This window comes from Molothrus ater, chromosome 22 (genome assembly GCF_012460135.2).
Source record: "Molothrus ater isolate BHLD 08-10-18 breed brown headed cowbird chromosome 22, BPBGC_Mater_1.1, whole genome shotgun sequence".
Lineage (NCBI taxonomy): Eukaryota > Metazoa > Chordata > Aves > Passeriformes > Icteridae > Molothrus > Molothrus ater.
This window is the reverse complement of record NC_050499.2, coordinates 5,121,205-5,192,547: the sequence shown is the minus strand read 5'-3', so window position 1 is coordinate 5,192,547 and position 71,343 is coordinate 5,121,205. Positions and strand designations below refer to the sequence as shown.

General features: G+C 45.4%; 4 long non-coding RNA genes across 4 annotated transcripts; 1 reads left to right on the top strand and 3 right to left on the bottom strand.

Moving 5' to 3' along the window:
- Positions 1–17,952: 17,952 nt before the first annotated feature.
- On the bottom strand, positions 17,953–23,058 carry LOC118695816 (uncharacterized). The gene is made up of 3 exons (XR_004981592.2): positions 22,576–23,058; positions 19,220–22,253; positions 17,953–18,066 (listed from the first exon to the last, which is right to left on the bottom strand). It is a non-coding gene; the product is annotated as an uncharacterized LOC118695816 (long non-coding RNA).
- Positions 23,059–24,392: 1,334 nt separating this feature from the next.
- LOC118695814 (uncharacterized) lies at positions 24,393–30,770 on the bottom strand. Its single transcript, XR_004981590.2, has 3 exons — positions 30,498–30,770; positions 27,326–27,525; positions 24,393–24,824 (listed from the first exon to the last, which is right to left on the bottom strand). It is a non-coding gene; the product is annotated as an uncharacterized LOC118695814 (long non-coding RNA).
- A 67-nt stretch (positions 30,771–30,837) lies between these two features.
- LOC129046596 (uncharacterized) lies at positions 30,838–35,842 on the bottom strand. Its single transcript, XR_004981589.2, has 3 exons — positions 35,077–35,842; positions 33,704–34,436; positions 30,838–31,471 (listed from the first exon to the last, which is right to left on the bottom strand). It is a non-coding gene; the product is annotated as an uncharacterized LOC129046596 (long non-coding RNA).
- LOC118695815 (uncharacterized) lies at positions 35,405–69,815 on the top strand. The gene is made up of 4 exons (XR_004981591.2): positions 35,405–35,772; positions 50,355–50,452; positions 52,985–53,104; positions 69,660–69,815. It is a non-coding gene; the product is annotated as an uncharacterized LOC118695815 (long non-coding RNA).
- The last annotated feature ends 1,528 nt before the right edge of the window (positions 69,816–71,343 follow it).

The following is a 71,343-nucleotide window of genomic DNA, read 5'->3' as shown; positions in this document are numbered from 1 at the left end:
TGTGGTGCTCTTAACCCAGGGGGCGAATGGTGGTAGAAAAAGCAGGGGGAACACTTTTAACTGAGTTTTTGGCCAAGAAAAAAGTCCTGTTCCGTTTCCTAAAAGGGGTTTTCATGGGGAACGCCCTCATTTCAAGCCCTGCTCTCAAAGGCCTCGTTGGTAAATCGGAGCTGACACAAAACTGCTTCTCTCTGAATCTCCCTGGCTGGGGTGCCACGCTGTGCTGGGTGATAGATGGGACAGACAGTGACAATTCCTGGCTGATTCCAAAGGCTTTCCTGCCTCTCCTTGGGAAGGCAGGCGGGAACAGCCCAGCCAAGGCAGAGCTGGGAACAGCAGCCCCCACACCAGGTCCTGGATCGTCGCACGAATCCAGGATCAAATCACCCACCTCTCATGGGATGCTGCAGAGAGGGACCAGAGTGGGAGCTGAAGAGGTCCAGCAACACCATGGGCCACTGAAAATCTGTTTTGCACCAGTTTGGGAGGCATATTTGAGGATATTTTAAGAATAAGAAGCAATGCTGTGTGGAAAACCACCTGCTCTGGGTGGGGCTTCCACCTCACCTGAGCCAAAAATGGGGAGCCCTCCCCCAGAAACACTCTTCTCTCTGCACTGAAACCCTAAAAAAAAAAAAAAAACCCAAAAAAACCCTCTGAAATTCTCTTTCCATCCTTCCCTCTCTGTTTCACCTTTGCTAGATGCATTCTAGCAATGTTTTATTGGGTTTGGGGTGTAGAGTTTGGAGATCTCCGTGGATCTCCTCCTCCTCCAGCAATTTTACACACAAAATGCTGGAAAAATTCACCTTTATGTTCTTGAGGGGGAGGTTTCTATAGGGCAGGAATAAATCCACAGCAGCCGGCATCCTTCCCTCGTGTTGGACCTGGAGAGAGGCTCCCCAAAATCCCCATGGAGGGTTTTAAACTGGTTCCACTGGGCACCCCAAACACTCTTCTCTCTGCACTGAAACACTCAAAAAAAAACCCCAAAACCCCTCACTGAAACCCTCAAAAAAAAAAAAAAAAACAAAACTTTACTGAAACTCTTTTTCCACCCTTCCCTCTCTGTTTCACCTTTGCTAAATGCATTCTAGCAATGTTTTATTGGGTTTGGGGTCTAGACTTTAGAGATCTCCATAGATCTCCTCCTCCTCCAGCAGTTTTACACACAAAATGCTGGAAAAATTCACCTTTATGTTCTTGAGGGGGAGGTTTCTATAGGGCAGGAATAAATCCACAGCAGCCAGCATCCTTCCCTCGTGTTGGACCTGGAGAGAGGCTCCCCAAAATCCCCATGGAGGGTTTTAAACTGGTTCCACTGGGCACGCTGGACCCGCAGGTGCAGCAGCCTGGCATCAATGCCACCTCCTGCTTCATTTTTAGGGACCTCCTCACTTCTGCCCTAACAGCCCTCTGCAGAGGATCTGCTGCCTACAGTCCTCCAGGCTTAGGAACCATGCTGCAAATTCAAAAAAAAAGAAAAAAAATAAAAGGGATTGAATGGTTTTCTTTCCTTCTCTGGGCTCAGCCATTCCCCACCCCCTCCAAGGCTGGCCCTGGAAGGGGTTTTTGCCTTTTCTCAGGTGATGGGGGAGGGATCCAGGGCCGGACCCAGAGGCCCCAAACCCTGCTCTGACTTTGCTGCCTGGAGCACAGAGCTCTCAGAAAACACAGATGAAAGGGAAGCTGGGGGAGGGCTCCAGACTAGGAGAAACAGCCCTGGTGGCAGGTCCTCTGGCAGGGGTCAGGCTGCAGGACACAGAGGAGATATATTAAAAGGGGAAGCTGAAGGAATCTAAATAATCAGGCTCCCCACTGGATAATGCCTTGACAAGAGGAGATGCTGCGGGAGCCAAGGAAAACTGACTCGCACAGAGGGGCAGAAAAGTAAAAACTCCCTGCACAGAGGGGCTGGGAGACCATGGAGACCTGGGAGGCACAGGGGGAAGGGCTGAGAGCTGGAAGGAAATTAAATAATAGCCTGAAATTCCCAGGTGAAGAACAATGGAATTGAAAACAGAAAGGCCCCGGGAGATAAACAAACCAGGACGGAGAGGCCGAGAGCGGAGAGGCAGAGCTGGGGGCTGAAATCTGCACCCTGTCCTGCCACCCCACCTGGGCTGGAATGGGCTGCAGCCCTGCCAGGCACCCCACAAGATTAGGGCAGGTCCCAAATGCCTGCCCTGAAAGTTCTTAGAACCTAAACCAGCAAAGCCACGCGAAGAATATCAGTTATCCCTATTTTTGTGAGGCACGGAGAGATTACACCCAATTCCCATGCCTTGAAAGGATCTTTTGCTCTCTGTTTTTTTTCCTAAAAAGACTTTTCAGAGGGTAAAAAATGTCCCTACTTTCTCTGGCACAGCCCCACGGAGAGTTTGCTGCGAGAGGAGGAATTAAATCCACGCTTGAGAATCCCAGGGAGGATCCCTGGACGTGCAGGGCAAATTTCATGGAATATCCAGCAGGAAACAGCCTGGGAGACAGAAATCCGTGGAACAGCTCTGAACAACTTCTGACACAGGTGTTACAAACTGCTGGAGCCTCTCTGGCTGTGACAGATGTGTTTTGATTGAGGACATGGTCCTTGGAGGGTGGGAAATTATTGACTTGGAACACAACAGCAGATTTTTTTGTTTTGTTTTGTTTTGTTTTTCTTTTTTGGCAATTCTGTTGTGTTTTAAAAATTCATGGGCAAGCCCTGAAAGCACTCTACCAATAAGCATTAATATTCCCAGAGGAGAAACTGAGGCCTGGGGAGTGGGAGCTGCTGCGCCACGATGCAAGAACGAGGCAAAGAAGGCAGAGAGCTTCCACAGGGCTTCCTTGTGGAATTCCACACTGTGTCCTGCTGGAATTTACCCACTGCACTCTTACTGAACCTGCCCACTCTGGTAAACTCCCTACAAGTGGAAAAACACAGGAAGTAAAGAGGAAAATCTGAGTTTTTCAGCTCCAACTGAAAGCTGCTCCCTAGTATCAAATCCCTTTTCCCACCCTGCATTCTTCCAGCACCGGCCCAGTTTGTGTTCAAAAGCTTTTTCTATTTCCTTTTCCAGTGCCACATGCTGCTGTGTCAACATCATCCAGGGTCTTCCCAAACAAAGGAATGTGTGTCTAGAAACCATCCACAGGGCCTGACAGCCAGAACCCCACCAGCAGGGCCAAAAACGGGTCCCACACTCCTCTTTATGGCACAGCTTAAAAAACTGGGGGTAGGCAGCACCTAACACCAGGTGTGACGCAGGATGGGGCAGGTCTGACACCCTGGAGGCTCCTCCACCAGCCCAAGGATTCTCCCTGCACAGGAAAGTTCATTTTTGTCCTTCTCTCTGCTCCTCAGGCAGCTAAAGGTGTGCAGGGATAGGTTTGAATGCTCCTGTGACCATAACCACAGCCACAAAGAGCCAGGAACATTCATTTTTCTCCTTCTCTCTGCCCCTCATGTAGGTTGGAGCAGCTAAAAGTGTTCAAAGATGGGCTTGAATTCCCCTGTGCCATCAACCACGGCCAAAAAGAGCCAGGGGAGTTCATTTTTGTCCTTCTCTCTGCCCCTCATTCAGGTTTAAGCAGCTAAAGGTGTGCAAGGATGGGTTTGGATTTGCCCTAAGCCCATCAACCACAGCCAAAAAGAGCCAGGAGAGTTCATTTTTGTCTTTTTCTCTGCTCCTCAAGCAGGAATGAGCAGCAAAAGGTGTGCAAGGATGGGTTTGGATTCCTCCTGTGACCACCAACCACAGCCACAAAGAACCAGGGGAGTCAGGAGACCCCGCTCTGCTCCCAGCCCTGCTCCCAAATTGTCATTTCATCCTGGCCAAGGCCCTTCCTCTGCCTTCTTCACTGAGCTCAAGCTGGTTCTGAGGCTGCAGCCAAGAAGGTTTTCATCAGAAAATATGGTTCAGAGGGGAACATATGACCTGCAGCTGAGCTCTGTCGGGGTGTGAGACCATTGGATTGCACAGTGGCATGCCAGACCTCCTCATTTCCATGCAGGATTGATTCAGAGCACTGCCAAGGATCTGCAGGAAGCATATGCATTTGTTTAACATGGTGGGAGCACCAGGAGGAAGCTCAGGAAACATCCAGCCTTGTTGTAAGAAATCCTGCCCCTGGAAGCTCAGGAGAACAGCCCAGGCTGAGCCAGGATGGATTTTTCCCCCCCCCCCAAGTACGTTGCAGGACATTGTAAAGGAGAAGTGGAGCCCAAATCAGCATCTCTGACTGCAAGGTGACCCCACCTTTCCTGCCTTGGCTGCCACTGGAGATCCCAGCCAAGCAGAAGGGTGAGGATATGTTGGGAAGGATGAGAGTTTGACAGGAAAGTCTCACAGATTTGTGAGCTTGGCAGAAAGGTTTTTGAATGTAGAATCTGAAGAAGGAATAGAGATGGAAGCAAGTTTTGATAGAGAAGAAAAGAATTGCTGAGCCAGTCTCACTGGATAACCAAGGAGGCAAAGGGTGTGTGAGTTAGAAGGGGTTTTTATGGCTTAGAGCAAAGGATAAACCCACCCCAAACAAGAAGATGTTTTCACCAAGCAGAAAGAGAGCACAGGCAAACAAAGCAGCAAATGTGGCAAGAAGAAAAAAGGTCTCAGAATTTTCCACTGCAAGAAAACTGAAAACCAACTTCTAGCTTCAACTGTAATGTACTGACTTTGAGTGATTGGAGAACAGTAACATGAATATGGAAATTACAGTAGTTATGATAGGCTAGAGGTAAAAGTTAAGGTAAAGATTGGTTCTACTGTATTGAGATGCTCAGCAAAGAAAAGGATATAATGCATTGTAACCAAAAGAAAAGTATATAATGCAATGTAACAAAAAAAAAACAAGTATATAATGCATTGTGACCAAAAGAAAAGGATAGAATGCAATGTAACCAAAAGAAAAGGATATAATGCATTTGTAATCAAAAGGAAAGTTTATAATGCACTGTAACCAAAACCAAAGGTTGTCCAGGCCTGCCTGCAGCTGGAGCTGACAGCTGTGGGCACAGCTCTGTCACCCACAACCCTGGACTGCTGTGACACCTTGGATACAATAAACTGCATTTTGGATACAATAAACTGCATTTTGGAGAACCCCTGGAGTCCTGCAGCTCTCATTTAGGCTCTTACAAGGATGTGCCTCCCACCCAGGCAGTGCCCTCTCCATCTGCACTTTTATTTTCTATAGTTCTCTGTCTTTAAGTCCAGCATGGCTCTTAAATGACTCAAACGACCTCTGGACCGGAATCTTGGTGCAATTTGCCTCTGTCAGGAGAGCAGGGGGAGCCTCTCCACCCTGCTCAGACACGCCAGACTTCCCTCACAAGGACTTGGCCCCTTCATTTAGAAGAAATCCTAAATATTTGTTTTAATTGCAAAATGGATCCTCATAAACCAGCAGGCCTGTGTGCTATCAGGCTTTGGATTGCAGCAAGCCTGGCATGTGGGCTCATGAGGCAGATGGTCAGGGAAAAGTACCTTGGCACAGCCTTGCCTGGCATCTCTCAGACAAAGGGCTGCACCAGGACCAGGATTTGATCTGATTTTATCTTTCATCGCCCTTTTCCAAAGGCTGCATCCAGCAGGGTGCTAAGCTCCTGTCAGTCCCTGTCAGCCCTTCTCTCCCAATGTCTTTCTCCCCACAGTCTGGCTGCGGGGGGAGTGAGCTCTCCTGGCAGAGGCCAGGGCCGCGTTTGTTCCCCAGCCGCCCGCAGGGCCCTGCCTGCAGCTCTGCCTGCACCCCCAGCCCCTTCCCAGCTCCTTTTCCTGCCCCCATCCCAAGAGCACGCCCCTCAAAACTCAGATTGGCACGAGTGTTCAACCCTGGCTGACTCCGATCCCCGATTCAGGATTTTAGGGTTCCCCAAAGGAGAATTTCTCAGTTGTTGTTGGGGTCCAGCAGTGGGGCAGCTCTGCAGGGAAGGGGAATGCCCTGCCCAGGAATTCCAGATGTTTTCCTCTCCCTCAAACTCCCAGAAACGAGCTGCTGCTGTTCCACACCTCCCATGGAGACAGAGGAACCAGAGTGTGACCCCTGTGTCACAGGGTCCGAGGATGAGGGAAGAGACGAGGATCTGACTCCATGTTTCAGAAGGCTTGATTTATTATTTTATGGTATATATTATATTAAAACTATACTAAAGGAATAGAAGAAAGGATTTCCTCAGAAGGCTGGCTAAGAATAGAATAGCAAAGAATGATAACAAAGGCTTGTGGCTCAGACTCTGTCCAAGTCAGTTGGACTGTGATTGGCCATTAATGAGAAACAACCACATGAGCCCAATCCCAGCTGCACCTGTTGCATTCCACAGCAGCAGATAACCATTGTTTGCATTTTGTTCCTGAGGCCTCTCAGCTTCTCAGGAGGAAAAAAATCCTAAGGAAAGGAATTTCATAAAAGATGTCTGCGACACCAGAGGAGGGTTTGTCTGGAGCAGGAGCACTGCTGAGGATTTGAGAATTGGCTTCCTCTGGGCAACCTGGCCATCCATGGCTCAGCACATGAACATTTTGCCTCTAAACTCTGTCAGGGATGAGTTGAGAAAAAAACCAGATTCCTATGGGTGCAAGTGATATTCCTCCCTGTCCTCCCTCATAGCTGCTCACATAAACTCCAATCTAAATCGACACCAGCAACCTTTTTATGCCTCCTTATGGCCAACATGGCCAATTTAGGCCATTTTAGGAGCTCCAGCATGGATGGCACAAACACAGGCTGGTAAAATTCTAGCATTTAAAAGTATTAATTTAGCCCGGCACATTAAGTCCACAAATCTTTCTGCCAATTATTTTGGATAATTGTAACTATCACCACAAACAGTTTGAGATGTACAGGATCTGCAATTATCTGTGTTTCCCCCCACTGTAAATGAAAGGGATAAGGAGTAGAACCATCAGGGAACAACTTAAAGCTTCTATTTGCTGCTGGGAACATCTGAACCGTTTCTGTGACACCTCCAAAAATTGATTAAAAGGGGAAAGGGGATGGATGAAGGGAGATTTATTTACAAACAGACTGAAAAGGGAGCCTGGAAAGTCGGAAAATAAAAGGATGAAGAATGAAAAAAAAAGGGAAAGAAAGGAAAAACGAAGTGAGGAACATGAATGTTCACAGCCCAGTTTGGGCTTTGGCTCTGGAAGGTGCTGGGGAGGGCGCAGACAGCCATGGGCGCCCTGGTGCCAGGTCCCGCTGTCCCCAGAGCGGGGACATTGCCCGCCCAGGAGGAGCCGGGCTGAGCAGATCCAGCCGGGAGTGCCACTAGAGGGCCCCTGGGCCGGCGGAATGAGGCTCTCCCCGGGCTGGGGACCTGGCCACCATCCCTGGGGACACACAGGTGACCTTGCACGGGGCCCCCTTCCAGCAGCACCGTCACCGTGGGCTGGCGGAGACTGAGAGGGGAAAACGCTCCAGCGCTGCTCCATCCATCCCCACATCCATCCCCACATCCATCCCCACATCCAGCCCCACATCCAGCCCCAGCCTGGTTAACATCTAATAAGTCAAGCACAGCCTGCAGAAGTCTGATTTCCCAGCCAGAGCAGCATCTTGCACCCATTGGAAATGTCCATTTGGAAATTCAGTGTGAATAACACAAACACAAGACAGATGCTGCCACTTACCCAAATGTCTTGGAGGAACAAATGGGGAGGCGAATTTGAAAGCAAATGAAGCAACCAGATTGTAGCTCTTAAGTGGACTCTGTGCTCCAGCAAGGGGAAAACTTGGCAGGGAGGGACTCAGTGCTCACCACTTTGCTTGATCTACATAAACCATAAGTGCACGTGGAGCTGTTCGCTCTGAGGCTGAAGATTTAATCAAAAACAGGTGAAAAATCCATTTTTTTTTTTTGGACTGTGGGGGATAGCTCAGCTCAAAAAGCCGTGCCAGGGGCTGTGCTGGGTCAGCACAGGTCCAGTGGCAGCTGCTGCAGGATGTGCAGCAGGTGCATGGGGAGATTTTGGCCTCAGAACTCTCATTTCACCCAAGGCTGCTGCTCGGGGTGCTCCCTGCGGTGCTGCAGGAGGTTTGGGAAGAAAACAGGGTGGAAACGGGGTGGAAATGGGCTAAAAAGGTGGGGAATGGTGGGTCTGTGTGCTATCCCCGAGCCACCCAGACACTGAGCATTCAGTGGGAGAGCACATTTCGTGCAGCTGGCGTCGTGTCAGACTAGACTGGCTCCGTGCAGGAAATACTGAGCACTCGGAGCGAGCCTGGGAAGGCGTCCAAGATTGTGCCTCACATCTGCTCCTGCCAAGGCACTGCGAGCCCTGTTTGAGCGTGTGGGGTAAACAACAGCAGCCCCAGCAGAACACAAGCACAAGCAAATGTGGGGGTGCTGGGGGGAGCGCCCTGGTCACAGCCAGGACCTTTGGGAAAAGGCTGAGGAGCTTTGTCCTGGCACAGCCAAGCTCAGTGGCCATAAAATATTGCCCCAGAACAGGCAAAGGTAAAGTTCAAATATCAGAAATTTAAGTCCTGACATCAGTGAAATGCTGGAGTTTAATACATGTCCAGTACCTTGCACCCATCTTCCTAAAAACCATCATTTCCTTCAGCAATCTGAATTTATTCCTAAGAAACCAGAAGAAAAGCCATGGATGCACAATCCCATCCACCTCCTGACTTTCTGTTGCTTTTCCTCGCCACCTCCACAGAGCACAAGCCCATTAAATCCTTCCTTTGCTGGTGTTGGCACCAATAAATCTAAATTTTCAAGCTTGGCAAAGCCAGCTAAACAACTGGCACGGAGATAAATGATTCCTCTAAGGTAATGTACAACTCTCATTACCCCAGGACTTCTTTTCTTTTTTAATCAATCCCCCCCAGTACTGGTTTGAAAATCCTGGAAAAAACACAGTTTTCTCTCCCAGCAATAAAGGTAGCAGTTTTCCCTGTGGATTCTCAGGGGTTTTTTTTTTTTCCCATTAGGAAATTCCCTGTGATATGGCAGCTTTCCCTCAAACTGGGAGCAAACTGGGAGATGGGAAAATGCGGAGCTGCAAAGAGGCTGGAGAAGAAACTCCTCAGCACAGCCAGCATCCCCTTAAACCATCCAATAAATGGCATTCAGCTCAAACTCTCCAGCACTGCAAGGGAACAGGAGAACAAAGGGATTTGAAGCGTGGATTAGATCATTCCAAATGGTCTCAACATTGCTGGTTTGGGGGTTTTCTTTTTTTTTTTTTTTTCTTTAATTTTTTTTTTTCCTCTCCCTCAAGCCGTGTGGCAAAGGCTGGATTTGAACCTTTGAGGCCAATGTTTTGACACAAATATTTAAGCTTTTTAAAATAAGTAATAACCTTCAGTTACCTTCAAGAGTATTGTATTAAAAACAGAGAATGGGATTAAAACAGATTAGCTCCCAACGTTCCTTAATGTGGCAAACAGCATCAATCAGATCATGTCAACGTGAGCTGACAGCTCAGGGAAATCCAGAGGAGCAGATTCCCTTGGAAAAAATGAGATATTTGATCAATTCTTGTAAATTCCTTTTTTTCTGAGCTGTTAAAAACTGCATTGACTTCATAAAAATGTAATGACAGCTCAGCCTTTGCTTAGCATAACATCCTGAAAGTGCCTGAGAACGCTGAATTAGGGCAGGGCCGCTGCAATCCAGGAGTAAATGCTGCTGTCAGTTTGCTCCAAATGCTGCTGCCCATCGATTGTCAGCGTTCAGGACACCCCTCTGGCTGTCCTGGAGTGCCCAAACCCCTGCCAGGGGGCTCAGAGACCCTGGCACAGAGCCCAAGATGCCCCTGTGCCTTTGATTGTGACCCATGGAAAAAGTTACCAACCTTATATGAGGATCTGCAAGCCACGAAAGTCTAAGTAGAATAATAATTAGTTTGTCACGGGGTGAAAAACAGATTTTTTTGGGTTTTTAGAATGGGGGTTCAGGGGGCAAGATGGAGGGATCTGAGCAGGTCCAGCCTTTCTCCTTCTTCTCCTTGGCCTCCATCTTCTGCTGTGATGGTGGCACTTTGGGATTGGTTTAGAGTAGAAGCTCAGTGTCTAACACAGGTGATGGGCATTGGGAATTAATTGTAAACATTGTACAGGTAGTTTTTAGTATAAAGACATAACCCTGCCCTGGGGGCAGGCAGAGTGCCTGGAACTGTCCTGCTGGATGGACCTCGGCAGGGCAGGAGAAAGAATTTTATAGATAAGAAACAATGAACAACCTTGAGACTGAGAACTGAAGAGCCCTGACTCCCTCTTTGACTGCCAGGCTGGGAAAAGAGACTTTCTAACACATCTGGGGGTCCCTGTGAGCAGCTGAAGTCCTGAGAATCGATTTCCCTCTCGGGGAAATCCGGGAAATGCTGTCTTGCAGTCCCAGCTCTCCATCCTGCATTCGCTGCTGCAGAGCCCTGGGGGGACCCATCAAGCCTCGAGGTTGAGGTGAGGGGTGAGGCAGCACAAGAGGCGAAGTTTGGGGATGCAGAAATTCCCTTTCACCTGCCCTCGCTCTAACCCTGCCCAGGGGAGCTGCTCCACCCCTGGGAGTGTCCAAGGGCAGCTTGGATGGGGTTTGGAGCCTCCTGGAGTGGTGGAAGGTGTCCCTGCCCATGGAAAGGTGATGATCTTTAATGTTCTTGTCCAACCCAAACCATCCTGGGTTTCTGGGCAGTGTCCCTGCCCATAGCAGAGGGGTGAATGATTTTTAAGGTCCTTTCCAGCTCAAACTTGCTTTTTTGTTACCTGTCCCCCACTGGATGTGTCTGCTGGTCCTTAATTTCCCATCCCATGAAGAGCTGGGCAACCACCCTGACAAGTTTTCCTTATATTTTGTTGGATTCCTATAAATTATTCCAGGCAGAATTCCAGCCAGCTTTGTTTCTTTTCCTCATCAGAGTCATCTGGAAAAGGACGAGTTACAGACTTGTGAATTATTTGTAAATCAATCACCACAGGGTCAGGTGGGATTTTGGGAAGGAATTCCTGGCTGGGAGGGTGGGCAGGCCCTGGCACAGGTGCCCAGAGAAGCTGTGGCTGCCCCTGGATCCCTGGATGTTGCATTCACATTCTCTGAACAGAGAGACAGAAAATTCTCTCTCCCATTTTTTTTCTTTTTTTTTTTTTTTTCCTAGAGAAGCACACAGAGAAGAAGAGAAAACAATTCTTATCTCTGTTCTCTACCCCTGTTGCTTTTACACATGTGGAATGTGTTAGGAAGATTGTTTACCTGAAGAATATGTATTTATATCACCAAAACAAGGTTCACAATGTAAGAAACCTAAACCACCCTGCAAGGAATGCTCATTGTTTCAAGTCCACACAGCTGAGCTTCGGGAGAAGGTTCATTGGCTGGAGATGTTGATCTTTGACATCCCTGAATGTCCTTCTTGCTCCTGAAACAGAGAGCTGCTGAATCCTGAAACAGAGAGCTTTAGAGAAAGTCCCTAACAGCTATTGGAAACCCATCTTATGTAATGCTGTATAATTATTGAGAAAATTCCTGGAATGCCACGGCCACAGCTTTTGATTCAACCACTTGGGCTGAGGCTGGCTCGTGGCTTTCCAGAGCTTTGAGCTGGCAGTGAAAACTGCAACTCCTGGGAGTGTCCCAGGCAGAGTTGGAGCACCCTGAGGCAGAGGAAGATGTCCCTGCCCATGGAATTGGATGGACTTTGCCATCTCTTCCAACCCAAACCAATCTCTGATCCTTAGCACCAGAAGGAATCAGTGAGAACAGCAGGTTGGAGCACCCTGGGATGGTGGAAGGTGTCCCTGCCCATGGAATTGGATGGACTTTTTCATCTCTTCCAACCCAAACCAGCCTCTGATCCTGAATTTAGCCCCAGAAGGGATCTGGTGAGAGCAGCAGGCTGGAGCACCCTGGGATGGTGGAAGATGTCCCTGCAACTCCTGGGAGTGTCCCAGGCAGAGTTGGAGCACCCTGGGATGGTGGAAGATGCCCCTGCCCATGGAATTAGATGGACTTTGCCATCTCTTCCAACCCAAACCAATCTCTGATCCTTAGCACCAGAAGGAATCAGTGAGAGCAGCAGGTTGGAGCACCCTGGGATGGTGGAAGGTGTCCCTGCCCATGGAATTGGATGGACTTTTTCATCTCTTCCAACCCAAAGCAGCCTCTGATCCTGCATTCAGCACCAGAAGGGATCAGCGAGAGCAACCACAGGAGCAGGGTGGCAGTGCCACTGTCACGCGAGGGACCCGGGCTCCATTTGTGCTGTGGATCCAGCCAAGCTCCTGCTCTCCAGCACAATCAAATCAAGCATGAAGGAAGCAGAGCCTGGTGCTTAAAATGGCATTATCCGAGCGCTCCGTGGGAACCGCCGCCCAAATCCCCGCGCATTAACTTGGCCTAATCTTGGAGAAATCTCTTCCCGACTGTTTTGAAATAAATCCTGTTAAATTCTGCAGGGAATTGGCCTTATCTCTCCACACCTGTGTGGGTTTTTCTCCCTACCTTTTCCCTGGACAAAAGGGAGTGGGTCTGTGTGTGGCAGAGTGTGTGTGTGTGCGTGTGTGTGTGTGTGTGTGTGTGTGTGTGTGTCTGAGAGGAGCTAAAGAGACAATTATCTTCCGCTGAAAATAAACATCATGAAACTATAGATGCCTAATTTTTGCACCTGGAAGATCCTCTTACAGCTATTCACTGCTAATCACTCTTAGCTAATAAATGAATAGAATAACTAATGTGATTAGAGTAATTTGCCTATTCATCAGGAATATTAAATGAATTGAATATTTTGTATTTGAATCGTCTCTCTCAGTGTTTCCCTGATCCTGTAATTAGCCCCTTGTCTGTTCCTGTGGCAAAAACACCACGTGGCCTTTGGAATGGGACACTTGGGCTCGTTCTGCATCCCTGGACAGATGGACACCTGCTTTTATAGCCATACCTTCATGCTAGAATTGAATAATCCCACTGGAAAAGGCTCTGGACAGCTGGGGAAAGGAAATCAGGGCAGAAAATAGGGATAGAACTCTGGATTTGGAGCAAAAAAGAGATTTTACAGAGCAGCCACTCCTGGTCACCTCAGAGGTCACCCTAAGGGGTGGCATCAGAGAGGTGAAGGTGGCAGAGGAGCTGCTCCTTGGCTCTCAGCATTGCTTAGGAAGTTGTCCAGAAAATTCTTGGCCACGGTGGCTCTTTTCCTTATTTTGCAGTTGGGAACGTGACAGCTCTCTGAAGACATCCAGGTGAACTCCCAGACCTGTTAATACACGCTGGGATGGTGGCTGTTATATTTAAATCTTGCTGAGGAGCCAGGAGGAAGCTGAACTATGCAAATGATGGTATAAAATAACCAGTGGGCAGATATTCAAATAAGGATTTCACATATATACATAAAGGGAAAAAAAAAAAATGCAGATCTGGGATGGAGTTTTCCATATCTATACAAGGCTTTTGAGAGAGAAGACAGCAAAGATTTAGAAAATTAATGCTGGTCCTTGTCTGCTTCTAGAAACTAATGGGGATATGCAGAACAACACAGAAAAGATGCATTAATAAAATTGCCAAAGATCATCTGTCACTTCCTCTTGGTAAGAAGCCAAAGCATTTTTTAAAATGCATTTGCACTTAGCCAGAATGATATCATAATCTTCCTTAGTCATATCTTTCCCTGCCTTCCTGCTACTCCACAAAGCAGACAGCGAGGTTTGCAGGAGACAAACTCAAAACGCTGCATTAAAATTAAAAAGGGAAGAGGCTGCACGGGAAAGCTGCGCAAACAGAATCACCTTGAGCTAAACCTTGAGCGAGAAACACGCGGGGCACGTTTGGAGCAGGGAAGGAAATTAGGAGGAGAAAACAATGAATTATTGAAGGCTTCAGGGTTCTCCAGTCTGGCTGGCTCTAAAATCAAGATGTCACGCAGCCTCTGCAGGGTTTTGTGCTGTGTTTTGTTGGGGTGAGGCAGATGTGAGGTGGTTTTAATTTTTGGAAGGGCAGAATTAGGGGTTCATTTGGGTTTCACCTCCCCTCTTTCACAGTTAACCCCACAAGTCCCTCCTTTACATTTATTTGGGGCTGTGGGTTGGATTTTTTGGGGTTATTTTTGGTTTTGGTTTTGGTTTTTGGGTTTTTTTCTGGTTTTGGTTGGGTTTTTGTTTTTTGTTTGTTTGTTTTTTGTTTGGTTTTTTTTTAATATAACTGCAAATAAAGCCCAGACCTGCAGAACCTAAAATGTGAGCATCACTGGAATTCTGCATCAGCCTCCATCCTTATTAATTATGCCATAAATCTCCACCTGAACTCCCAGATGTCCCCGTGCTGAAGCAAGCTCTGGATTCCTGCTTCAGAGCTGATCTATTGTGCATCACACTCAGCTACCTGGAGAACATCCTTCAAGGCAGAGACGAGGCAAAGCCTCTTCTAAATTCTCTTTCATATCTTGTTACACAACAAAATTTCTTTCCCAGCTACCCACAGCTCCTCACCATTATTTTTCTGCCTCCTTGCTTTGACCTGGAGTTTTCACTATGAACCTGAAACCAGTTTCACAGATTTATTTAGGTATTTTTAACACTCCCCCCGCCCTTAATTTCTCCTTTCAGATTGCTTTCAGACAGCAAGAGTGTAAACCACTTTGATTCCTGGGTTGTTGGGAGAAAAATGCTATATGAATGAATAAGTAATAATAATAATAATACATTACAGTGATAATGATGGATGTGTTTTAAACAAAGCCTCTGGCTGCCAGTGTGGAGGAGCTATGGAAAAAAAAAAAAAAAAGAAAATCAAAGATAATCTTGCATGAGGAGAATTGTAATGAGAAAGACCTGGAATATTTTATCTCTGAGCTGCTCCTATCAGGGTTGTCCCAGTTTGGCTTGAAGAGTGTGGCAGGTCTGGAGCTAAATTTAGGCCCAGGTGCTGCTCTGCTGGCAGGAAGGGAGGGCTTGGATCCATCCTTGGATCCATCCTTGGATCCATCCTTGGATCCATCCTGGGTTCAGTGCCAGCCCCAGAGTGGGGCAGGAGCCCGTGGTGCTCAGCGCTTCACACACACAGAGCCCATCTCATCCTCAAAGCCTCTGCCAGGCAGCCAGATGAAGGCAGAAAAAGGGATTAAAAGACCCAACAGGTCCCTGGCAGGGCTGGGCAGGGCTCTCCCACTGGCACGCCAGGAGAAACCTGCCCTGGCAGCCTGCTGGAAGGCTCAATTCAGCTCATTTCTATGGAAAAATGGGGATTTTGGGTCAAACTGCCCTGGCAGCCCTGTGCCACTGCTGGAAGGCTCAATTCAGCTCATTTCTAGGGGAAAATGGGGATTTTGGGTCAAACTGCCCTGGCAGCCCTGTGCCACTGATGGAAGGCTCAATTCAGCTCATTTCTAGGGGAAAAATGGGGATTTTGGGTCAAACTGCCCTGGCAGCCCTGTGCCACTGCTGGAGGGGCAGGTTCAGCTCAATTCAGCTCATTTCTAGGGAAAAATGGGGATTTTGGGTGAAACTGCCTTGGCAGCCCTGTCCCACTGCTGGAAAGCTCAATTCAGCTCATTTCTGAGCTCAATTCAGCTCATTTGTAGGGAAAAAATGGGGATTTTGGGTCAAACTGCCCTGGCAGCCCTGTGCCACTGATGGAGGGGCAGCTTCAGCTCAATGCAGCTCATTTCTAGGGAAAAAAGGGGATTTTGGGTCAAACTCAGTGCCTGCAGAATGCAACAGATTAAACCAACAGGAATGCTCTGAAGAAAAACTCCTGATTTTCAAAAATAATGAGATTTTTAGAGGAAGGGCTTCACCATTTATCCTAGTGGGGATAAATCCTTTTCAGTTTTCCCGAAATCAATCCATTTTGATTATTTATCAAAATATCACCTTTGACACGAGCAGAAGTTGGGCTGGAATGACAACCCATCGCTTCTTTCAGCACGTGCACCTGTACAGCTGTTAAGGAGAGCTCCTCAATCACTGGGATTTTGGAAGCACAACACAGGCACCGAGTCCAAGACAGGAATCTCTTCTACTCCAATTTCAATCCCAAGAGCTGCCGGACCTCAGGATGCTAAAGAGCTGAGGAACAGAAAATATTCTACTCCTTTAGGAAATACAAAGCGGAATAATGTGAATGTGTCCAAATTTCAGCAGCATCCCCGGATCTGGGTGACTGCAGAGCCCCTTCAGCCACACTAAATGTGAGACACAAAAGCAGCAGAGCCCTGCAAGTGCTCCCTAAAATGCTCTGGAGGCTCCACAATCCTCCCCTGGTGTGCAAGGCTGGGCCTTGGGGGTCCCTGGGGCTGGGGGGGATTCACTCCCGGCCACTGATTTGAGCCAACATCCCCATTTATCCCCATTTCCTGCGCTGCCTAAATCTCCCCACCCTCAGGACAGATCCTAGGACAGGCCCTGAGAAAGTAATCTCATGATTTATGAGGTTTTCCAACAATGGCAATAAGCAAGGCAGCGTTTTAAGCAGCTAACTGAATTGGGATGTGGGCTGGGTTTTTGGTTGTTTTTTTTTTCTTTTTCCACAGCACAATGTGGATCTATTTAGCCCTTCCAGCTTGAATTTCAGCCTTTCTTTGCCCATGAGAGAGCCTGGCAAATGGGATTTGGGCTAGGAGCTATAGGGGAGAATATCTTTTAATTAACCAGGAGGGTGGCTCAGGGAGGATCCAGCACTGCCTCTGAGCTGAGTTTCCAGCTCCACTGCGAGGCAGACAGGTACAAATTAGGGCAGAGCACATCCAATTCCCAATGGCTCTGATTTTCCTGGCCTTGTAGAGGGCAGGGATGACTCCAGTGCTGCTCTCACCTGGCCATTTCCACCTGAGCAGCTCAGGTGATGTCAGTCCACATGGATTTTCCCCCTGTTTCCCACATGGATTTTTCCCCCTGTTTCCCACACGGATTTTCCCCCCTGTTTCTCTTTTCAAGGCGAGGCAATCAAACCTCTCATTACACTGCTGGTGTAGGGAAATATTTTTCCTTGAGAACACAGCGAGTTCCTTCTGTCCAGAAAGCACAAACTGGGCACAGATCCTGCCCTTTCTGCCCCAGCAGCGTGGCCGGGGGCTCCCGCAGGGCAGGGGGGTCACCCTCAATCCTGGGTCACCTGCAAGACACGAGAGGCCACAGCCTGACCAAAGGCAGAGCAGGATTTAAAATATTCAGTAATGAAAAACCCACAGAATATTCAAACTCTGGGGAGGCTGGAACAGAAGCAGAGCTTTGAGGAGCGGCTGAAATGGCTGTGCCATCCTTCCCAGGATGGAGCCAGGGATGGAGCCCAGCCCAAAGCACAAATCCTGGTACCCCCACCAAAGGCAGAGCAGGATTTACAGCCACAAAATATCCAAACTCTGGGGAGGCTGGAATAGAAGCAAACCTTTGAGGAACAGCTGAAATGACCCAGTCTCAGGGAAGGCCAGAGATGGGACAGCACAGAGCACCCTGGTGGGAACTCCCACCTTGTTAAAGGCTGAGTGAAGCAAAAACCAGGCACAGCTCCAAGAGAACCCAAATTTCCCCAGCACCAGCACCCAGGGAATGGCTGTGCCTGCTCTCAGGATGGATCCAGGGATGGAGCTGAGCCCAAATCCTGCATCCTGGTACCCCCACCTTGTTAAAGGCTGAGTGAAGCAAAAACCAGGCACAGATCCAAGAGAACCCAAATTTCCCCAGCTCCAGCACCCAGGGAATGGCTGTGCCTGCTCCCAGGATGGATCCAGGGATGGAGCTGAGCCCAAATCCTGCATCCTGGTACCCCCACCTTGTTAAAGGCTGAGTCAAGCAAAAACCAGGCACAGATCTAAGAAAAACCAAATTTCCCCAGCTCCAGCACCCAGGGAATGGCTGTGCCTGCTCCCAGGGATGGAGCCCAGCACAAATCCTGGATCCTGGTACCCCCACCAAAGGCAGAGCAGGATTTGCACCCACCAAATATTCCAACTCTTCGTGCAGTGCTGGCCCACACCCAGAGCATCCCTCCCCTGGCCCCTCTCCCTCTCCAGGTCCCGCCGTGTTTTACTGGACAAGGCATGCGAGTTAAATTCACATTTTATTTGAACAATGTTTCATCTTGTTCCTCTGTGTCTCTGCTGGCGATGAGGCAGCGAGAAGCTGATGAAATTTATTCCTGCTCTTGCTGCCACGCTGTATAAATAAAGGGGAAGGAATAAAATACTTCTCCAACAGGAAGTGTGAAGGCTTTAATGCTTTGTTTAAATATGCAGTTGAGAGACTTTATTTATCACGCAGCATCTGTATGTGCCTACAGCTGAAATTTGCTCCCTAAAATTAAAATATCTCATTTTGCATGCATTTTTTAACCTGCATCGCACACCACCAAACCTGGTGGATTTACCCTTAAATCTATGCTGGGCAGGAATCCCCCCCCACTAAAAAGATGCCCAGAAATATCATGGCCACTGAATTCGTGTATCTCAGGTACTGTGAACTCTGGCTGGCTGCATTTCCCAAGAATAATTGGTGTATACACACACCCTGGGAGATTTATATTCCCCTGCATCTTGGGCTATATACAATATGATTTAAATGGCACAGGCACTGCAGAAAGTGGACAGTAAAGCGTACGGTATTTGAAAATAAACATAAAGCAAAATGGTTTGACATCCTATTTCACTTAAAATGTAAATGGTGAACATTCGGGGCGTGATTTACAACCTTTTTAAAAGCACAAATGTTTTTTCTTTTTGGCCCCCTCACTCAGATGCCACAAATCAGGAGAATTCTTTGCAGCATCAAGAAATCCCCCGTGGTGGGTTGGCTCCTTTTTGTTGCTATCCTAAGGAATAGACATGGATCCCCCAGATCAGCTTTCCTGCCTCTCCTTTTGTTTTTTCCCTCTGGTGTCCTGACTTGAAATGTGGCTTTATTGTGAATTTTAGGCTGCAGGCTCTCAGAGGGAGAGGAAGGGGGTGCAATGTGTGAGGAGCCTGTTGCTCATTTTTGCAGCCTTTTGCCCAAAGTTAACACCTAAAGGTGAAGTGAAGGTTTCCATGCCTTCAGTCCTGGCTGTGTCACTGCTCCCATCACAAGGGCAGTGTGGGAATCCCTAAATTCCCTCATTCCTGCTGCTCCTGGAGTCACTGGCCCAGGACAGCATCCAGCTATGCTCACTTTCCTTTTAGGTGTCCCTCCTAAGCTGTTTTTTACTGTATTCCAAAACATCATCACCCTGTGCTGGCACCATCCCCGCACCACCTTCCACCCCTGCCTCCTCCTCACCCAGCACAGAAAAGGTGCAGAGAGAAAAGCACAAACCAGAAAAGCACAGGGGAGGTACCTGAGATGTTTCCTTCAGGACTGAGCCACTTTTATGCCCAGATCACAGAATCCTGAGCTGGAGGTGATGTCTTGAGAGTCTGCCTGGAACGGAGGCGGGGCAGAGTTAAAGAATAAAGTGGGGGTTTATTAAAAGAGTTTTAAATGACACACCTTGGGCTGAATGAGAGCACAGCCAAGGCTACACCCAAGATGGACTCAGAGTCACGAGTTTTCACATTTTTATAAGTTTTGGTCCATTTCCACATTGGATTCATTGTCCAATTCCAGCTCCAGGTGATGAAGTCCCATCCTCCCAGTTTGCTCTCTGTTGTTCAATTTTCTGTTGTTTTTTGCTCAGTTCTCTGTTGTTTGCACTTTTTGGGCTGGAGCTGCAGCGGTGTCCTTGGTTCTGGGGCTGGACAAGGATTGTTCTGTGGGGCTGAGCTGTGGGGAGAACTTGGTGACACTTTGTATGGAGTTCAGAGTCACACACCAATGCAGTGCAGAGGCTGGGAAATACGAAAGCTCAACCTTAAGGCATCAGAAGGGTCCAGCTCTTAAGGGAATGATCCACATCAGTTGGGTGAGAACTGATTGGAACTCAAGCTCCAAAGCATCAACAGGGTCTTGTGCCCCAGAGGCATCACCTACTGAGCCCCACAAGGCACAAATCTGTGAAACCAGATCTCCAGGAGATCCCCCTGAACAGAGAAGGATGGAAAGGGAGGAAAGGGAGGAAAGGGTGGAAAGAGAGGAAAGGAAAGAAAGGAAGGAAATGAAGGAAATGAAGGAAATTAAGGAAAGAAAGGAAAGAAAGGAAGGAAAGGAAAGGGAAGAAAGGAAAGGGAAGCAAAGGAAGGAAAGGAAGGAAAGGAATGAAAGGGAAGAAAGGAAAGGGAAGCAAAGGAAAGAAAGGAAGGAAAGGGAGGAAAAGAATGAAAGGGAAGAAAGGAAAAGGAAGCAAAGGAAGGAAAGGGAGGAAAGTGTCCCACAGGAAAGGAAGGAAGGGAAGGAAGGAAATCTCTTCTTCTGCATGGAGATGAGGAGGAGACGGCTCCACCAACGTGGTCCTTGTTCAGCCCCATGGCACCAGCACAGTCCAGCCTCAAACCAGAGCTACGCCTCAGGGGTGGCCCAAAACCACTTCCCAGCACCTCCTGTCCCTTTGCCAAGGCTCTGGGATGCAGGATGTGCTCTGAGCATCTGTCCTGGCTCTGCAGCACCTGAGCACACCCTGGAGCCTCCGCCCTCCTCCCCGCGCTCCCTCCGCACCATCCAGCCCTTCAATCTTTAATAACCTTCCTCTCCCTCACTGGGAGCACACGAGGGTGAGCACATCTCCCCAGATCAAACCGAATCCTTAATTGGAGCAGCTGTTAATAAGGGTTAAATCTGCAGGCTGCGGTGGCCGCGCCGCCATCGCTGCTCTCGCCGTCAGCGGAGCGGGGAGCCTGAAGGGTGTCTGTCCATTTTGAAAAGCCATAATGAATCATTTTTCCCTTAGCAAATCTGGCAAACTTCAATCCTGGTTCCTGCAGCCTCCTTTTCACATGTCCAAGCCCTCTGTGACACATCAAATTTAATGAGACTGCACAGACCTCAAATAAGGCACTGTAGCACTGCTGGGATACTTTATTAAGGAGGATCAGACAGAATGTGTTTGCTGTTTAAGAGCCTTTAAAGGCAAATTACACTTCTTTTTTGGGGGGATGAGAGGCTCCCATTTTTGTTCAGTCCCTGGTCCTCCTCAAACACATCCTGCAGGCCAATTCAAACACAGAGTTAAGGTTTCTGCAAACAGGGGAAAGCAGCAAAATTGGCAGCGAGGGCTGAGAGACCAAGCAAGGCTGGATTGAAGGTTGTGGGGTAGGACACAGACAAAGGAACGTGTGATTTCACATAATAATAATAATAATAATAATAATAATAATAATAATAATAATAATAATAATAATAATCTGCCTCTGACAAGCTGTGTAAGGGAACGCCCCACCCTGCTAGCAGGTGCTGCCCTGCTAGGTCCAGGGAAAGGCCAAATTAACCCTCTCTGGCTGGTGGAGAGGTGGGAAAAACTTTCTAGAAAGATCATGAAATGCTAGAATGGTTTGGGTTGGAAGGGACCTTAAAGCCCACCCAGTCTCAGCCCTCGAAATGATGATGTGAGATATGCACTGAGCCATCCTCGGGGAAAAACTGGGGCAGCCCATGAAGAATGGGGGAAATAAAACATGATTTTTATTTTAATGTCTATATAAATAAAAATAAGCAGGGAGCCGGGCAGAGTTCAGTCTCAGGCTCCAGATTTTGGGGCAAGGGATGCTCTTTGGTTTTGCTGGTGGATGCTGTACGAGGTGCGAGATGAAACCCTGGGTGACTTCAGGAGTTTTTTCCAGCCATAACCAGCCCAGGTTGTGTCCTTGCAGACGTTTTTTGCTTGGAAAAGCCCATTTTGTGCAAGGACTCAGCGCTGTAACTTTGGTTGGAGACTGCAGCAGTCTCGTGGCTTAGCAACCTCCTGCTTAATTCAGAGCATCTCTTCTGAGATCATCGTGTTCAGCTCCTCTGTGTCCACCTCTGGCCACGTCCAGCTCAAAAGAGAGCTGTAATTTATTTCAGCAAGTGCCAGGCTGCTGGACAAGGCAGCAGAAAGCCAAAATGTCTCTCTCAGCATATGGAGCCCAACCTAATTGGGGTTTATAGGGAAATATAAAAGCTGGACCGGCTTCCAGAGAGCTCTCAAGGATGCCTAAAGAAGAAAGTCTGTGTCTCAGAAGATTTTTTTATGTGACTAGAGGAAAAATGATAACAGTTTTACCTTGTTGGAGTAAAGGCCCAGCCTTCCAAAAAGCACAGTGAGAAATGAAATAATTTACACCCCACAAATGCTCTGGTTGCAGGATAAACCTAGAAATGTTTCCTGTGTCAGGACAACTGAGGCACGACCTGTGGAAGGTTAAATTTGACTTTTCTTCTCCATTTTTTGCTGTCTGAGGAGGTTTGGGGCTCAGCACTCAGTGGCCATTTGGATCCAGGTCACATTTTCTGTGAGCCACCTGCATTTGGAGTGAAAGGAAGAGTGTGGTTAATGGATCACTTTAATGACATCAGTTCTGATCCATCTCTAATTAAGGGCTCTGCCAGGAATACAGTCAAGCAATTCTAATGGCCCAGAGGAAAAATTGTGAAGTCAGGTAATGAAATTTGCTTATTAGACAAAATGGGAAGAAGGAGTGCAGGGGCACAGAAATCAATAGGGAGAGCAGGGCAGCAGCATTTCCACAGCCCTGCTCATGGAGAGAGCCCAGCTAATGAAGCTCAGAGCTCACAAGTGGGACAACAAAACCCTGCCCTGCTCCCAGCCCTGAGGATGCTCACCTGGAAAAGATCCAGCTCGTGTGAGCTCCCAAAGAGTTGGTTCCGCACCGCGGCTTCCTCAGCTGGAGGATTTCACCACCGCTGGGTTTTTGTGTCCCCCAGGGCTTTCAGAGGCAGCTCCAGGCCTCCTCCCAGAGGTGCCGGTGGTGGGACATGCCCAGGATGGTCACACAACCCTCCAGGATGGAGAAAAGCAGGGTCACACCTGCAGCCTGGAAACTGCTTGGATAAATGCCGTAATGGCCCCCATTAGATCCCAATAAACGTTATGACATAAATACCCCTGGAAAATGATTCACCGATGGCCCTTTCATCCCAGGACCTTTTCAGTCTGTTCCCAGCTCCAGTGGAAGGTGTTCCTGGGACGCCTTTCAATCCCAGGAACTTTTCAATCAATCTGTTCCCAGCTCCAGTGGAAGGTGTCCCTGCCCATGGCAGGGGTTGGAATGAGAGGATCTTTGGGGTCCTTCCCAACACAAACCATTCTGGGATTCTGGGATTAGCACAGAGAAGATTGCAGGTAAAAAAACAAAAAAAAAAAAAAAAAACAAACAAAAAACCAAACAAACAAAAAAAAAAACAGAGAGAAGAGTGGATGCTGCCAAAAAATCAAAACCTATTTATTCTACAGAGTGCTGGGGAGGGAAATATTTATAGGTAGGATGGTTCCAGCTCCAAACCCTTCACTTGCAGGCTGGTAGGAGAGGAACAGAGCCTTGTGGGTTTTTGGTTTTTTTTTTTTGGGTTTTTTTTTTTGGTTGGTTTTTTGAGGGGTTTTAAATATTTTTTTTTTTAAGGGGAAAAAGTGAACTGAAGTTTATGAGCTTGAGCTGTGGAGCAGAGCCTTTTGTGTCTCGCTTGCCCACATAATTGCACTCCCCCCTCCTCTCAGCCGGTGGCAAAGGAATGTAGGTGGAATGTCTTTGCACGGAGAGCAGCTCACACAGGGACTGCACAATGAGGGGAAGAAACAGGAGCCAATCTAAGTAAAGGATCAGGCAAGGAAAATAATATTGGGCTGTCTGCTACCACGTCTAACCCCGTGAAATGCCTCCATGAATCCCCTGCTTCCTTCTGCCTTAAAATGTCCTCCTCCTTTCTCAGAGGTTCAGGGCACATATCTTGTTTCAGTCTCCTTTTTAACACTTTGCTTTTCCCCCCCTCTCCTTTCATCCTGCTGCCGCAGATATATTTACTGGCAACGGAAAAAATCAATAAAGGAGAAGGAAATGACTTGGCAGCGTTCCCAAGTGTTAAAATAATTCTCATCTCATCGAGGCCCTTTGTTTTTAAACAACATTGCCAGCTCGGGAGCTTGGCCTCGATTTCCAGAAGCAACTGGTGATTTTTGGGGAGGTTCTGGGTGGTTTTTTGGGGGGTGTCCTTAAAGGGACAAGTTTGGCACAGCCACGTGGGAAACACAGAGGCTTTTCCACCTCGCTCCTGAATTGATCTGTCCCTCGGGGGATCCCACCCCACGAGTTTAAATTTGGGGGCATATTTAAAGTGAAACAGCCCTAAGAAAAGCTGGACATCCCATAAACTATCCCAGCTGCCTTTCAGCGGGGAAAACTGGGAATGATATTAGCAACCAGCGGCCCGAACCAGGTGCATTCCAGCCTGTCAGTCCCTCCCGTGAGTTATTGCCGCTTAAATACAGACTTTCTGTCCCAGCAGTGAAATATTCTGGCACGTGCTGCGCAAGAACACGGAGAGCTGACCTTCACACTGAGCTGCTCCTTGTAAGCTGGAATCTCTCCTGCATTTCTGGGGTTTTTTTCCCCTCCCCCCCGCCCCCCCACATTTTTGAGGTGGATTTTGGAAAATCAGAAGGAGGAGGGCTCAAAAGGTTGAGAAGGCTCAAAGATCCTCTCAGTTCCCACACAAAATATTTCTTGCCCAGCTCCAACTAAGATCCAAAGAAACTCCATTTCTATTTTGACTTTTTTTTTTTTAAAAAAAAAAAGTATTCGTGCTATACAGAAATGGAAAAGTTATTTCCAAATGGGTAATTGGAGCATTTAATTTGGAAGAGGATGGAAAGCACACCTCCACCTCAGGAATGCTCCATCTTGAGTTGAAAGAGTCAATAAATTGGTGGGCTTTTCCAAAACAATGGTTTTTCACAGGGAGGCAACAGCTTCAATGAAAAGTGTTCCTTTATCAATATTTTGGTGGCTTCATATTTAGAAATTAGGTGTTCTCTGCTTCCACTTCATTGCAGGAGAACGTGATCCCATTTTGCACACCTGGAAAACATCAGAATTTCCCTTTTTTGCCCCTTTTAGACCCAGACATTCCCTTTCAGACCTAGAAATCCCCTTTTAGGCCTAGAAATCCCCTTCTGGTCTTAGAGATCCCTTTTCAGACCCAATTGAACCCCTTTTAAAACTAGAATTCCCTTTTAGACCCGGAGATCCCCTTTCAGACCTAGCTGAACCCCTTTTAAGCCTTGAATTCCCTTTTAGACCCAGAGATCCCCTTTTAGACCCAGAGATCCCCTTTCAGACCTAGCTGAACCCCTTTTAAACCCAGAATGCCCTTTTTAGACCCAGAGATCTCCTTTTAGACCTAGCTGAACCCTTTTTAAACCTCGAATTCCCTTTTAGACCCAAAGTTCCCCTTTCAGACCTATCTGAACCCCTTTTACACCCAGAATTCCCTTTTTACACCCAGAGATCCCCCTTTAACCACTTGCACACCAATCCCATCCCCTCCAAGAGCGTTTTTTTTACCAACACCAACAATCAGGAGATTATTTTAATGGAAAAAAGCCTCTCCCAAAGCCCAGGTGTGCCCATGCCCAGAGCCCTGAGCAGGCTCCAGCTGAGAGCAGCCGCTCCCCTCCACCATCCCAGCTTTTACTCCTGATGGGAACGTGAGCAAACCGTGCAATGAGGGAATTCTCTGCTCCCCAAATGTCCATAAACCCCAGAAACGTGCACCTTGGAGGTCCTCTCTGTGTCAGCCCGAGAGAAATGAATTTTTTGGGGTGGGAAACATCTGCCCTTCTCTGGGGTGGATAATGGGGCCCATTGTGCGTGCACGGGCACGGAGAGGGGGAATCAATAAACCAGGAAAGCCTCAGTTGTTGGATCAAATGCCAGCCATATCTAATGGCTCCAGGACGCCTCTGGAGCCCACCAGGTCCTGCTTGTTTGATGTCTTCACTTCCTGGCAATCCCAAAAGGGACAAAAGCCAAGATATTGACTTTCCTGACCAGAAATGGGGTGTGGGAACATGGGGAAAAGCTCAGCTTGGCCAAGCTCAGCGTGTCCGTGGGGTAAAGGAGAGTCCAGGACGTCCCTGTGGGAGCTCCAGAGGGGTGGGATCCCAAATTCCCACCCCAAAAGCACCACCAGCACCCCATGAGGGGATGGTGTTTCTGTGCTGCATCACAGCAACCCTCAGACGGAAGCGAAACCCAAATTCTCCACTGTGGAAAGCACATCCATCATCCTACAGCAAAGGCAAAGCAGGGATATTCCCAACTCCTTGAAAAGCAGCCTCAGAGCAGGGATTGGACTGGAAGGACTTTGGGAATCCTGGCATTGTCCCACCCAGTGCCCAGGTCAGCCTTTCTTCCATGCACGCTGGCACCAGGGCAAGGAGCTGCATTTCAAACCAGCAGAGGGGTTCAGAGCACAAAAATGCTTTGGGATTAGGGGGGGAGAAAGGAAAAAAAAAATCATACAAAACGAAATGATTTTTCATTTAGCATTTGGAAATTTTTCATTTGATAATTTTGCATTTTTCATTGGAAATTGGACTTGGCCGCCGTGCAAGGACATCCTACAGCAAGGGCAAAACAGGGATATTCCCAACTCCTTGAAAAGCAGCCTCAGAGCAGGGATTGGACTGGAAGGACTTTGGGAATCCTGGCATTGTCCCACCCAGTGCCCAGGTCAGCCTTTCTTCCATGCACGGTGGCACCAGGGCAAGGAGCTGCATTTCAAACCAGCAGAGGGGTTCAGAAAATGATGATGGGATTAGGAGGAAAAAAAAAGGAAAAAAATCATACAAAATGAAATGGTTTTTCATTTAATATTTGGAAATTTTTCATTTAATGATTTTTCATCTAGTCATTTTTAATTTTTCATTGGAAATTGGACTTGGCCGCCGCGCCGCATTTGGAGAAAACCTCTTTGAATGCAGCCCATTGTGCAGGGAAATTCTCCCTGCAATCTGAGTTTCCAGGCAGCTCCCCGTGCTCCTCAAATCCCCTGGAAAACCGAGGAAAGAGCAGCGTTCCTGGCAGGTCTGGCTGTGCTATGTGAATTTTTTGGGACAAGTCTCTGCAAGAGCTGCGAGAGCTGCAGAGACAAAACCCCTGGCAGAGGGTGGCACAGGCAGTCCCCGCCCAGCTCCTCTCAAATCGTGTATGGGAAGGCAGAATCAGCTGTCTGGAGGTAGATTTGGGTTTCCATTGGGGTTTTTTTGCTGCTTTTTTTTTTGGTGTTTCCCTCCTTTCTCTTCGTTTCCTCGTCCCAGTAGCAAAAGGGGAAATTGAGGGGACAGACACAGCCCAGGCTGCACTGAAGGGGAAGCAATAAAACTTTCCTATATGCAAGAACAAACTCTGCCACTCCTGAATATCCCCAAACTGCCAGAAATAAAGACATTGGAAAAGACTGGGGGTTTTTTGTTTGTACTTTTTTTTTTTTCCGCACCCATGGTAAAATGGAGTTTTCCTCCTCACAGATTTAGGATCAAGTGAAAATAGGAGTGAAAATAACAAAACTTCTGTACCTTCTGCTCCTGAGTCTGAGATTCTCCTTTAACATTATCCAGCAAACTTCATGGGATCATTCAGCTTGGGAAAAAACCCTTAAAATCATCCAATCCAATCACCAGCCAGCCTCTAAAATAATAAAAACATTTCAAATATTCTTCTTCTTCTTCTCTTCTTTCTCATTTTCCTTGGGTTTATGCCATTTGTTGCGAAGCACCTGCACATCAAGGGTGAAAAGGGAGATTTTATTCCGTGCCTGCAGTTTGTAGGACAGAAAAAGGAGATTTTATTCTGTGCCTGTTGTTTGTAGCACAGATTTAAGGAAAAAGGGAGATTTTATTCTCTGCCTGCAGTTTGTAGCACAGATTTAGGGAAAAGGGAGATTTTATTCTGTGCCTGAATTTTGTAGCACAGATTTGGGAAAAAAATGAGATTTTATTCTGTGCCTGAAGTTTGTAGGAATGATTTAGGGAAAAGGGAGATTTTATTCTCTGCCTGCAGTTTGTAGCACAGATTTGGGGGTTTGGGGACTCTGCCATGCAACGTGGGCACCGTAGGGTGACAAATCCCATGGGAGAGTGTCCCTGCAGGTGTTTAGGAGGACACGGCCCTGGGGCTCTGATTCCATGGAATCACAGAATATCCTGAGTGAGAAGGGACCCACAAGGGTCCTCCAGAACATCTCCTGACCCTTCCCCATCCCCAAAATCCCAGCCTGTGCCCCAGAGCATTGTCCTGGAGCCTTGGTGCCCATTCCCAGGGGAGCTGCTCAGAGCCTGGCACCCTCTGGGGGGAGAATCTTGTCCTAAAATCCAACAAAACCCCTCCTGACACAGCTCCAGCCGTTCCCCCAGGTCCTGTCCCTGGTCACAGAGCAGATTTGTGTCCTTGCCCTTCTGGGGCTTCACATCCCAATCCTCCAGAAGGGAAACGCAGTGAGGTGAAAAGGAAGAGCAAGGATGAGGCATTCCTAAAGGGAAGGGGGCAGGAGGGTGTGGGACTGGGAAAAACCCCAAGTGAATTATTTGGGGGTGTAAAACCTCCCCAAAGCACCCTCCCAACGCCAGGCTGTGCTCTCCACGCTGTCAGGCTGCAGCAATGAGCTGGGAGCCCTTTGGGAAGGGGCAGTTCCTGTGTGAAAATCCAGCGGCGAGGGGCTGGGAGGCACAGCTGGACACAGCTGCACACAGCTGGGGCTGGCACTGGAGCTGCACGGGGCTGCAGGCAGCTCTGGCATGTGCACAGGGGGCCCTGCGAGGGGAAGTGCAGCTCGCTCCTGGCTGAGCTGGGCCGCATCCACCTCTGCCACAGCTCCTCGCTTCAGCCTCCTTCTTCCCCTGCCTTGCTCTACTTTTTTTTTTTTTTTTTTTATGGATTTCATGGAAAAAAATTCCTCCCTTTTGACCCCTCGCTGCTGGCAAGTTTCCAAATGCTTCGAGCATCTGATGGGACTCTCAGTATCACCACAGCCTGGGGGGGATAAATCCTACATCTCCCAGAAATTCAGAGGGGAGAAGCTGCTGCTCCCCAAAACTTTCCATGATCCCAAACCAGTCCCAAAAGGGGGAGAAGCTGCTGCTCCCCAAACCTTTCCATGATCCCAAACCAGTCCCAAAAGGGGGAGAAGCTGCTGCTCCCCAAAACTTTCCATGCTGCCAAACCAGTCCCAAAAGGGGGAGAAGCTGCTGCTCCCCAAACCTTTCCATGATCCCAAACCAGTCCCAAAAGGGGGAGAAGCTGCTGCTCCCCAAAACTTTCCATGATCCCAAACCAGTCCCAAAAGGGGGAGAAGCTGCTGCTCCCCAAACCTTTCCATGATCCCAAACCAGTCCCAAAAGGGGGAGAAGCTGTTGCTCCCCAAACCTTTCCATGATCCCAAACCAGTCCCAAAAGGGGGAGAAGCTGCAGCTCCCCAAACCTTTCCATGATCCCAAACCACTCCCAAAAGGGGGAGAAGCTGCAGCTCCCCAAACCTTTCCATGATCCCAAACCAGTCCCAAAAGGGGGAGAAGCTGCTGCTCCCCAAACCTTTCCATGATCCCAAATGTTTCCCTGCTCTCAAACCAGTCCCAAAGGGGGAAAATGCTGCTGCTCCCCAAACCTTGCTCCCTAAACCTTTCCATGCTCTCAAACCTTTCCATGCTCCCCAACCTTTCCATGCTTCCAAACCAGTTCCAAAAGGGGGAGAAGCTGCTGCTCCCCCACCTTTCCATGATCCCAAACATTTCCCTGCTCTCAAACCAGCTCCAAAAGGGGGAAAATGCTGCTGCTCCCCAAACCTTTCCATGCTCTGAAACTTTTCCATGCTTCCAAACCAGCCCCAGAAAGTGCAGAATGCTGCTGCTGCTTTCCCAACCTTTCCATGATCCCAAACCTTTCCATGATCCCAAAACTTTCCCTGCTCTCAAGCCAGTCCCAAAAGGGGGAAAATCTTCTCCCCAAACCTTGCTCCCCAAACTTGTCCATGCTCCCCAACCTTTCCATGCTTCCAAACCAGTTCCAAAACGAGGAGAAGCTGCTGCTTCCCTGCTCCTAAACCTTTCCCTGCTCCCAAACCTCTCCCTGCTCCCAAACCTTTCCCTGCTCCCAAACCAGTTCCAAAACGAGGAGAAGCTGCTGCTTCCCTGCTCCCAAACCTTTCCATGCTCCCAAACTTTTCCCTTCTCCCAAATATCCAAATCTCAAAGCATCCAAACCTTTCCCTGCTCCCAAACCTTTCCCTGCTCCCAAACTTTTCCCTGCTCCCAAACCAGTTCCAAAAGGGGGAGAAGCTGCTGCTCTCCCAACCTTTCAATGCTCCCCAACCTTTCCTTGCTCCCAAACCAGTCCCAAAATGCTGCATCTGTTCTGTCTCCCTGATCTTTGTGATGCATGTGGACACACAGATATTTGGAACTGAGAGTGCTTGGAAGGGTTTTTGTATTTACACAAGAGGCAAGGCCCCAGCAGAGCAGGGAAATGAGGGCGAAGGCAGATTAGGATCTGGCCCACCACGTGGAGCAGGAATATTTGTGCAAAATATTCATTTGTTGTCCCCAAGAAAGGAGCAAACCCTCAGGAAGTGGCGTCTTGTGGGCATTTATTTATTTAGGAAGCACAGAGAGATGCCCGTTGGTCGTTGGCACAGGTGACAAACCCCAGATAAAACAGCTTTCCTTCACTATGAGCAACTACCCATCACCAGCATACCTGATGCCCAAGAGGTCTTTAACAAGCACCCAACAAATCTTAATTTGCTCCAAAACGGCTCTTCTGGCCAAGAAAGCCTCATTCAGCCACTTGCGAGGGAGTAATGAAGGCTGAGCTAGAACAGAGGCTGGACAGAATTAAAGAATAAAGCAGGGATTTATTAAAAGAATATTCTCAATGGATCCACCTTGGGCAGCACAAGAGCCCAGCCAGGGCTGCACCCAAGGTGAACCAAAATGAACCCAAAATGGTCCCAAAATGAACCCAAGATGAACCAAAATGGTCCCAAAATGAGCCCAAGATGAACCAAAATGGTCCCAAAATGCACAAGCGCTCCCGGGGTCTCTCCCTTGGATCAGTTCTGCTCCATTTGCATCTTGCAGTTCATTGTCCCATTCCAGCTCCAGCCCATGCAGTCCCATCCTTGTTTTTCTCTCTCCAGCCCACGGTGTTTGTGCTCCTGGGCTGAGATTTGGATCATTTGTCCTTGGTGCCCAGCTGGAGCAGGAATTGTTTTGTCTCCCTGCTCTGTGCCCAGAGCTCAGCATCCCCTGATGTGAACCCAGACCCACACACTAAAGCAGCACAGAACCTGAAAAATAGAAAAGCCAAACCTGAGGCATCACAGTGAATGGTAAAAACCAAAATAAATGTATTTGAGTGCTGGCTTCTGGCCAGATCTCAGAGTCAGTGAAAGGGAAGCAGTGAGGGCTGGCTGAAGTGGCTGTTTGAACTCTGCCCACTTACAAGGTGCTGCTTCCGTGGAGATGCTGGTGGGGAAAACGAGGAGGAGGAGGAGGAGGAAGAGCAGCAGATCCAGCCTGGCTCCCTGCTGAAGGCAGCCCCAGAAGCTCAGAGGTAAAGGGAAGGAACTCACCAGGCTGACATTTGAAGGGTTAATGGGATTTAAGCTTTGATCTCCCAAGAAAACACGCTGAAAACATAGCCCAAGGCGTGCTCACCATTTTGTTTGCCTGTAAAACAATGCAATTTGATTTTTGTTGGCTTGTTGTTTTTAAGTGGAACCTCATGGGTGTTCTGTTGAATTCAGCCCACAAAAGCAATTTGTGTCATTTTAATGCAGCTCCTGTGCTAGAAATGTTTGTTTTTAAATGCAAGTTTTATTGTTTTCATTGTTGGCACATTAAAAGCTCGATCAATAAGAAAAGCAATTCGTGATGCTGCCCTTCAAAATTCCAGCCTTATCTACCCCATAAATTGGGGCAAATTTGAAAGTGAGGAATAACACAAGCTCATTCTTTTGGGATATGAAAAGAATAATTCAGATCTCCTCTGCTTTGACCTGTCCCTATCCATCATCTGTCTCAATATTTCCAGGAGAGCCAGGCTGAGGTGCAGCTCTGGGACAGGGGATGGAGCAGAGCATTCTTTGATTTGTCACTGTGGTAGTTACATTTTAGTGCAAGCATCACTTTTAAAATGGAAGAGAAGCCTTATTTCTGCAGGAAACATCCAAATCTTGACCAGATACGAAGAGTTTGGGCACAGATTTTAAAAAAAAATTCTCCCCAAAATGGTGACAAAACCCAAACCCTGGCCTCAGGTCTGTCTCCCGATCTGCTGCTGGGATTCCATTTAGCCTTGTGCAATTCCTTCCACCTCTCAGGGCCTCCTTTTCCCACCTTTACCCAGGGGACAGCACTACAATGGGTTTCTTGCTCTTTGATATTTGAAATACGCTCAGAGATTCCTCAGATGGAGGCGGGAGGAAGAAATCATTATTGTTATATTTTTATAGCCCTGCAGGCTCCTGGAGGTATTTTAAAGTCTCCAAAGTCTTGGGCAAGAAGAAGCAAAGAACAATCAGAGAAAATTTGCAGGAGCAGGACATGGGTGATCCTTGTGGATCGCTCCCAGCTCAGGATATTTTGTGATTTTCTGACTGATCACTGGATCAGTGGAGCTGCCACTTCCATTTCCTCTCAAACATCCCCTTCTGATCTCATTTTTTCCTTAAGGAGGTTGGCATTACAAGCAGGAGCAGGGGTAGTGTCAGGTATGACTCTGCACGCCTTCACACCTCGTGAAACCCCATCCAGAATGGCCAAATTAATGAGGAAAACTGCCTACTGCAGCAATTTCTGAAATAGCTGTAAATGTTTTATTGCCCAAGCATATGCAACAGCAACTTTACAAACATGCTCCAGCGAGTGGGGTGGAGAAAGGACACCACAGGACCTTTTGGGGAGGCAGACAGCCACGGCCAGGCTCGATTCCTAAATAAATTGGCATTAATCAGCTGATGACTGCACGGCTTCCTGCAGCAAACCACGCTCAGCAAAGACATCCCTGCCCTATCTCCTCGGTTTCCTGATAATGCCACCAGACTGGCGTTTTTCAAAACAATAAATGAGCTGAAAATGTGCCACAGGGGCTGCCTGGTGCCTCAAAATCCAGCTGGCTTTGGGTTGGCACCCCAATAAAGTCTTCGGGGAAATGGGCCCTTGCTTGGAGCTCCCACCAGCAGTGGGATTATTTCATTTGGGTCAAAGATGGCTCTGCTTGAGAAATAAAAGAGAAGTGACTGCCTGGTAAATCGGGGGGGTCTGGACCACACTTGCTTGGAGCTCCCACCAGCAGTGGGATGATTTCATTTGGGTCAAAGATTTTTCTTCTTGAGAAGTGACTGCCTCGTAAATTTGGGGGGTCTGGACCAGCCCAGACCCCCCAATAATCCCAAATAACCCAAATCCCAAAGCATCCAAACCTTTCCATGCTTCCAAACCTTTCCCTGCTCCCAAGCCAGTCCCAGAAGGGGGAGAATGCTGCTGCTTCCCAAACCTTTCCATGCTCCCAAAACAGTTCCAAAAGGAGGAAAAGCTGCTGCTCTCCCAACCTTTCCATGCTCCCAAACCTTTCCATGCTCCCAAACCTTTCCCTGCAAATAAGATTTGAACCCAAGGGGTGCGGAGCACCAGGAATTCCTGCTTTAACCCAGCCCAGGGTGCTCAGAAATTTGGCATCTTGCAAGCTCAGCTCAGAGCTGCAGAACTTATTCCTTAGACCAGCAAGTAGCTGGGGATAACTCATCTATATGCTGCAAGTGGCTCCCAGAAAACATTTGTTAAATAATTTAGGAACAAAACCCAGCGATAATAAAAAAAAAACCAAAAAAAAACCCAAGAAGTTTGCTCCCAGATGATGTGCAAATACAAAACAGCAATAAGTCTATCAAATGAACTCACCTAGTGCTACTCTCATATTCCCCACCATCCTCCCAATCCTGATTCTCCTCTGATTCAGCAGCTTTCCTCCTTTTGGCATTTCTGGCTGGCAGGGCTGGATGTACTTGGTTAGAATTCAACACCACGAGGGGGTTTAGTAACTGAAAGCTGCCTTTTTTCTTTTTTCTTTTTTCTTTTTTTTCCCTTTTCTTCCCTTTTTTCCCTCCTCTCTTCAGCAGCTCACAGGAGATAAACAAAAGTTTCGAAGGGTGCCCTGCACCATTAAGTTCTGTCAAGTTTAAACTGCTTCAGTCCTCCTCGGGTTCCACCAGTAAAAGTCAAAAGCTCCTTTTACGTTCTCCAATTAAATTAAAAGAGGAAAAATGAAACTGCTGTTTGAAATCTCTGGGTCAGCTGAAAAAATCTGAGAGCAGGGCCCTTGGCAGGGTGCTGTAACATCCAGTGGGAGCCTGTCCCAGGTGCTGAGCAAAAGCCTGAGACAGGTCTGGGCTCTCATTAAAACCTTTGAATGAAGTGAAGCAAGAAGAAGAGAATGAGAGGAAGAAAAGGAGCACCAAGCTGGAATTCACTTGCTGGCCCTCCTCCAAGGCAAGGCTTGCTCCGTGTGTTACTTCTGAGATCAATGTCACACAGGGGCCTTCAGCCAGACCCTGCTCTGCATGGAGGGACAGCCACGGCCATGGTCCCTTCTGGAACCATCCAGCATCATCCTGAAACCCAGTTCTCAGAATCACTGCAAAGAGGGGAGAGAAATATTAACAGCCAGGAGACAGATGGTGCCATAATAAAATCCTCTCTCTCTCTCTCTCTCTCCCTTCTTACTTTTTTCCATTGCTTTTGCTTTTCAGGACAGCTCCCCCCAAAGCAGATCGTGCTTGCACTCCACATGTTCATTTTGAGCCTGCTAGATGATCCAAAGGAAGGGCTGAGAACCTTTCAGAGCTGATGGCACCAATCTGATGACCTGACGAAGCTCAAATCAAGAACCAGCTACTAGGAAATAAAGACAAACCATGGCTGCTCTCCAAAAGAACTCATAAATCTGAGCATCTCCTGCTTGCTCTCCTGTAACAGCTCTAATATTTCTTCTGCTTTCACCTTGTGAAGGCTGTTCATTATTGCTTTCACCTCTCAGCCTCTCTCAGGATGTCAGCTCCATCTGCCACCACCTACCTGGGGTGAATCTCAGCAAGCCCAGCTCAGGTGCTCACTTCTCCCTCCTCCTGAATTCTCATACTTGACACGACCCTTCACAATACACAGAGTAGTTTTCTTTTTTTTTTTTTTCAATCAACATGCTGCAGTCTCCTCACCTCTTGGCTTTTCTTTCCCATCCCCAATCACTCTCTGCTCGCCCTTCATTCCGTTCTTACCTCGGAATTACTGACAGTGATACAGGGGGTGATGATGATGCCTCATTTTGCTTAGTAATGGCTTTGCTGAACATCTCAGCCTCCACTTCAGCTGGCACATTAGCAACCAGAGAACAAACTCTGATTGTTTTGACACTTTAGCACTTGCCAAGCCTGAGCACAGGTAGGGCTGAAGCTGCAGCACTCAGCTCTGCTTGGAGGAGCAGAGAATTCCAGCCTTTGTTGACTCGTGCTTGGCTTCTCCCGTACAAATGTTTTCTGAACTCCTTTCATCTTTCCCTCGCTGCTGCTGAGCATGTCATTTTCCATTCCCTGTTATTCAACAGCCTTTATATTCACACGCAGCCCAATTTTCTGCCAATATCATCTTTTCATTTATGTCAACTGGATTACATGTTGCTCCTACCTGCCTCCGAGTTACCGCTCATTTTCTGTGTCAGGTGAAGTTATCTCACAGCACACAGAGCGGGTTTTATTCCACAATTGCATTCCTTTATGCCTTCAAATTGCTTGCCACAGAGCAGGCTGTAATTCTCCTCTGGTGTAAAGCTCATCAAGACAAAACAGAAAGATGGGAGCTGGCACTGAGGGTTCTGGTCAGCTGTTCCTGCAGCACGAGCCTTTCTCCAGGAATTACGGGAGCAGACAGCCCTGAGGAGGATTCTAACACTTGTGGGATGAATAACCTGTCAGTAGGTGAGGCTTTCTCTCTTGTCACATTAATTAGCAGTCATCTCCTTCCTTTAAACATAATCCCTCCAAGACTCCCAGCCTTATTTATTTATTTTTCCCCCCCCCTGCAGTTGGGTGTTCTCCCTCCAGGCTCGGGGCTGGCGTCAGTAGATGGCACTGTGACATTCACTCTTCCAGCTTCCTTTTTGTTCAGCCCACGAACAGAGCTTTGAGTTTCTACTAAATTTTTGTCTGTGTGTGTGTGTGTGTGTGTGTATTATAATTAGTTTTTGTTTATGCAAGGTTCTGGAGTCCTTCGGGAGCAAACTGTGGAAGCAGGGAGATAATTTGCTTTTCTGCTCTCTGATTGAGGTCAGTTCTTGAGCCAGAAGCAGCCTCTGGGTACCAGTCACTGAGGTGATGCTGAGGTTCCTACAGGAAGGGATTATCCTGCAGATTATTCCACCCTTCTCCCTCCAAGGCTGGCACACCAGACTGACCAGGGCAATTGAAGGGGGCGTGCAGGGGCAGTGCCCTCAATCCCCTGTGCCCAGCTCCTTCTGCCTCCTGGCAGCAGATCCGTGGTGCTGTCCTTGGGAGAGGACTCTGTGCTCCAAAGAATGGCACAGACAAATAGAAACCCATCCTCCGGTTGAATTCCTAATGTTGGGAACCCACACGACAAAATCTGAAATTCAAAATCTGATTATTTGCAGAGATGTAGGCTGGGGTTAGCCCAACACATCCAAAACCTGTGGAATGTCAAGACAAAAAGGGCTCAAAAAAGAATAAAATTCAGTGCCAAAATATGAAATGAAAAGCCTCCCAATTGGCTTAGTCTACCCCATCAGTGTCAGATGCCTCAAGTTATTTGCTTTCCTTTTGGAGGGAGAAAATAACAAACATTGTTATGTTTTATCCGTGCTTAAGATTCTTGATCTGATGATACCTGGAAACCTCAGTGCAGGCACAAAGCCCTGTTGAGCTAAGTGCTTTTCAAATAGAAGATAATAAATGGATTTAGATGAAGATGTTATCAACTGATTTCACAAAAACCCTTCTCTTTTTTCTTTTTTTTTTTTTAAAGAGCTGAATATTTACCAAGTTTTTTACTAAAGCGCCTGTAAAATTTTATTTTGTGTTTTCCCCTCTGTTTTGAGCAGCAGGTTCACCCCTCCCTTTTAAATTCTGGTAATGATTTAGCAATGAGCAACATTTCATAGATGCAAAATGACAGCAGCAAATGAGGGAAAGGAGAATGATAAAAAAATTTACCCCCAAAAAAAGAGAAGTGTTAGCATAAACATCTCTTGTAAATATAAACATGTGCCCATGGATTCAGTCACACACATGCACAGAGTGCATCTCAGTGTACAAAATGTCCTTTTGACCTCCTAGGATGAAGTGTCCTTAGCAAGAATTACAATTATCATCAAAGGTTGATTAGCAAGTGTCAGATTGACAAGGAGTCATCAGCAAATATAAATATAGGTCCTGGAAGGAATAGAAAGCCTTTGTGGGAGCTGATAGTGTCTTCCAGCACTGAAACTTGATGTTCTACTTCTCCGTGACTTTATTTTTACTCCAAGGATGTCAGAGAGAGGAGAACAGCTCAATGGGATTTAATGTCTCCTGTAAAACGTATTCCTCAGAGTGTGACTGACCAGTTGTAACACCCCTGAGACAAGGACAACTCAGGAAAAAAGTTGTGAGTTACTTCAGGGAGGATTTTTGACATCAGAGACCCCCGAAATGTGGCAGGGGAATTATTTTCCTTTTAATATGCTTACAGCTAAAGGATTGGCTTCCATTCAACTAATAGAAGTGTTAGTGCTTCGAGCCTGCATGCCTGGCATTCCTGCAGTAATACAATTCTGCATTAAAATCTATTCCAGTTGCTTGATTTATGAAAATGGTTCAAATGTGCTGCACTCGTACCCAGCTCATTGGATCAAAAGGGAGGAAAAAAAGCAAAAAAGAAGAGAATTCATTTTTAAACAGAAAGAAAAAGCAAGAGAGAGAGAGAGAGAGGACACACTGTTGTGCCTATCTCAGAAGTGGAGCTTTAGTCCTTATAAAAGTTGCCTGTATCCAAAATGTGACAATTTTATTTCAGAAGGTGACGACGTTTTAAGAATTTGTTGCAACTTGTGGACAAAGCCGCGGTTGATTCTCTCTCCAGCATTCCCTGGATTTTGTAATATGTCAATACATCATGTTAATGCAAGTTTTTAAAAAAGGGGAAGAGAAAGCAAAAGCTCCCTTCCTTTTTAAGTATGAGTAATCTATCCAAATCCTACTGAGACACACAAAGGAACGCCGGCAATTTTCCCTTTCATAAAATGCGGACTTTCTTTAAATACTTCCTCCCTACATTTTCAAAGCGGGGCTGTATGAAATGAAGGGGAAATGACACCCTTCCCCATTGAAAAGGAGATTATGTAAAACTGCCTGGAGAAGCCAGCCGTGTTAATGCAAATACAAGTATGATCTTATTCATAAGTTGCCATTGTGCTGGCAGAACATGCCTGGGCTCCGTGTGTCCACCTCCAGCTCTGGGTGAAGAGGAAAACCCTTTTCTTTCAGGAGCTGCACTGCCCCTGGTTTGCAAATAAATATGAAACCCCAAAGATCACTTTAAAGAAGTGGAGGGCTCGGTTTGCCATTGTGCTGAGCACTCGATGCCACTTGAAGTTAATGAGAGCAGTCAGCAGCCCTGACAATGAGGCACGGAGAGGATTTTGTGTGCCCAAAGGTGCTGGGGGCACTCAGGGCTCCTTCCCTGCTCCTGTGCTGGCAGCCAAAGCACTGAGTGGGGTTTGGAAAAGTCAAACCCCACTGGTTGCACTGGGCACAGCACTGAGTGGGGATAGCCTGGCTCTAGGAAGGGTTTGGAAAAGTCAAACCCCACAGGTTGCACTGGGCACAGCACTGAGTGGGGTTTGGAAAAGTCAAACCCCACTGGTTGCATTGGGCACAGCACTGAGTGGGGATAGCAGGGCTCTAGGAAGGGTTTGGAAAAGTCAAACCCCACAGGTTGCACTGGGCACAGCACTGAGTGGGGTTTGGAAAAGTCAAACCCCACAGGTTGCATTGGGCACAGCACTGAGTGGGGATAGCAGGGCTCTAGGAAGGGTTTGGAAAAGTCAAACCCACAGATTGGATGGGACAAAGCACTGAGCAGGGACAGCCTGGCTCCAGGAAGGGTTTGGAAAAGTCAAACTCACTGATTGCACTGGACAAAGCACTGAGTGGGGTTTGGAAAAGTCAAACCCACAGATTGGATTGGGCACAGCACTGAGTGGGAATAGCCTGGTTCTGGGAAGGGTTTAAAAAAGTCAAACCCCACTGATTGCATTGGGCACAGCACTGAGTGGGGCAACTCAGCCCTAGGAAGGGTTTGGCAAAGTCAAACCCACAGATTTAATTGTACAAAGCACTGAGTAGGGACAGCCTGGCCCTAGGAAGGGTTTGGCAAAGTCAAACCCCACCGATTGCATTGGGCACAGCCCCTCTTTCTGCAGCTGGAAAGCGCCGGTGATTCCCAGCCTCTCCCAACACCCTCAGCTGCAGGACGCCCTGCATCGGTGCCTTATTAAAAAGATTCAAATCACGGACTCATTAATGTTGGACAAGACCTCTGAGATCACCAAGCCCAGCCTTAATTCATATTCCAGGCCAGGAATGTGGAATGAAAGAAGAAATGCACCCCAGACCGAATCTGAGACCAAGTGATGGCTCAGGGGAAAACAAAGAAGGGAAAGTTGGCATTGCAAAGCTCTGAAGTCCAATCAAAGCCCTTGGTTGAAAAATTCAAAGATATAGGTACATGAGTTTGGCCTTTTGAAAGGAAAGAACATTGCATGGAATAAAGGAGGTGGGGAGCCCTCAGCCACCAAAAAGGACAATAAATAGAACATGGTTGGAGGAGCTGCACTACTGCAAACAGGCCCAGAACGTGACCCCTGCCTTGCCCAAAGTGCCCCTTAAGGCATTTTATCCCTCTGTGTGAACAAGAAAAGCCAATCCTGGGGCGTTTTTAAATTTACTTTACATGGGAGCTGAGCCTCCTTCTCCTGTCCCCCACTTTTTACTCTTCTCTGCTTTCCATGGAAACTTTCTGTGGCGTGAGGAAGCCCAAGGCCTTGGCTGTGTGTATTTAACTCTGGGCTGCTAAACGAGGCCTAATTAATCTTCATTATGAGTGGCTTTTGAAATGGATGCCTCCACTGAGTGCCCTTCCTGTGCAGCTCCAGTCCAGAGGAGTTTCTGGCTCAGCCTGGAGGACCCTGGGGTCTTATCATAGGAAAGGCTGTTCAGTATTTGATGGGGAAATGATTAAAAAAACTCTTCCTACCCCTGTTCCACTTGTATATGGCACCAGTCAAACTGTATTTATTTGTTTGCTAGCTGAAGGTAGAAAATGACCAGGCTTACCCAAAAAATCACATTTTTTAAATTGTCAGTACTTCTTCAAAGCAGAAAAGCTTGACTCCCCCAAAAACTGCAGCAGAGATAATTCATTTATTTTAAAATAAGAGTAATACCAGGTCATTTGATAGAAAAAAAAATCTACCTGTTTTAGTTCCTGGGGGGTTAAAGTTCTGGTTAGTTTAGTTAGTTTTGGTTTAAGTTTTGGTTATTTAGGGTCTTTTTTAAGTAATATCTAAAAAAAAAAATATAACAGGAACTTACTATTTGCATCAAAGCAATCTGAGTTAGTTTTAAGAAAACATTTAAACTACAAGGTTTTCTAAGCTACAAGAAACCAAAAATTAATGTATTTTAGCAGTGGCAGTGCAAAGACCTTCAGATCTTGCTTGGTTCAGCAGCCAGGGGCCAAACCCAGCCCTGTGGCTGAAGGTCTGGCCTTTTGGAAATGTGTGAAACACCACAAACCCCAACATGGTGGAAATTCTGATTTCCAGGCTTTTAATTACTTTGCTTTTTAGCTCCATTTCCATTGGAGAGAGGCACATTAGATCATTGCCCAAAATCTTTATCTGAGGGGTCACATTTCCGAGTGTTTCTCCACTACAAGGACTCAAACATGACATGCATCAACACCCAAAAGAAAGAGTTGATGTGGGGAGAAGCCAACTAAATTTAGGGATTTGCTCTTTTTTATTTACTATTTTGACAGAATCAGGGGTGGGGGAGAAAGAAAGTTAACTTCCTCTCCTCCTCCTCCCAAGCCAGTTTCATTCTTTAATCTCTCCAAAGAATTATTAAATCTTTTAAAAGATCAAACACTGGGATCCTTCACAAAGGTTGTCACAATGAATTCATTTGCAGAGCTTTCATCCCTCCTTCCCCACTGTGCTGAAATAATGTTGACTATTTTTCCCTGTCTCCCTGGCTTGCTGCAAAGATCCAGTGGCAGAGGTTGTTGCAAGGACTCAACCTCCCACTCTTTTTTCCCCACCTGGCTCTGAAATATCCTCAGGAATTAAAAATGCAGGTGGTGGGACCTGGCTGTGGCTGTGCTGTCCAAAAATGAGCTCAGAAAAGAAGATTTTCAAAAAGAGATTGATGACGGTGCAGAGCAGGGAAAGGGAAGAGCAAAGGGATCCCCAAAAAGGGAGGGGGATCCCCAAAAAGGAAGCAGAAACCCCAAAACCAAAGGGTAATCCCCAAAAACAGAGGGTAATCCCCAAAAAGGGAGCATGGTCCCCAAAAACAGAGGTTAATCTCCAAAAAGGGAGAGGGATCCCCAAAACGAAAGGGTAATCCAAAAAACTGAGGGTAATCCCCAAAACCAGAGGGTAATCCCCAAAAACTGAGGGTCATCCCCCAAAAACTGAGGGCAATCCCCAAAATTTCCATTTTTTTAGAAGTGCTGCTCTTGGTTTAAGAGAGCAGATTTGATTTTATTGCTTGGTAGCCCAATTAGAACCAATCAGTGCCGTGCAGAACATCAAATTTCTTTGGCTTAATTAGAGATATCTCAATTAACAAACACACAAAACACAACCAAAGACCACAGATTTCTAGAAGGAACTACAAAAATCCAATGACAAAAATCCACAGTTTTCTAGTTATAACTACAAAAATCCAAGAAAAAAATCCAAGAAAAAAATCCAAGAAAAAAATCCACAGATTTCTAGAAATAACTAATAAAAAATCCAAGAAAAGAAAATGGAGATTTCTAGAATTACTACAAAAATCCAAGAAAACATCCAGAGATTTCTAGCAATATCTACAAAATTCCGAGAAAAGGAACAACCTTGTTGTCTAATAACCACACCAACAAATCATTCACTGCTGGCTTGATTGTTGTTAAATTGCTACTTTAACAATGCTTATTATTAATTTCATGGAGTTATTTCATGGAAATCTTGATTTCTTGTGTCTCTGCCCCCAGAAAACATTGATTTTATCACGACCACAGAGGCTTTTCCTCCCCAGAGGTGAATTTGCTCAGGAACTGCACCTCTATGAGGAGATTAAAACTCATTTTTTCCCTAAATCTTTCAGCTGATAGCGAAGAATGGAATTGTGAGAGGCAACAGCTCCCACAAAATCCTGGAGTCACAGAAGCACTGCTCGGGAATCCATCTCCTTCAGCTGCTAAGTCGATTTTTCAGGCAAAATTTAGAGTACAACAGCTCCTAAAATTATCCTAAGATAACTTTTTACTGATTTTCTAAGGGACCCAGAGCAGGAGGATCAGAAAAGCCAACAAGGAGATTTTCCAGCTCGTTGTCTTTGGCCGAACCGTGCGAACCGAGCTTTCTCCCAGCTCCTTTCCTGCCCTGCCTCCAGCTCTCTGCTTTTCCTGTCCCAGAGTTGGATGGGGCTGGGTTTTGGCTGCTTTTCCCTGGATTTTTGCAGCTCCCAGCAGCTGTGGGCAACTGTTTCCTGCCCACCATCTGCCCAGGCTGGATCCTGCTCCCTCTCACGCTGTGCCTGAGCAAAGGCCTCGCTCCAAGCTGGGGAAATCGGCATTCGCAGCCCAGGGACCTTTGGAGGACAAACAGCTCCTGCTTCTGTCCACGCAGGTCAAATCTCAATGCCAACAGCCAGAAGTTCCTGGATTATTTTATCTTTTACAGCCCTCCCTCACCTGGCCATGAATAAAGAAGTTTTTGAGGTGTGTTGTGCTCATAGGGAGCTCAAATCTTGTTGTTTGTCATCCACAATCCCCCTGCTTCCCTGGCGTTCCCATCTGCATTCAAAAAAATATATATCCAATTATCCAAGATATCCAAAATAACCTTTTTTTGCTAAATTTTGCCTTGAAAAAAAAAATCACCAAGGGCAAGAGCTGAATTACAGCATTGGGATATATAAGAATTTGTAATATATGAATCCATTATATTAATGAATATATATTCAATATAAGACATTATTTTATTATATAAGAATTCATTATAAGAAATTATATTATTGAATAGTGAATATATATTCAATATTAAATATATACTGAATAGAAGACATTATATTATTAAATAATATAAGAATTCATTATAGGGCATTACATCATTGAATATTGTACATCTATAGATTCAATATTGAATATATATATTGCATATAAGACATTTTAATATTATGTAATATAAGAATGCATTATAAGACATAATATTGAATATATATATTCAATAATGACTATATATATTCAATATAAGATATTATATCTTTGAATATTGAATATATCTATTCAATATTGAATATATATTGAATAGAAGACATTATATTATTATATAAGAATTCATTAGAAGACTTTATATTCCTGAATATTGAAATATATATATATTGTATTCTGAAGGAGAGACCTGATCTAAAGCAGGAAGAAATGAACCAATGAAAGATGACAACAATAAAAATTGGAGAAAAGGGAAATGTTGGTGTTTTAAGGAAAATTAAGGTGAATAAAACCCCCATTTCTTTTTAAAGAGCAGTGAGAAGCTTTTCCCTCACCTGAAGCTGAGCATGGATCTCTCTCCCCACACCACCATCATCACTTTTCTGCCCAAAACATTTTAATTTTACACCTAACGCTAATTTTGGGAGCTGGAAGAGCTTTGAAAGCAGCAGAAGTTTAAGGAACTCTGAGTTCAGCCCCAAACTCATCCTCACGGAGCCCCCAGCCAGCAAAAGGAGCCTTGGGAATGATTTACCTCCCAGCTCAAGCATTCCCAGAATTTGGGACCCTGACATCAATCAGCTGCAGGCATCCAGCAAATTGGATGTGATGCTGCAGAACTGGAACTTCAGGTTGCAATTCCCATCCATTTAAGGGCTGGCTCCAATTTTGTTAAATTAATTTTAGCACTTTTTTTCTCTCCCCATTTTTATGGGTTTTTTTTTTTTTTTCCCTTCCCAATCCTGGTGCTGTAATGAGGCTGGGATGGAATATTTATGGATTATATAATATGTGCTGATATTTGAGGTTTCATACATTATCTGGCCAGGATTAAGGTTAATTAAGAGACTGCAAAAGAGGAAAGAAAGGAAAGAGACGAGACTTTAAATGCCTAAAAAAAAAAAAAAATCACATTTTCACTGCTCCATCCCACCCTCATTTCTGTTAAAGATTACTTGATGATGCCCAGGGATTGCTGTGCCCTCCTTGCGGGCAAGGAAAGTTCTTTTCCCTGTGTCCCCCTGCCCTTCCCAGATGCAGGCAGCAGCTGCAAACCTGATGCCACAAAATCCAGGCCAGCTTTGCCTGGTCCAAGGTGCAGAACTGCCATCCATCATCCTGGCTGGCAGCTCCTGCTGCAGCTTGGGCAGGGCCGAGGGCTCTGCAGGTCCCCAAATCTCCACAGGGCCCAGAACTGCCTGGCTGAGCAGCCAGCTGCTCCAGAGGAGGAAACCTCAGCCCCTTCAGGCTGAAAATCCCAGTGCTTCAATCCCAAAATTGACTCAGTTGGTCCAGGATCAATAAATTTGATGCATTGGTACCAATTTCCCTGGCTGTGCTCAGACTGGACCAATCCTACAGGAATTATTAACAAAGACAACAAGGAGATAAAATCGCTCTTTTTTGGGGAAAAAACACCCACAGAAGGGTGGGTGGTGACCCCAAAACCTGACACAGTGACCTCTCCACCTGAAAATCCCAGTGTTTCAATCCCAAAATTGACTCAGTTGGTGCAGGATCAATAAATTTGATGCATTGGTACCAATTTCCCTGGCTGTGCTCAGACTGGAGCAATCCTCCAGGAATTACTAACAAAAAACAACAAGGAGATAAAATCGCTCTTTTTTGGGGAAAAAGCACCCACAGAAGAGTGGGTGGTGATCCACAAACCTGACAGAGTGACCTCTCCACCTGAAAATTCCAGTGTTTCAATCCCAAAATTGACTCCGTTGGTCCAGGATCAATAAATTTGATGCATTGGTACCAATTTCCCTGGCTGTGCTCAGACTGGAGCAATCGTACAGGAATTAGCAACAACCAAACTGAGCAGTGTTGCAGGGTTGGTTTGGATTTTTTTTTTTTTAAACATCTGAATCTGATCATTTCACTTCATCCAGTCCCATGTCTACTTTCCTGATGACTACTAATTATCAGAGTAAATCAGTATATGATATATATAGATATATATTAATTATATATTACTTACTTCACCAATAATAATTAGCAACAACAACAAGGTGATAAAATCACTATTTTTGGGGAAAAAAAAAAACACTCAGAGAGAGGTGGGTGGTGATCCCAAAACCTGACACAGTGACCTCTCCATCTGAAAATTCCAGTGCTTCAATCCCAGAATTTCCCAGTTTCCCTGGCTGTGCTCAGACTGGACCAATCCTACAGGAATTATTAAAATCAACAAGGTGATAAAATCAGCCCTTTTTGAGGAAAAATGTTTTTGGGGAAAAAAAGCACCCACAGAGAGGTGGGTGGTGACCCCCAAACCTGACACAGTGACCTCTCCACCTGAAAATCCCAGTGCTTCAATCCCAAAACTGACTCAAATGGTGCAGGACCAAGAAATTTGATTTATTGGTACCAATTTCCCTGGCTGTGCTCAGACTGGAGCAATCCTACGGAATTATTAGGAATTATCATCAACAACAACAAAAAAGGAGATAAAATCCCTCTTTTTTGGGGAAAAAACACCCACAGAAGAGTGGGTGGTGATCCCAAAACCTGACCCAGGGACCTCTCCCATCTCAAAATCCCAGTGCTTCCATCCCAGAATTTCCCAGTTTCCCTGGCTGTGCTCAGACTGGACCAGTCCCACAGGAATTAGCAACAACAACAGAGGTGATAAAATCACAATTTTTGGGGAAGAAGCACCCCCAGAGAGGTGGGAGGTGACCCCCAAACCTGGCACAGTGACGCCGTGGATGGAACACCCACCCTGAAGCTCATCTTCACCTGTCCTGCCCCTTAAAAAGGCTTTAAAGAACCCCATAAAATCGTGGATTAGGCTTGGAAAAGATGTCTAAAATCAAGTCCAACCAGCACTAAACCCTCTCCTCAGGTGCCACATCCACACATTTTTTTAACCCTTCCTCCACCACTTTTTGAACTCCACAGTGACTCCACCACTCCCATTCCAACACTTTCCAACCCTTCCCGTGCAAATATTTCTGAATATTCTGCAATATAATATCCCAATATACCACAATGCCCCAATATTTGTCCTAATATCTGCTCGAAATCTCTCCTGGGAGTTTTCCAGGGAAAATTTTCCATGCTGTGGGCGTCAGGAAGGAATTCAGGAGATGGGGAAAGGTGAATGACGCCCGGCCCAGGGAAGGAGCAGCATCCTGGGCTCTGCTCCTGCTCTCTGGGTGGTTTTGTTTTGTATTTTTTTTTCTTTTTTCCAGGGGCTGCTTAATGCAAAATGCAAAAGCTGTCCCAAATCCATGCATTTATGGTTAATGGCACTTGAAGTCAAAAGCACCCTGATTCATTTAGTGGGGAATAATCATTTAGTGTATTAGCTAATCTATTTATCAATATCAAGTCAATTATTACGAGGCATGGAGAGGGGCTGGTAATTACACAATGTAAACAGAAAGGATGGGCTGGGGGAGTAATTCTATTTACTCATAATTCCAAATATTGGAAAACAGTGGCTGCAGAGCACAGAGCCCACCTTAAAGAAACAGGAGCATCAAATTCTCTCCAAATGAGGATTTTTTGATGATTTTAACCATTAAGAAACCAAAATTTTTAACCATTAAAATATTTAGAGTTGCAACAATTTTAATATTGCTACCTGTATGAGACTGAAAAAAAAAAAAAAAGTAGTTATAAATAGCAACTAGGATTCTGAATATCCCATAGTTCAGATCCTTCTGATACATCCTTGAATTCACAATTTATCCCAATTTATATAATTTATAATATAATTTATAATTTCCCCAGATATTTTCATCTCCGTGTTCACAAGGATGACCAAGCAAAAATCATCTTTGTGGAGAAGCAGAGATAAAACCACCAAAATAATGTATGGAATGGCTAAATTGTATGGAAAGGCTAAAAATTCACAAGAATCTGGATTATAATTGCCATCAGCCAAGTGAAGAAGTAGAATAAATCTAATCAGATTTCATTATTCTTTTAATTTAATAATTTATATTTAATAATTTCCCTCACAGTGGTGCTGTGAAAATATTTTTTGTGTTGCAGAAATTTAAGTGCCAGTAATTGCTGCAGTCTCTGAAGGGCCCTGCCCTTGATGTTTGACACAGAATAAACCCAAAAAAAACCTTAAGTACATTTGGCATTTCCATATTTTTTTTCTAAGCTCCAATCCACCAAACTGAGCAGTGTTGCAGGGTCGGTTTGGATTTTTTTTTTAAAATCTGAATTTGATTAATTTCTCTTCTTAATCCAGTCCCATGTCTACCTTCCTGATAGCTATTAACAGAGTAAATCAATATGTGATAAATGAATATACATATGATTTATTTCATCAATATTTATCAATATTAACAAATAATTTATTTAATCCATATTAAAGCTCCCAAGAACTGCAATTGTCTGATTTCCAATAATTTGTAGCATCATATTGAGGTTTCCAAATTCCAAACAGAGAGGGAGTTTCTTGGCCTTCACCTTTTAAAAAAAGTGATCTGCACTAAGAATAGCCCAACATTAGAGTGCACTCAATTTTTAATGGAGATACAACAAAAAAAACCCCAACCTATTCATAGTTTTTATGGCTTCAGCACTCCCATCTCTCTTTCCTTCTGCTCCCTTGCCATACATAATAAATAATTATGGGATATAATAAAATATATAATACACATTATAAATAAAATATAAATAATATATATAATCTATGTCACAGTCTGTGTGATGTCACAGATGAATTTGGCTTAGTGGATGTAATCAAATATGGAGAAAACAGTCACCAAGCCACCTGAATAAATCAATAATTAATTGATTTAATCAATTAAAATCAATATTTGATTTAATCAACTTGGGACAAACCATAACTGGGTAATCCTTGAACAATGTGAGGATCTGACTCTTGCATTGTTATTTTTTTTTCCCTTCTGGTTCATTTTTTTAATTAAAAAAAATATATTGAGGGTAAACCTGCACAAAGCAGCATTTTACACCCAGGGAGGCAGCAAGGGAAGCTTTGGCACAGTTTTAAATCCCTCCACCCTTCTTTTTTATTTTTAAAAAAAATATATATATTCAAGTTGAGAAAACCTTGAAAAAAAACAATTTTCTCTTTCTAGCTCAGCATCATCCAGAGGTAGAAAGGGGAAAATTTCACAGCAGGCAGAGAAATCCCCTCAAGAAGTTGATGTAGGGATGAACCAGTGGCTCCTGTCACCCCCCCAACCCAAATGTCACCAGAACAAATGTCCGGCAATACCAGAACACAACTGAGGGCACCAAGGGATGAATCCTGAAGCTTTAATTTCATTATTTTTAACTTTGTCCTTTCCAATGGTCTCAACTGGAAAAGAAAAAAAATGAAAAAAAAAAAATTGAGATGCTGCATAAAAAATGGTGGGGAAAAAAAAAAAGAGACTTTTTGCCTCAATTCCCCCTTAAATCCTCATCACCCTCCTAGCAGGGCTGAGGTGAAATGGGGATTTGATCAAAAATCCCAATCCACGGGGGGATTTCATCCAAAAATCCCAATCCATGGCGAGATTTCGTCAAAAATCCCAAACCATGGGGGGATTTCGTCCATAAATCCCAATCCACGGGGAGATTTCGTCAAAAATCCCAAACCATGGGGGGATTTTGTCCAAAAATCCCAATCCACGGGGGGATTTCATCCATAAATCCCAAACCATGGGGGGATTTCGTCAAAAATCCCAAACCATGGGGGGATTTCGTCCATAAATCCCAAGCCATGGGGGGATTTCGTCCATAAATCCCAAACCATGGGGGGATTTTGTCCAAAAATCCCAAACCACGGGGGGATTTCGTCCAAAAATCCCAAGCCATGGGGGGATTTTGTCCAAAAATCCCAAACCACGGGGGGATTTCGTCCAAAAATCCCAATCCATGTGGAGATTTAATAAAAAATCACAAACTATGTGGGGATTTCATCCAAAAATCCCAATCCATGGGGGGATTTCGTCCAAAAATCCCAGTCCATGGGGGGATTTCGTCCAAAAATCAGAGAGCAGGGGATGCTGGAAGGCCCAAGTCTGTCCCTCCTGCAGCCCCTGCACGGAGGGGAAATGGGGGTTAAGAAAATAAAGTTCTCTCCCAGTAAGGCAGGCACATCATGAATACAGCATTATTATGCAGAAGGCCTCTTGAGACAGGGCCTAAAAAATTCCACTGAAAAAGGAAACACCTGTTGGAATATTAACTAGGGCAAAGTCAAGCAAGGAGAAAGAGGATAGGTGGCCAAGAGGTTGGAAAATCCAAGAGGAAATGTCGGAGGGATTTTTCTTTATTTTTTTTTTAAAAGTGTGACATTGGTAATAATTGAGTTTTTAGAACAGAAAATTGCCTTTTCTTCATGCAAGGATCCAGAGGTGACAGAAAAGAGCAAAAAAAGCCAATATTGAGCAAATTATCTTGGTTTCTAAGCGCAGAATTGTGCTGGGCATCCTGAAATTGTGCATAATAATCAGGTACCTCCAGAAGCTGATGGGTTCCAGGTATTGGAAAAAAAACACTTATAGCTCCTGCTTAAGAAAGAATAAAAAAAAATAAAAGAATAGTATTAAATAAAGGATATTATTAAATATTTTAAAGAAAAATCTCAAAATCTATTTTGGCCAAGGGAAATTTCCTATTAAGCTGAGCTCGCAGTCAGGTTTTACAAAGGTTTGCAAAGATTTAATGTAAAGACAAATTCCATTTTGGTTTTGTACAACGCCTTGGAGAATCTTCCCCTCCCCGTGGCTCTGCCTGGGAGCTGAGGCACAGGGGGTGAGAGCAGAGAGCCCTGCATCGCTTTGGGCAAGGAGAACTTCACTGTGGAAAACCCTCACAAAGAAAAGAGAATTTAGAAAGGCCCAGCACAGCTTTGATCCCAAGGCTACACCCTAAAAGAAAAAGCCCCAAAGTTCTGATCCCAAGGCTGCACCCTAAAAAAAAAACCAAAAAACCCCCACTGTGACCTCTGTTGCACATCCCACTGCCAGGGCCGTAAAACCCCAAAATCCAAATAATTTAGGGGTTTTTTTTTTTGTTTTCTTTTTCCCTTTAGGAAGGCGACCAAAGCTCATATTTTGCAATAAATGGAAGCTGTATCATCAGCCAGCCCTGTCTTCAGCTGAATACCCAATTCAGGAGGATTTAACACAGGTTTGAGAGCACTATAAAGAAATGAGCACTTATAGCACGCTAGGAAACATGATCCTTACTTGTAGTGCACTTGGAAGCATTTTATTTTTTCCCCTCCAATACTTATATTTTAAAGGGAATAACCTTTCTTTCCCTATAATACACGGGAGGAGAAGCTCAATCCTCTTGTACAAGTCCCTGCAGAGCATGGAAATGAGGCGCTGCAAAGGTTTAAACTGGAGATATTGAGGAGGGGCTGAGCTCTGCAGGGCTGAGCTGCAGACACCGAGGGAAGGCTGGGATGCAGAGCCTGAGCTTGGGATGCCCAGTCCCAGAATTTCAGCATTTGGAGCAGGCTGGATGCAGAAAATAATCACAGAATGACGAGGTTGGAAGAGACCTCCAAGATCATGGAGTCCAAGCTGTGCCCTCACACCTCACCCAGACCACAGCACCCAGTGCCATGCCCAGCCTGTTTTAAACACATCCAGAGATGGTGATTCCAGCACCTCCCTGGGAAGAGCATTCCAGTGCTTTGTTATTCTTTCGGTGAAAAAATTTCTTCCTAATATCGAACGTGTACCTTCCCTGATCACAAAAGTTGTAAAGCACAAAGCTCTTCCAGCCAGGCAGCCATTTGAAGGAGGAGGAGAGAGAAAGGAGGGGGGGAAAAAAATAAAAATAAATTAAAAAAAAAAAAATCCCAGCCACTTACGAGGATCAGCTTAGCAAAAAAACCCACAACTCAGCCGAGCCCCTCCACCACACCCAGGATGATGTCTGAGCAGCCAGATCGATTCTGCACAGACACAAGAAATGAGCACGGGCAGCCCCAGCGCTGCTGACAGCGAGAAAATTACAAATCCTCTGCGAGGTACCGCACTCAAAAAGAACTTCGGAGGTGCTGTTGCATAACAACTGCTATAGGTTTGTTGTTGGTACCAATAAAAATCGAAATAAACCCCCCCCGGCTGTGCCTCCTGCCCTGCTGCTCTCCAAGAAAGAGATGCTCGAGGTGCGGGTAATTTACACCCGGCTCATCCCTTCAATAACGAGCTTGGCTTCATCCTGATTACCTGGAAAGCACCTCCGAGCCAGCCCGGTAATCCTTAACCCTTCCCACGCCGCCTCCAGCCCCGAGCCTGCACAGCCCCGGCTCTTTCCCTTTTTCCTCCCTGGAAAATCTCAGTGGCTGCTCACAGAGAGCCGGGGATGCTCGGGAACACACCACGATGTTTTTCTGCTGTTTTCACACATTGCCAGGGAGAATTTCAGCAGGCACGTGTGCTGAGGAGAGAGCAGGAGTGTGGGTGATGAAGGGGAGAGGCACCAACAGCAAGGGCAGAACCCCAAAAGAGGTTTTAACACGTCCTTAATTATCAAAATATACCCCTGGCCATGGCAGCAGGTTGGAAATCGATGATTTTTGAGGTTCCTTCCATCCCAAACCAGTGTGGGATTCTGTGATCACAAAATTCCTGTTGTCCTCTCGGCCCAGCATTGCTATGACAGCACCTGTTCCCCTCCTGGGATTTATTTATTTATTCAGGCAATAAATTCTCCATCAGGAATCACCTCCCCACCACGTATTTATCAGGAATATGCCCAGAAAGGGTGGGGAATTATGTCAACTGCTGCTTATAAGTCTGTTTTTACATTTAAAAAAAAGCCCAAACCTGGATAAAAAACAATTTCATATTTTTCTAAGTTGTTGAAATCACAGTAAAATCTCAATTGGAGGTTGTATGGGGAAAAACAATGACAAAAAAAGAAAATTAAAAATTCTCTGCAAGGTACCCCACCCAAAAAGAACTTTGGAGGTGCTATTACATAACAACTGCAATAGGTTTATTATTGGCACCAATAATAATTATAATAAAATTGACACAGACCAGAGAGTGGCTTGGTGGCATTTCCATGGCTCCACATCCATCTCAAGCTCTCCCATCCAGATTTAAAATAGGAACTTCGCAAAGCAAATCTTTGGATGGTGGAACCATCCAGAGCCTTTTAAAACCCAGAACATTCAACATGAACTTGAACCTGGCAGGGAGGAAGAGTCGTGCACAGCGAGAGCATAATTTTAGAAAAATCCAAAATACCTTGGCAAATTGAAATTTAGCCAGGACATGAGCACAGCTCACTGAAAGGGAGCTGTGGGCTCTCAAAGGAGGCCCAGATCTTTCCCTTTTGCAAAATACAGAGAGCCAGACCTTTAGATTCCCCATTCCATGGTGAGAAAGCAGGAGAGGGACGAGAAAGCCACGTGGCTCAGCTGAGGAACGCTGTGTTCTTCTCCATGTGACTAAAAGCAAATTATTTAGTCACTTGGTGACTGTTTTCTCCATCTGTGGAAGAGAATAATATTGAATGCTCACTTTGCCCACACAGCATTACTAAAAACCCCTTTAAAAGGTGCATTTTTGAGCGTGGCAGCACCATCAGGAGCTGCCTCCTGCCCAGACCTTCATGCAGAGCAGCACCTTTGGAAGAGTCAGGGGTTCTTTCCCCAGCTTTGGCAAGTTTGCCTTATGGATTAATTTTTATTTTCAGAATGCCACAGGAAAAGGCTCTGCAGAGATGGAAAGTAATTTTTACAGCGCTGAGATGAGGCCAAGGGAAACAGATTTGGATCAGAACATACAAAGCTCTGAGCCTGGATCTCTCATAATGGTAATTAATGAATGAGACTGCAAACATTTGTTTTTCGGGCCAAACTGTATTACCTTGATATGAATTGCCTGAAGTCATTTCAAAGCACAACATTTAAGCTGTAAATCTGTCAGTGCACCCCAAAAAGTGTTTGAAATTTAATCTCCTGAGCTGTACTGGGCACCAGGCTCTTCCTGCACAGCTTTTACTGTTACAGTCCTGATAAAGGCACTTGGAGGTGAGAACCTGAGATCAATAATTCACACCCCGAGCACAAGCCCTGGCTGTGAATGACACCTGAGGCCACCAAACCTCACCTGAGGCTGCTGGGAAGGAAGGAAAAGGGCAGCCCCACGTTTCTCTTCACAGAGAAAAGCAAGGCACAAATCTTCCCAAGAATATTCTCATCTCTCCTGCTGGGCCTGTGTTTGTGCAAAAGCAGAATGCAAAATGGAGATTGTTTACCCACAGGGATGGTGTTTTGGTTCCTTGGCCTGTCAGGGCCAGGTGTGTGTGTGTGAGGATTGTTGGGTGACAATCACAAGATTCTGGGCAGTTGAGCGCTGGGCAGATTCAGTTTTAGATGTAATGTGATATAGTGTAATATAGTATATATATAACATATATATATATAGTATAAATCTATAGTATAGAATAATATAGTAAAATAAATTAATTAATAGTTTTAGATGTAATGTGATGTAATAATAGTTTTAGATGTAATGTGATGTTTAGATGTAATGGAATGTGATAATACTTTTAGATGTAATGTGATATAGTATACATAAAGTATACATATATAATATATAGTTATAGTATAGTAAATAGTATAATAAACTAATTAGCATATTAGTAAAATATACTATAGGAAATAGTAAAGTAAATAATATAATGATATTAATTATTATTAATTAATAATTAAAATGAAAGTAAATAATAAAATAATATAATAAAGTACATAGTATCATAAATAAATATAGTATACTATACTAAATAGTATAATAAAGAAATTAATTAGCACATTAGTATAGTATACTATACTATAGTAAATAGTATAATAAAGTGAATAATGTAATAATATAAATTATTAATATAAAAGTAAATTAATTATTAAAATAAAAGTAAATAATAAAATAATATAATAAAGTAAATAGTATAATAAATATCGTATAGCAAATAGTATAATAAAGTAAATTATAAAGTAATTAACAGTATAGTATAATAAAATAATTAATTAGCCTTCTGATATCAATGGACTCAGCTGCATCATTGCTCCCTGCCACAGGGCACCCCACAACTCCAGGGTGAGGAAAGGGATGGGAATCCACCCCAGCCAACAACCCGAGCCTGCCCAGGTGCCCTCGTGGCAGGTGGAGGAGGGTCCAGCACGGATCCCGGCCACTGTTGATGAGCACCTGATAGACAGCGCTTGTCAACTGCAATCAAGGGAAAAAAAAACCCAAAACCCAAAAAACTGGAAACCTGTGACTGTTCTGTTACATATTTCATGTTCTCTGTGCAGCAGGGGAGTCCCAGCCCTAGAAAATTCTTGCTTTGAATTAGGGAAGAAATTCTTGTGAAAGCCACACCTGGTTCTCACGGGTGAATTTGGGGAGCTCAGTGGCATGAGAGGTTTCAGAAGGAATTTTAAGTGCAGGTACATGAATAAATAGAAGAAAGGCCCACCTGAGCTGGCAAACATGAGAATTCAGGTCACCAGAAGTTAATGCCACGTTCTGGAGAGCTCTGAAGGCATTGCTGGTATTTTTCACCAGCTTCCAGCCCTGAGCTGATGCTCAGAGTTCTAGAAAAGGACCTTGAACCAAACACAGCACAGCTGATTTTATCCACAAACCCTGGAGGAGTTTCATCCAGCTCCTGTAAAGCTTAGAACTGAATCTGGGTTAAAACCAACCCCCTTAAATCCTGACTCAAGTTTTGCCCTTCCCCTTTCTCCTCCCCTTTTTCTACCCCACTGGGCTTGATTTGGAAAATGCAAACACCTGAATTTTTCTCCCTTTGGAGGGGGCAAGGTAGATCCTGAGAAGGAAGCAAACCTTGAATAAATGAACCTTGGTGTTGAGGGAGCCAAGATCAATGACAGGAATTTGATTTCTTGTTCCACACCCTTCAAGCACTGCACAGCTGGGCCTGTCTTGGAGCCATCCACACCTCAAACCCCGACCTCAGGAACCCCCAGGAATCCTCAACTTCTGCCATGGAATCAGAATCCTGATCCCTTAAACCCCTTCCCCTCTCCCGTGGCAAGGAGGAAGGATCACTAATAGGGTTGTGGAGTAATTGGTCATTAAGCCCATATCCCATCAAGAGCTGCCAACAGCAGATGCCAAGGGAAGGGTGGGAGGGGAGCCTTAGGGCACATTGATATCCCCCAATATTCCCCTCTGGCCCTCAGTGACAAGGAAATGCCTCCGAGGGGTGCCAGAGGACGGGGCCAGGCTCTGTTCAGTGTGACAGGATGAGGAGCAGTGACATAAAATAAAACACAGCAGGTTCTGCCTCAGCACCGTCCCTGGGTGTGTTTAACAAAGCCTGGATGTGGCTCTGGGTGCCAGGGTTGAGTTGAGGTGCTTGGGCTGGGTTGGACTGGGTGATCTTGAAGCTCTCTTCCAACCTGGTCATTCTGTGAATTCTGTAAATTCTGTGAATTCTGTGATTCTGTGAATTCTGTGAACACCAGGAGGGAGCTCTTCCCATGGAGGTGGCAGAGCCCTGGAACAGCTGCCCAGGGAGATTGTGGAGTGTCCCCCTCTGGAGAAGTCCCCAAATCACCTGGATACGTTCCTGGGTCCCCTGCCTGGCCATGGGGGTTGGTCTGAGTGATGTCCAGGGGTCCCTTCCAACCCCAGCTGTTCTCTGATCCAAGGATTTTGGGACAGCAGTGGGATCTTTGTCCCTTCCTTCCCATCAAACCTTTAACCCCCCCATGCACCTCCCCTGCCTTAAAGTGAATAATGGGGTGGATGAGCCAAGCAACATCTTGCCCATATATATTCCCCCCCCAAAAAAAAACCTCTTTATTTCCTGCAGAGATAAGAATATCTCCCATCTTTATAAGTTCCACATTGCAATCAATGTGGTCTGCATTTGAAAAGCACACACAAACACGCATCCATCCATCTATAGGCTGCTCATGTTCCCTTCCACACCATCCAGACAGAATATTTTGCCACACTCTGCAGGATTAAGTGCACATTGCCACGGAGAAATAAATAAATAAACAACCAGCAATTTCTCAATTTCTCCCTGCTGCGTGGCAGTGGTGAAAATTGCTTGGAAAATAGGGAACTATTATAAATATTCTATATATAACCACACATTGTGGAGGGAAAGGGTTGGAGGGGGGGAAAGGGGAGAAGGTTGGTGTGTTTGAGAAATGGGAACACAAAGGAGGGCATAGAAACCTACCCAGCCATTTCCACCTCGGCGCTATTTATAGCTGCAGCGTTGGGAGGTGTTTGTTTAAAGGGGCACTGGAGGGACATGGAGGGACCAAGCCCTCCTTGAAGGAGGCTTGCAAACAATATTGCCCTGGCAAAGGGCGGGAGGACTTGTCTGGCCTGAAAAATCGTGGCTGTTCTTGCCTCTTTTTTTTTTTTTTTTTTTTTTATTTTTTTCCTCTCTTTTCCAGAATTGAAGTTTGAAATTGCGTTTGCTTCCTTGTTAACGCTTTTGTTCCTCTAGCCTGGGGAGGTGGCGCGCTGGTTTTGGGGTCTCTTCAAGAGAAGAAAGAGGGAAATTAGCAATCATTTCTGCCACCACCCTCCCCAAATTTCCCTTCTTTACAGCAGGCATTGGCAAGGGGAATCAAATTTCAAAATGTTCTGGTTAATTCCACAGTTGGTCGAAAGTAAAAATGAAAAATATTCGCCTGAGCGCTGCCAATTCTGCCGAGAATGTATTTCGTTTTGAAATTCAGTAGAAATACTGAAATAATTGGGATGAAAAATCCAACCAGCTCCTCAGAGAATCCTTTGCTTCTGAAGGGTTATAGTAGGAACCCCTGAAGAGCTCCCTATTGTTCCCCAGTGAGATGCCATGTGGAGCAGGAGGGGTGGGAACTCGAGGGAAGAGTTATGACAATGAAAACAAAAACATAAATAAAAGGAAGGAAGTTCTGTGTTCTCTGCAGGGACATGGCTGAGGACTCAGCAGCCCAGCCACAGGACATTTCTGCTGCTCCAGCAGGGCATGGGCAGGATGGCAACAGCACGGGAGGGTTCTCTCGGGGCTGCTGTTCACAGGATCTGGAGGCCAGCAAGTGAAGGAGCATCCCTGGAGGCTGCCTGGCTTCTGCCATGCTCCAGTCAGCACTTCCAGCTCAGCCCCACTGGCCAGACAAGTTCTGCATGTTTTGATTCATCACAGGCAGCAGTGAGGAGAAGAAGATGTTGTCCCTCAGTGCTGCTCTGGGGAGATGTTGGATGGGGATCGGGGTTTGTGTGCGTGGCTGCGAAAATCCTGCAATGGGTTGGGTTGGATGGGACCTTAAAATCCATTTGATTCCAACCCTGCTGTGGGCAGAGACACCTTCATGGCCTTGAGCACCCAGCCTGGCCTTGGGATGGGAATATTGGGGCTGAATAAAGGGAATATCTGCTCCTTGCTCTGCTGGAGCCTGTAGGGACAGCAGTCACCAAGGTGTTCCCTGCCAAGGCCACTCTATGGAGCCCGTCACACACTCCCAGCTGTGCTGCCCCTTCCAGTGCAGGCCCAGCCCAGCAACTCCTCCACAGGTGCTCCCAGTGCTCCTGGCTCTGCAGGAACCACAGCAGCCATGGAAGCTCCCATTCCCCTCTGCAGAGCTATTCACAGTCTCTGGACAGAGAGAGACATCATTCTCTCTCTGCCAGGATCGTTCCTGAGAAAGGCAGTGAGAAACTTCAGAGAAGAGGAGACAATTCCTGTCTCTATTCATTGTTGTTTGGCACCTGTGGAACGGGCTATGGAGATGGTTTACCCAAAGTGATGTGGTTAATTGAACGCAGGTGAAAGTGGTTTTGAGTGATTGGCCAAGCCCTCCAAGCTGTGTCCTGGCTGTCTCAGACAGTCATGGGTTTCTCTTTAGTATCTTTTGTATTGTATAGTCTGGTCTGGTCTGGTCTAGTATCTCTTTAGCATAGTTTTAATGCAGTATTAGTGTAATACAGAATAATTTTAATAAGGCAATTGTTCAGCATTCTGAATCATGGAGTCAGAGCACATTATTCCCTGGCTGGGGGATCACCTGCATCTACTACAGAGAGCCACAACACGGCCACGGCCACCTCAGCTCCCTGGGAGGAGCCTTTCTGCTGGAAATGCCGCTGGTGGTTGCTCTGACAAGCCCAGAAAAGCTCTCTGGGAGCAGCCCGGGGGCTCAGCCTGGCTGCATCCCGAGCAGAGAGCGAGGGGAGGCTCTCAGAGCATCTCAGGGCTGTTCGCTGGGGCTCATCCCAGCAGCCTTGCTGGCCACCTCCCCAGGGGCTCGTGACACACAGAGCTGTCCTGCTCTGGCTCCCAGGTCTGGGAACACAGCAAAGTCATGCCCATGGCCAGGGGAAGGAGTCACAGCAGCCTCAAGAGCTGTTACAGCTCGCTGCCCTGGCACAAACAATGCTCGTGTCTATATAAAAGCTGGACAGAAACAGCAGCTATCAGATTCTGTGCTTAATTATAGGTTTTAATTGTTTAGCTGCAGGGGCATTTGGCAGTCGTTAATACACGCTCACCAAAAAAAAAAAAAAAAAAAGAAAAAAAAAAATAAACTTGAAAGAAGTTGAATCGACCTGAGAAAATAAAATATCATCCTACGAAATGCTTGATATATTGTTACTTTGATAAGTTCAAACAAGTGTGACTCACTATACAACCATTCTATCAATTCTGAACAAAAAACTGCATGGGATTATTATGCTTTTAATCCAAAGAGCTGGGTATTTGGAATTCCTCAAGCCCTTTGTGGTGTCATATTAGCTAGGCCAGTCTCTCATGAAAAGAATGTATTGTTGAATAGAGTTGAGTCCGGATCTCTGCTCCATTGGGTTGATAAAATGGCAGTTGATTTAAAAAGAACCAGCTTGTCTGGAGAAAGGATTAGCAGATTAAGAGACTGCATGTAATTTTTTTTTATGTAATGTAAAGTTACATTTCATAACTAAAAGGGATTAATTAAAACGTTAATAGAAGAAGAGATGTTATTTTTCCAGGGACAAATGCCTCACCACACATATGAACATTCACTTTAGTTGCTGCTGCCTCGACAGTAGGAAACAAAATGCTATTCTGTGGGAGCAAGAGTTGACACAGAATAGAGAGACAAGAGGTTTGTGTGGTGGCTCAGCATTTTATTTTCCTGTTGCACTGATCTGGGCTTCAAAACAGAACAAAATTTCCCTCTGCAGCCAGCTATATAAATATAAATATATTTATATATCCACACACATGCATGCTTATTTATCCCACTTGAAGAATGCAGCAAAACTCTTTTGCCTGACATATTTTCTGCTTTTCTTCCCTTTTTTTTTCTGTGTTTTGTGTCTGCTTTTGAGTCAGGGATCAGATTCTGCTCCCTGCATGTGCATTTTCAGTGATTTAACAACGATTTTGCGCCAGGGGAAGGTGGCCAGGACTGTCCCTGTGCCCTGTCCTGCTGTTTGCAGGAAAGTTGGCCATAAAAGCCCTACCTGAGCCCAGTTTTAGCACTGTTTGTATAGAAAAGTTCAAAGTAAATCCCAGCAGGAGGAGGTGGCAAGAAGCTGTCAAATTTACTGCCTGTGTCACCAAGTCCCAGCTTGTCTGAAACCCCTGGCCTGGGGCTTTGCTGTTTTGTTCTGCTTTCTTTTCTTCCCTGGGGATGAATTTTTGGCCGCTGAATTTTGGGCTCCCCAGGTTTTCTTTGACGCTTTTGTGAAGGGATCCAGGGGCACCGGGGAGAGCTGGGCTGAGCCCCTGCCCTGGGATGAGGCACCTGCCAGGGCTGAGGGGTTTTAGGGGCAAAGCACCACAGGTGCCCTGCCCTGGGACCCCCAGCCCTGCCCTTCTCTCCCCTGCCCCCCATCCCAGCTGAAGATGAGTTTAAATTAAAATTAATATCATTAATAATTATTATTTTTATATAATTTAATAATATTAATTTAAATAATTTTTATAATTATTATTAATCAATTGAAAATTAATAATTTTTCTAGAAACTCCTACCATAAATCAAAGTTTTCAGTGCTTCCCCACCTATAGGGATTGTGCAGGAGTCTCACCCTCCCCATTTAGGAACACCACAAATAATCTTTTTTTAGTTCTAGCGCCTAAATCTACATGTGCAATAAATTTTAATTGAGTGTAATAAACTCGTTTCATTACTGCCCCCAGCACCTGTGTACAGCTGTGCATTGATGATGCCATATTTGCAAAGAGGAGGAATTTCATTTCACTCTTAAATTCCCCTTCCTTTCACAAAAAATTCGGATAACTTGGCAATACACCACCATAAAAAACTACAGGCTGTAATAAAAACTATGTGTTGAAATATTTATTTAAGGCAATGCCAAACCTATTTTGAAGTGATAACAAAGTTTGGGTTTTTAGTTGTTTTTTTTTTTCTTTTTTTTTTTGTGCCTATCTCCTCCTGGATCACAAGGGAAAACCTTTAATGAGGAATTTTCCTCCCTCCCCTTTCCTCAGCCACTATTTAAACTATGCCCTGAAGTAGGAGGGTTGCTGCTGGTTCTTTGCTAAGAATAGCATCCCACCCATTTCACTGCAGATGTTTCCATTCACTGTACAAATGTTCAATGAATTTTTCAATCCCACCAGATTCCTGGCCTCAGCCATGTCAAGAGACAAAGAGCTCCACAGGTTTTTGTCAACTGTACAAAACCCGCTCCTTTCTGAGCTTTTTCAATGTACTGCAATTCACCTTCCCTGCTCCTTTTATTATTTACTCCTATGTTCCCTCATCTGAACAATCTCTTTCAAGAAATGATTCTTTTGAGCACTTTTGCAGGCCTCTAATTATTTCTGTTGTCCACCTCCCAGCTGTTTCTATTTATTCCCTGGCCCCCTTGCTTGGGAGTGACCCATATCACAGGACACTGATATAATATCTTATATTTTCAATATCATGTTCCATAGGACTTGCTGGGTTTTTCCTACCACTTCACTGCTGTTTTTTTAGCCACTGGACAGCGATACCATTGAACTGCTCACTCACAGACCTCTTTTTCCCCCTCTTGGGCAATAACTTAGATAGATATGGGCTGTCCAAATATTCTTTTGAAGAGCTCCCTTGGAGTTGCCAGCTGGGAATTTCCACCCCGCCCCTCAAGATTTCCCTTTGACTATGCAGGGTTCCATTAAAATCATTCAGCCACCTCCAGCTTAGCTCCAAAATCAATTTTCCTGCCTTATTTTTCACTTTTCCTGCCTTATTCTTCACTTTTCCTGCCCTATTTGTCACTTGTCCTGCCTTATTCTTCACTTTTCCTGCCTTATTTTTCACTTTTCCTGCCTCATTTTCCCGCTTTCCCAACTCAGTAGTAAATACATCCAAGCAACTGCAAAACCCTGGGCGCAGCAGTGATTTTTGAGTTGGCAAAGGGAGATTTCCTCCCATCTTGGGGTGCTGTAGGGATGGGAAGGGATTTTTCCTCCTACCCAAACCACATCAGGGCTTTACCAGTCAGCCCTTGGCTCCTGGGCTTCCTCAGCACCCCTTGCCGGGGAGTTTATCCCAAAACTTTCTGGTGTCCATAGAAATTCTGTGCCCCGGTCCTGGTTTGCTGACCTGCTCCCAGGGATGTGATTTCCCTTCCAGGAACTGCTTTGGCTCCTCTGTCTCATATCCAGGAGTTCTTTTCCTCAATTCTATTTTCAATAACCTCCTCATCCAGCTTTGCCCAGCACTTCATTAAGCCTTGCTGATTCGCAATGTGCAGGGGGAACATCTCCAGAGGGCCAGGTTTCCCATGGAGCAGCTGGTCTGAGCAGGATTATCACTCTGAATTTTCCTTTTCCTCCTGTCCATAGCTTGGTCATGTCCTTCACAATCACAGGTGTGTGCTCAGAGCTCCATCAGTGCTTCCCTGGAAGAGTTAACGGGGAGATGTGGCATTTATTCCTCTGCAATATTGTGCTTTTCCTGGAGTGTTCTTCAAGCCTCCCTCAAGTGAAACAACTCTTTTCCCTCCCAGGCCCACTGTTCTGGCAAATCTATAAATTCTCTGGGAGTTGTTTGCACCTCTATGTGCTCTTCAAATCCCCCCTTACCCTTCCTAATTTCCAGCTTGTGCCTAAGCCAGTATTGTTCATATCCCACTCTGCTGACGCCACTGGGGCTGGGTTTTTTTCCACTTTCTGGTGATATTTGTCCCATGGAAAGCACATTCTGATGGATTTCCCCCCTTTTTTAAAGTGCTGCAGGAGCAGAAGGCAGGGATGGCCGAGGGGATCAACACCACACTCAAATTGCCCGGCACAAGCCACATTTGAGCAGCAACAGTACAAATTGCTGGCTTATTATTAATTAGATTGGCCCTGCCTTTATCACATCACCTGTAGGAGTCAGATTTCTCCCATCTTGGAGCTGGAATAACAGCAGTAACCTCAGGGTTAAAGCTTTCTGCAGCTCCACAGAGCCCCACGATAAGAATTCAGCATATCCTTGTATCATTTTATGCAAGCCAGACAAGGTGATTTATAAGTTATTCTCCCCAAGCTTCAATTAATTTCACTTAGGACATTTTCACAGTTGTACAATAAATGTTTAAATTAAGACATTTCCCTGCTCCCCACCCTGCTGTGGAATGGAACTGAATATTAACTGGTTATTGGGTGCCACTCATGGCCTGTGCAATTACAGATAAGAACATCGATCTGGCAGAAAAACAAATTGGCTCTTAAAGGAGGGTGGTTGGGATCTGACAGGTTGAGATGATTAGGCATCCCTCTAATGGATTCTGGATATTACTCCTGGCTACAGGCAGGAAGCAGACACCCACCCCACTGCTGGCTACCAGGCTGCTCCCTGCCCTCACCCAGCAAACCCAGCTGGAAAATCACCTGCACTTGTTTGCTCCCCGAGTTAACCTCCTTGGTTTGGCCGGAGTTTATGGCTCTGGGTGGGTGAAGCAATATTTAAAGGGAAAAAGGTTGGGGTTGTTTTTGTGATATAACCCTCTGATATTGGTTTTTTTGTGGTATAACCCTCTGATATCAGCTTTTTGTGATATAACCCTTGGATATTGGGTTTTTTGTGGTATAACCCTCAGATATTGGGGTTTTTGTGATATAACCCTGTGATACTGGGTTTTTTTGTGATACAACCCTGTGATATTGGGGTTTTTGTGATATATCCCTCTGATATCAGCTTTTTGTGGTATAACCCTCAGATATTGGGTTTTTTGTGATATAACCCTCGGATATTGGTTTTTTTGTGATATAACCCTCAGATATTGGGTTTTTTGTGGTATAACCCTCAGATATTGGGGGTTTTTTTTATGATATAACCCTCAGATATTGGGGTTTTTGTGGTATAACCCTCTGATATTGGGTTTTTTGTGATATAACCCTCTAATATCAGCTTTTTGTGATATAACCCTCGGATATTGGGGTTTTTGTGGTATAACCCTCTGATATTGGGTTTTTTGTGATACAAGCCTCTCTGATTTCCATGTAAAACTGAGGAAAACTCCAATTCTCAGGCTGGAGAAACCCACCAAGAGATTGCCTCTGATTTGGGACCTCCAGGTTGTCACAACCACAGAGATACCCTTGGGATTAACTCTAAATAAAGAGGACATTGGACTCTGGGATTTTTATTCCCTGGTAAAGTATGGAGTAACCAAAACGCTAAAAATTTTCAGGGGTTTGAAATTATCATTGTTCTGCCAGCTCATAACAAAAGAAATCACATGGGTGGAAATATAAATATCAAATTCTAAATATAAATATATAAATATATAACCCATAAATATAAAATATATAAATATTTTATATAAATATAGAAATATAGAAACATAGAAATATAGAAACATAGAAATATAGAAACATAGAAATATTGAAATATATCTAATTTTCTATAAATATATTTATATCTAAAATATATAAATATAGAATTATAAAATATAGAAACATAGAAATATATATAAATAAATATAGAAATATAAAAATATAGAAATAGTGAGAATCTGCAGCTTTAAGGACAGCAGAGACTTTACAAACTCCTCTTTAGGAGCAGCTCTGCAATGTGGAAGCTCCAGCATGGCCACCAGCAGCTGCACCTTTGGCAGCCACACCAAGGCATTGTTCTCGTTCCTCGGCTCTGTTTGGATTTAACCAGACTAAACTATACCCACACTGAGCCTGCACTGGCCAAAGATGTGACCACAACAAAGATTGGGCTGAAAATAACTGATCTATAGCTCTGCCCAGCTCCTGGGTAGGACAATCAATTCCACGCATTTCTTGTCTCCAGAAAGGTCACTCGTCATGTTATTAATGTGCTCCAAACACGGGCTGCAGATTTCCTCTGCAGTTGCTGGCTGGGCTGATTTTTCATTTTCCCACAATGAGGAGATGTTCTCTAAATGTTTCTGTCATGGAGCTGTGAGGCTTTTACAGTAAAGGGCTTGAAAAATGGAATGAGAATCGCGTCAGTAATGTCACTGGGGAGAGCTGGGGGCGATTCCATCGGCACTGAGAGCTCCACTCCAACCTGGACAGACTCACCCCCACACAAGGCCTCCAATCCAAGAGAAAATTGGTCCAAATTGGGAGTTCTGGCACACGGAGCGCTGGCTTTCTTGATCAGAGCACTGGGGTTTGATTTGATGAGTTAATCTTGTACAGGAGGATGTTCTGTCCCCAGCCCGGTGTCCCCTGCTGTCCTCTCACACCCAGACCCTGGGACTGGCAGCACAGTCACAAAAAAATTCTGATTTGGGTTTTGGTGATTCCATCGGCACTGAGAGCTCCACTCCAACCTGGACAGACTCGCCCCCACACAAGGCCTCAAATCCAAGGGAAAATTGGTCCAAATTGGGAGTTCTGGCACATGGAGCGCTGGCTTTCTTGATCACAGCACTGAGATTTGATAAACTAATCTCATGTTCTGTCCCCTGCTGTCCTCTCACACCCAGCTCTCCCCCAGCCCCCTGGGACTGCCAGTACAGCCAGCAAAAAGTTCTGATTTGGGTTTTGGTGAGAGCCCTAATGAAGCACAAGCTGTCATCGTGTCCCTGGGACAGCAGGGACTCACCAGCCTCACCCCAGCACATCGGGATTCCAACTCCTCACAGGAAGAACCTCATGGAGAAAACCCAAACAAGGCAGAATTATCATCAAATTGCTGCTTTCCACTGCCTCAGGTTCAGAACTGGGTCTGAAATATTTTCATTTTCTCTTCCAGCTAGATCTTCAAGTATCAGCATCTTTTATAGATGAAAAAAGCACAAAAGGCTTGCAATTTTTTCTCCCACGTTCATTTATTTTTTTTTTAATGAGAAATGCATTTAATGCTTTCTGTTAGGGAAAAGAGGAGATGAAAACAAATGAGGGAGTATGAAAACTAATAATTCTCCATCTCTCCTCTCATTTCATGAACAATCTTGCTCAGAGCTTTGGAAAACCTAATGAAGTTGAAAAGACAAAGAGGTTCTGATTTTTCCTCCAGATTCCTCCCCTGTGTTGTGAGCCATCTGTAGCTCCAATGAAAGACATTTTCCACTCAGTTAATCCAGAGACTAAACCTTCCCAAACTCTCTCCATGTTTTGTGTTAAGAATCCATTGTGAGATCCTGTTATCGGTGCAGCTTGAGATACTGCAGTGACATAAAATCTTGTAGATAATACAGGCTGAGCTGCATTCAGAAAGCACCCTGATAAAACCAGCAGAAATGCAAAAAAAATCCACTTTTTTCACCCAATGACCTCCCCAAATCTATGTCTTGCTCTTGACTTTTTATGAGAAGTTTGGCTTTAGATTTGATGCCAAGCCCTTGAAATAATTTGAGAGATTCCTGTTGACCCCACCAAGGCTGACATCAATCCTGGGGACTACAAAGGAGCTGCTGCATCTTTCAGAAACTAAGATGAAAATTTGTGCCAAACCCGTTTCTTTTCTCACAGGTACAGCTGCCACTTGTACCTTAATTTTTTCGGGGTTGCTGCTCTGGAAAATGAGTGCAGGGTTTGACCATAAATTCCCATCTTTTCCTCTGTGTTTGATCAGGATCTGGCTCTGCTCTGGGAAAACCAGAGAGGTGAATGGGAGCAGGATCAAACCCTAATGAACGCAATTTTTTAAGTCTTTGGCTTCCCAATGTGTGCCACCCTAAATAAACGGCTGCTGGTGCTGTAGCAAAACACCCAGAGGGTGGCTTTAGTGCAGAATAATCACAAGGAAAGGCAGATTATAAATTCTAGTGAAACATGACCGTGATAAAAACCACAAATAGACCCAGAAGGGCTCGTGGCGATTTAAGGCAGATCTGTTAAAATGTGTGCACAACATTACAAGTTTGGGATTGTGCTGAGCTGGGCTTTAAAGAGTTTAAAGCCCCCCCAGAGGGCTCCACCAGCTCGTGTGTCACCTGAATTCCCTGTGACATCAGTCAGGAACCCTTCTGAGGGGCAGCACCTCCAGATCACTCCCAACACTGCCAGCACCGCGCTCATTCCTTCTTCATTTCAACCCTAAATGAAGCCTGATAGCTCCCCACCTTATTTATTCCTTTTAATTGAGCTGCTTCGTTTCTACAAAGTAGATGCAGCCCTCCTGAAAGCAGCTCTGTATTGATCAAACCTGACCTATTTTCTTGGTGCAGCCACCAGCAGCAGCAGCAGCACAAACCTGCTCCATCAATATCCTCCATTTGCTGCAGCGGGGAGGAGCTGGTGCGGGCTTTGAGACCTGCTCACTCATCAATCTGATTAACAAAATCATCAGTGGGTGAATTGTTATCAATTGCAGGCACAGATTTTGGGACACACACACACGCATGGCCTGGGCCGTGCTCTCAGGCACTCGTTTTTCACAGCCAGGATTTACCCTCCCTTTGGCCGGAATTCTGCAGATTCGGATGAAAACTGGGGAAATTCAACTTAATAATTGCAGTTACCTGTAGAGAATTCTGCGCTGCTCAACCCTGTGGTACTTGAGTATTTTAACCCTGTGGCACTCGAGGGTTTCAAGAGTTTTAAACCAAAACTTTCCCCAGCATCTTGATGCAGAAGAAAACGATGAGGTTTAACAGGACTGGGCACAAACCCACCAAGAGACTCAAAACCTCCACGGAAAGTTCAGGCTCAGAGTTCAGACCTCTTAAAACATAAGCTTGAGATTTAATGTTTTGCTCCCTATTCCATCCAATATCCTTTTTTTTCTGAAGGGAAACGTTGGGGAAAAGCAAGGAGGAAGCTGTACAGCCTCACAGCCCTGCTCCAGGCCCCACGGTCATCCCAGCCCTCTTTAATATATTTATTTATTGAAATCCAGCACCCTTATTCTGAGCAACTGAAGCCACCATTCTGTGAGCCACTCTTCCCCCCTCAGAAAGGCTCTTGCAGAAATTTGGAATTTATCAGCAGAGATTAATTGAATCCCACCAGTACTGTACATCAAATGGAGGAACAGGGCCCCTATTTATCTCTTAAAGTTCTGAAAATGAAAAACATCTAATCACTGCTTGCCTTTGATGAATGCCTCATTGTTCTCCTCGCCAGAGAGGCATTTCATATGGCACTGGCAGTACAGTGCTGCTGGGGAGGGGGCTGCAGCAGGGCTTGGAAAAGTATAATTCCATTTGCATCCAACAGAAATATAAAGTTTCCATGATATGGGTATTTTTTTTCTCTCTGTTTTTTTTGTTTTTTTTTTTCTTTCCGTCCCATAGTAAAAAAAAAAAAAAATGTTCTTAAGGCGGAGCAAGAAACTAATACAATTAAATACTTTGCTTTGCCTGCCAAGGACATTTGACTGCTACTGTGCTACATCAGGTATGTAATGAAAGGCAAATGACAACGAATCTTAATGTGGTGGGGAGCTTGGGTAACTGTAGTTTTATGTCAGGGATAGCCTGGCAGAGAAAAGCTGCATTGTACCCAGGATTAGCAGAACTGCAGGATTTCATTAATGACCGAACAGCTCCGCAGCAAAACAAAGATAGTTAGGGAGTAAAAAGAGAACATGACCAGAATGTGTGGCACTAATTGGAAATGTATATTATCTTCCCGTGCTGGGGGAGCAGCTCTGGGTGCTGGCCATTGTCATCTGGGCACTGTCATGGGGACAAAGCTGTTCCCAGGTCGGGGCAAAGCTGGAGGAGCAGGCAGCAGCACTGGGGGTGATGGGATTTGGGAACAGGAAACAACCCAGGTGGGGCAGGGGTCCCATCTGCAGCTCCCCACCCTCCTCCAGAAGGGGCAGTTCCTCACCCAGATTGGATTTCTGCCTTTAAACGCCCATCCCTCCCTCCTGCCCAGACCAGAAATGACAAAACAGAGCGGCCTTTCAGAGCAGAAAATAAAATTTGCTCCTGGACAGCTTCATTTTTCTCCAGAGTCAGCATCAGCAACACTTTCTCCCAGGCAGAGTCACTTCCAGTAAGTCATCACTTCCATTTGCAAAACTGGAAACTGGAAAATGACAACTCTGCCCATGCAGAGATGGTGCAAAGTCGATTAAAGCAGCAGGAATTGCTGCACTGCTCATTCTGTACCCAGCTTTGTGTTGGTCACATTGCTCAGCCCTTATTTCTCATAATTCCTCACTCTTCTCCCAAAAAATCAGAGATTTTTTTATATTTTTTCAAATACCTACAGAATATACAAGTTGTCTGCAGTCACATCCAGCAACTTTTTGCTCAGGAGAGTGAGAAAAATAAAAGTGGAAGGATAAAAAATCCCCCTTTTTCATACAAACCCTGCAATTCTTACTGGGACAGACCCTCCCTGTACGCTCAGCTCCTGTTGCAAGGCTTGGGGCTGTGATATTTACACCCACTCAGATGCTTTTTTTACATGGTCAAAGTGGTGTAAAACAGCTCAAGTCAAATGACAATTAAGCTTATTACTTGAGACAGCTTTTTTTTTTAAGGGAAAAAAACCCCAAACTGCTTGCCCTTGACCACTAGGCAGAAGGGAGGGGGGGCAGGGAGGGAAGAGAGACTCCTTAAGACAATTTTGAAACAGTCCAGTACTTCCCTGATCACTTTGCAAAGTTGAAATATGATTACAACCTTTTTGCATACAGAAAGGGCCCATTTAAATGAAAAATTAGCTGCCTTAACAGGTCAAGCACACAGTTACATTAATGTTGTGTAGAACAATAAATCAACTTCGATCCCCAATTGAAAAAATGCTAATTTAGCCGGGCGATTCACTGATTGTACTTCCCCCCGTGGATGGAAATCTTTTCTTTTATATTTTTTTCCCCCTTTTTTTCTTTTTTTTTTCTTTTTTTTTTTTTTTTTTATTTTTATTCAAACACCAGGCAGCGATTCGCCCGGCCCTCCTAATGGCGCTCTCGCAGACTATCAGCATTTCAGTGGAATTCTGATCATGGTTTTAATATTCCATGCAGCTTTGCCCCCTCTGATTTCATGCTGAAACATTAACAAGAGCTGACACTGGAGATTAGAAGCAGACAGCTGGAATGCCAGGTCTTTGTTGCAGCATGGACATGAGCCAACATCGTTCAACCGCAGCCAAGAGGGACCTGGGAAAGTCTTCTTAAGAAGGGGAGGTGGGAGAGGGGCAGACAAGGTAGTTTACTGAAGGGCATATACAAGTAGATAATTGCAGAGCCCTTTCATCTCTTAAAGCCAAATTCTAATCAATCCTGGTTTATTAAGAGGGTCATTAAAGGTAAAATTAAAGGGGGAAGGAAAAAAAAAAGAAAAAAAAAAGAAAAATCGCCATTAAGCTCGGCGAGCATAAAAGTTTTGAGTAGAAAGCGACTGCACGGCCACAGCCACCTCTAATTTGTCTGCTTGTTGTTTGCAGTGGTGCTGGTTGGAAATGCAGTGCTGGTCTCCTTTAAAAAAAAAAAAAAAAAGAGATTTAATCCACTTAGTTCCAGGTGAATAAATTGAGAAATAAAACTGGATTTATGTGCTGGTGCAGTGTGTGAACTGTAAATTCCCAGGCAAAAAGGAGGAGGTAGTATAACACAACATTCTTGTGGCTAATAAATTGTTTCCCGAGAAGAGAGACCTAATAAAGAGACATAATTTCATCCAAACCATGGGGCAACTCTTACTCTTCATCCATTCTTCAGGGAGGAACTTGGGGAGGGGACAGCAGATGCTCCATGGCAATGCTGTGTGGGTTTTGGGAGCTGTTTTGGGTTGGTTCTTTTGAAAAGGAACTTCTGAGGTTGCAATTATGTGGTGCATATATGGATATCGTGTGCATTGACATACATGTAGAGTGTGCACATATATACCATATATAGAGAGTACAAAAATTATATATAGATAAAAAGATGTATAAATAGTGCAGGTACTCAGACAAACCTGCAGTAAATCAATCAAGAAAGGAATTTCAGATGAAGGCAGCACTGGGGGAAGCAGCTTAGCACTGAAAATGATACCTGGGAAAGCCCAAGGATCATGGTGTTTATCCCATCACACAGACCCTTGCAGCTTAAAAATCAGGATCAGCTACAAATCCTGATCCCAATCCCACTGTCCCCTCCTCTCCAGCCCCTTATGCTCAAGGAAAGGGGTTCCCCAGCTTGGGGACCTTTCCAGGCTGGATCTGGAGTGATTCATGTGCTGACTGGCCTTTTATTTACCTATTTAATAATTCCCATCTGCCCCTCTCACCAGCCCTTCCTCCTTCCCTGCCTCTCCCATCTTAGAGATGTGCAGAATAATAAACAAAGAGCAAATATTTGCGCTAATAATCAGAAGGTGATCTAAATATTGGACTCAAAAATCTCAGCAAAGAGTGGATGAATAGAAAGCATTTAATACTTTCCCCTTCTACACATCTTTCCACCAAAGGCACGAAACAACTTCCTGAAAATGATTTACAATTACCTCGTGCCTCCTTTGATTTCTGTAGCAGCTCGGAACAAGGCTCTGAACTAAGCCCAGATTTAAAAATCTCATTGTTAATTATTAATCCTCACAACAGCACCCAGGCAGGGCAGGAATCCAGGCAGAGCTGGGGAAACTGAGGCACGGGGAGCGAGGATGCAACTCGCGCTCCAGTGATGGAGAAAGCCCAGGATTAAGCTGGAAAAAAGCAATCTGCAGGTG